This window comes from Tachypleus tridentatus, chromosome 8 (genome assembly GCF_004210375.1).
Source record: "Tachypleus tridentatus isolate NWPU-2018 chromosome 8, ASM421037v1, whole genome shotgun sequence".
Lineage (NCBI taxonomy): Eukaryota > Metazoa > Arthropoda > Merostomata > Xiphosura > Limulidae > Tachypleus > Tachypleus tridentatus.
This window is the reverse complement of record NC_134832.1, coordinates 107,736,567-107,808,655: the sequence shown is the minus strand read 5'-3', so window position 1 is coordinate 107,808,655 and position 72,089 is coordinate 107,736,567. Positions and strand designations below refer to the sequence as shown.

Below are 72,089 nucleotides of genomic sequence, written 5' to 3'. Positions count from 1 at the left end.
TTATGATTAATGTGAGAGAGTTCACATTTAGTTTTTCACTATTAGTTCGTTATATATCTTCTTGTTCTCTGACAGTTAAAAGATGTCTTCCAAACTATTTTGTAGATCGATCAGGCAGGAAGTAATCCAGTGTGAACGAAGGAACCTCTGATGACGAAGAGGAAAACGGTTTTATTGTTACTGGGAAATAAAAGTACAAAATTCTTTAAAGTAACAAAACATGTTCCAGATATTTATGGTAAAATAACTTTAAATTTTATGTATTTGTAGGAGCATTGAATTGTAAAATACGTTATAAAGAAACTGTAATTTTAAAACAAAAGGTGAAGTATGAATTATTGGGGTTGATATCCTTTTATGCAAGACAATCTCCATTATTGAGTGACTTTTATTAAAATCTTTAAAAGGATAACAGTTAATTATATGACAGCTTATGTTAAGTATTATTTTAGGTCTGTATTATATAGAGATCTTAAATGATTGTATTAATTAAAATATTATTACAAGTTCTCAAAAGTTTTATTGTATGTTCTGTTGCTGAACTACATATCAAGAAACATTCTTTTGATTAATTATTATTTCAATTTATAAGGAAAAGCATGATCATTCATTTTCAGCAATCACGTTATGTCACAGTAGTTCCTCTTATATTTATTCAAGTATTCAAATGTGGCAAGCTTACATGAGATAACTGAAAAAATGAATACAAATAAGCAAATTTCAAATTTACTCATTAAAAATTAGTTCAATTTCTAATGAAAAACAAGCAAATGGGTAACTAAATATTTGAAACAACTTAATAATGCAAACTTTATGAAATCTTATAATATTATGAAAATAATATTTAAAATGGCGAATTAAGTGGAGGTCACTTAAAATAATTAATATAAATACATATTATTTGAAATAATCAATATAAATGTCTGTCTCTTGAAATATTCATTATTTTACAACATTGAGTGATTTTCTAAATATTGCCTCTCGGCAACTTTGCTGTAGATGCAAAAAGTTACAACGCCAAACCTAGGTTTCCATAGCTGATGGACACGATAAAGATGCTTTACAGTGGATCTTTTTGCTCAACTAGGAATAAAGAAATATTTAAATATTCAAATTAAACTTCATAGCCTATTAAAAGTTATTTATCTAGATGACATAGAAAAACGATTCTCAAAACTTTAAATCACAAACATCGAATATAATATAGGCTAGCTCAAAAGTAACGGAGTCTAGAACGTACATAACAGAAATACAATTCTGATAACCAATTATTTCCGACTAAAATGCACCAGTATTGGTATGGTAGGTTTTGTGCCCGCGCTTTATATTAGAGTCTCATGGCTCACAATTTTTTTCATAAAAAATCCTCATTTAAGGACAAGGTAAGCGCTATGAACGTGACTATAAAATTATACCTTTTGATTATTTAAACGTAGGGGATAGATGTTGTTTACAAGAAACGCTTCCACTAGTCTATCAGTTTATGAAAAGGGTACAACTAGTCTCATTTATCCCTTTTTGCGTGAGATACAACATTAAACAGATTAGTCAGTTAATACAATGTAAGCATAATTGTAAGTGATAAGGAGTGATGGGAAAAATGTCCTTTTCCTGAACAAAACAAAACAACAACACACTTTTGTAAGTCCGAAGACAAAATGGATGCATGCGTGTGATGATTTCTTGTGTAAATTCTTATTATTACATAACTAACGTATGATTCCCTTTTCTTTTTATCGTCTTGGAACAAATTCAGATTCGTGTTGCTTTCGCTTTACTCGGGTTTGCACAAAGACAATCGGCTTACGTTTTTAGAAATTTCAAATGGGAAATTAGAAGAATCCCAAAACAGTGACATTTTATGCAAAATGTCTACAAATTACTGAAAGAAAATTTTAGTGTTAATGCAACTCTGGTATCAAAGAATAAAACTTTGACGATGATCTGATACAGAACGGTGGAAGAAAGCGACGACTTGCAGTTTCTTAAAGCACTCGAAAAATAAAAAATACAACTCGCAATCACTCGGTACATCAATGTAAATCACACCTGGAGAAATTTCAAACGTGGAAAGTTCAAATCGTTCAAGTAGGAGCAAGTTCCTTTTGTTTCTGCAATGAACAGCATGCGCATCTTATCCAGTGACTGTACTAAAGACGACTGCCTGCATTTGACTCTTTCTAAAGAGTTTTTCGTTTATTCACATCGAAAACCATATTCTCAAAACAATATAGTTTGGATATGAAATAGTCGAGAAATTTGAAATATTTAAATGTTCCACAACAACAACATCCAACAAGTGTGAATTATTTTTGTGCTTCACTTCAAAAGAAATGGTCTTTGATGTCAAGGAGCAAAGACAATCATGGAATGGTGAGTATTTTAGGAATCGTGTGCTTAGAAAAGTCAGTTTTCTGTTTTTACGTCAAAGAGAATGTTGTCAATGGACGTTTGAACACTTGACATTCTTGCACGATCTGTCTGGATGCATAGTAGTGAAGGAAACTCACGATCTCCTTAATAAAGAAGGGCTTAATACCTTCCGTAAAGATGGATTCGGTGGCTGGCCTAGAAAAATCTCAGAATCTAAACCCAGCTGAAAATGTAGGTTCTGTCGTTCCGCAGCGCACCTAAGAGGTTTTAGACACATAGCCTGATGATGAAAAATTCAATATCGATACTTTGGTTTGTGTACTAACAGATGTTTTGGTCGAGATCACCTCCGAAACTGAGATGTTTATTTCAATTTTAAATCATTGAAATCTCACTTAAAAATAGTTAAATTGGGACCTGTATTATTACCCTTTTCCGGCATGGCAAGGTGGGTTAGGGCGTTTGACTCGTAATGTGATAGTCTCCGGTTCGAATCCCGGTCATACTACACGTGCTCTCCCTTTCAGTCGTTGGGGCGTTATAATGTGACGATTAATCCCACTATTTGTTGATAAAAGACTAGCCTAAGAGTTGGCGGTGGGTGGTGATGACTAGCCGCCTTCCCTCTAGTCTTACACTGCTAAATTAGGGGCAAGTAGCGCAATTAGCACTTGAGTAGCTTTGCTTAAAATTCAAAACGAAAAACAAACAATGTAATTAATTATATTCTAGGAAATGAAGAGCATGTAACAGCGATATATTGAATTACTAATATTGAGGTGTAGCTACTAAATAAGTACAACTCCGTTGTTGAGTGGTATAAGAAATTCTAAATTAAACTTATAGATTACTCCAACAAATATTCAATAGGTAGGAAATATTCGCAGAAATCAAGAACCTAAAATCATGCTTATGTTGTTGAACGAACTGAGGATTTGAAGGAGCAGATTGAGGTAATTCAATATGACAAAAACAAAACAAACATGGCAGAACCTGTTAAAGAGCAGAGATTAAATCGGTCGATGAAGGTAACAAGCGTTCTGAGTATTTTTGAGTGAAAAATTTAATAATGGTGTACAATACTCATCATTATATTTGTATACGTTAGAAACATTGTTAGAAAAGGATATGGACGATTTCATTTCACTATTAACAACTATGTAAACTGACCAATACAAACATTATTGTAATAATTTTACAAGCATTGAAGAGATATAGGAAGCAGTAATTTCTTTAAAGACGGACACTTTTCCTGATATTGATGATTTCACCTTTGAATTTTTGCCAATGTTCATTGAAAAATTTCAGTTAGTTATATCTGAGTCTTTCAGAGCTGCTGTCTTATCAAACAGTATAAGACTAGAACGATCACCGCAAGAGTGTAAAAAATGGCGTCCAAAATACTATAATACTTTGAGTATAAGATCCTTAGTAAACATTGATTTAAACAATTATTAGATATGACTGATAAGATAGTTTCACCTCATCAATTTGGCGAGATGAAGAAGAGAGAGGTATTAGATGTTACTGTGGATATCAGAAACATATTTCGTTAGGCACAAAAGGCACGGAAGAAGAGGTGTTGTTAAAAGTAGACCAGTGCAAATATTTTGATCGAGTGAACAATACCTATTTATTCAAAGTGTTATATACATAAGGATTTGGTGAATATTTTACTAATTCAGTTAGGTTGTGTTAAAGTTGCCATGAGTAATCGGATTAAATATAATAGATTTATAACATCTTGAAAACAATTTCGTTGAGGAGCAAGACAGAAATGCTCCTTATTCGCTCTGTTGTATATTTTTTCAGCTGAAATTTTATATTTGATATGATTGAACTATAACAAAATCAATGTTGTAACTATTAATAATAATGAAACTTTTTTTCGTGTTCACAGTGTTCTTGATACAACTATTACTGTTAAAGATATCAGTTCAGTAGTGGTTGTCAATTCCGAAAGAGCATCAGGGTGAACGATTAATTAGAAGAAATAAAAATGGTTATTTATGTTTTTCAACTTTTAGATATCTAGGTTTTACAGACAGATGAGTTTGCAATTTCCCTAACCAAGTTAATGGTGTTGGGAGTTATTTTCAGTGACACTGTAGAAGAAATGAATGAAGTAAATTCAAAGAAATGCATGACTAAAATAAGAAAGACTGCTAATTATTATACGATTGTTTTGTAACATTGTTCTAATTCTATTTCATATGATACTTTAATTACAAACGTTGCAAAAGGTGGATTAAATTTACATAAATGTTAAAAGAAAAATAAACTTCTTGACTTAAAGGTATTGGTAATTATTTAAATATTGACAGGCCTTAATTGTTTAAATTATTAATTAAATTTTGCTAAACTGTACAGTTTCTTTTAAAGTAATATTATCAGTTGTAAACATCTGATAAACCAATGTTAAGCCTAGCTCCATAACCCTTTTAAAGCATTATTATATATTCCAGTGTCTTATAACACTCTGTTTCTATGAGAAGGTTAAAGACTATCTTGAATAAGTTTGTAAGGTATCTTCTTGCATATTTAGAAATCCAAATAACCTACGATAGTTTGAAATACTGTCTGTTTTTTGTATGTTGTTATGCTCTATTTTATTGTTACATTACATGATTGAAGAAAAATTATTTTGTGCATTATTGAAATTAATGTAAAAGATGTGTGAAGTGTCATGTACAATCGACAGCAGAAAAAACAAATAAAAAACACAAGTATGTACATTATATCTCTTTTCATGCTTGTTTTTTATTTGTTATTATAATGAGATAAATGAATGTTGTTTCATGTTTAAATGAAAAGTCATTCTAAAATTCAGATGGGGATTTACATTTTTATTGATTTTTGGAGGATACGAGATCGGTCAAATTAAACAACCGGCATAGAGTTGACGTAGAGAAAATAGAAGTTTTACTAAAAACAAAACATTTGAAATGTATTTTAGAGATTTTAAAGATTACATAAATGAAATTTGAGATTTTTTAATTTAAAAAATTGTATTAATGTTTACATAAAAATCACTTTGTACACTGGCTATTCAAAATAAATACTCGATATATTCACGCACAAATTTTATTTTCAGCTCATTAAAATACTTAGTAAATATATGATATTTGCTTGTGAAAACTTATCATATTTACTGTAAGTCTGGCAACGTACGTGATAGTATACACAATATATTTAATGTTAGTAGTATTTAATCTATAAGGGCTTTAAACGAGTAAAAGAGATCATATGGTCGATCATTATATTTGTTTGTTTTTTGAATTTCGCGCAAAGCTACACGAGAGCTATCTGCGCAAGCTGTCCTTTATTTAGCAGAGACTAGACGGGAGGCAGTTAGTCATCATAACGCACCACCATCTCTTAGACTATTCTTTTACCAAAAAATAGTAGGATTGACCGTCACATTATAACGCCTCCACGGTTGAAAGGGCAAATATGTTTGATGTAACGGGGATTCGAACCCGCGACCCTAGGATTAAGAGTCGAATGCTTTAATCGCCTGGCCATGCCGGAACCATATTATGTTTAAAGTTTGTAGCATGGAGTCTATACGAGAGTTAAACGATTGGAAAAGAGGTTCGGTGTGCAGTAAAACTGACTGATCCTCATTTGAAAGAAAAAAAATGTTCTTTATGACTTTGGAAATATTATAGTAATCCCATGGGTTACGTTCTAACGGTCAAAGTTTTAAGTATTTTGTATGAATAAACATATTATCTTTATTTAATTTCAAAATGCATCATTCTAAGTTTACGTATTTAAGCAGATAAATCCAAATGCAGAACCTTATTCTTTTTGTATTAAAGCTTATTTACCAATTATTTGTCTAAATTACAAATTAATTAAATCCTTTCTGTAGTATCTTTATCTGACTACTACATCAAGTTTTTCAAGAAAATTAACGTATTACCATACTTTAATAACGTACTCATTTTGTATATTCCATATAACACAAAATTAACACATAAATATGGTTTGAAGTGTTAAACTATGAAATCAGTTATTGCACACGTAATATGTCGACATTTATTTATAGGTGCAAAAATCCATAAATATCTCCAATAGCTGCTATAGTTCGTACAACTGCAGTGACTTTAGGCGTTTGATAAAAACAACGAACATGTTTTCGTTATAGAATTGTATGTTAATTAGCAAAGAAGACAAATACGTTTTATGACAAGGATTTCAATTACAGAACATAAAATCAAATATTTTCGCAATATATAATAAGATTCTTATATAATATAATCACTGACGATCTAGGGATAATACACATCTAAAATAACAATCAAATGAAGCTTTTGTAATTAAAGTTTTTTATTAATAATCCTATTAAATATTTTAATGAATATTACTCTCTGATGGAGAACTTCTAGCGTAAGAACACTATACATATATATATTTATGTATCCTAGTAATTGATAGTTTTAATTTTTGTCTTAAAAACACAATTCCCTTATCACTTATTTGACCAGTTAATTAAACTCCATCTGTATTTCAAAACACATAAGCTGCAAACTTTCCATACACATATAATACATGTTTCACAAACTTTTACAAGCCCGGCAAGGCCAGCTGGGTTAAGGTGTTCGACTCGTAATCTGATGAGCGTGGATTCGTATCCCCGTCTCTTCAAACATGCTCGCCATTTCAGCCTTGGGGACGTTATAATGTGACAGTCAATCCCACTATTCGTTAGTAAAAGAGTTGGCGGTGGGTGGTGATGACAAGCTGCCTTCCCTCTATTCTTACATTGTTAAATTAGAGACAGCTAGCGCAGATAACCTTTGAATAGCTATGCACGAAATTCAAAAACAAACAAACAAACTTTAATTTTAACATCTAATTAATAAACTCTGCACTATATCATGTTATAGCATAATAAATGTGATTAACCACTGTTATGGAATAATAACATTTACCTTTTTTCATAAACTTATGAGGACTGAACATTCATGGAAACATGTAGACAACGATAATAAGCATGTTATATACAATATTATCTATTCACACACACTGAATAACATGGTCCTTGTAATACTTTTGTTGTGAGTTCATCTTTGACAGTTCTTCATGATGACTGTCATGCACGATAAAGTAGTTGATTACAAGCAAACACATCTCCAAACTTTTTGACGTGCTCAAATCTCGTAAAAGTATCTAATAATTTTCCAGCAAGTATTATCTCTTCTGCAGGTATTCCCATTGGCTATTCGTTTCAATTTTTCATCATGGGAGACTCAGGAGAGGAGAAATTGTATTTTGGCTCTATAATTGTGTTTTCTCCAATTACTATTATAATTAACGTGAAAGATTTTACATTTAGTTTTTCATTGTTGGTTCATTATGTATCATCTTTTCTTTGCTACTCAAAACATGTCTTCCAAACCATTTTGTAAATCGATCAGGTTGGAAGTACTGCAGTGCGAACGAAGGAACCTTTGATGGCGAATAGAAAGACAGATTTACTTGTACTGTGAAACAAAGTAAAAAATATTTAAAATACTGAAAATGTGAAGTGTTAATAACTGTAGTGAATATCCTGTTCTCTTTTATAAAGTGACTTTTCTTAAGATCTTTAAAAGGATAAAATTAATTATGAGAGCTTACGTTTAATATTACATTAGCAGTACATTAATTGGAAATATTCAATGATAAATCTCGTTAAAAGTTATGAAATATTTGACTTTATATTCTTTAGTTTAATCCGAAACTTTTTTATTATTATTTAACATTCTATTTTATCAGGGAAAACACGATCGTTGTTTTTAACAATCACCTCTTGTCTGTGGGCTATCTGCTCAGCCCACCGAGGGGAATCGAATCCCTGATTGTAGCGTTGTAAATTTGAAGACATACCGCTGTACTAGCGGGGGCCACCTAATATCACCGTAGTTCTTTACCAGATTTATTAAAGAGATAAAAGTATGAGGCTTCTGTGAGATAAATGAAATAATTCAACAGAAACAAGCAAACTTCAAATTTACTTAGCAAAAATTGGTTCAGTTAATGATAAAACAAGCAAATGGATAATTAGATATTTAAAATAATTTAATGATGCAAACTTTATGAAATATTAAAATATCGCAAAAATGGTTATTCAAAATGGTAATAATCAAGATAAGTGGAGGTTACTTGAAGTAATCAATATTTTAAAAACATTAAGTGATTTGGTAATTATTGTCCTTCAGCAATTTAGTTGTAGATGCAAAAACTTACAACACTGAACCTGGGTTTCCACAGCTGATGGGCACAATAAAGATACCTCATAGTGTAGTTTTGTGCTCATTTAGGAGAAAAGAAATATCTAAATATTAAAATTCAACTTGAAAGCCTATTAAGAGTTATTTATCTAGATGGCATATAAAACCAATTCTCAAAACTTCAAATTACAAACATCATATATAATTAATACACGCTCTCTCAAAAGTAATAGACTCTTGAACGTGTGGAAGAGAAATATATTTGCTAACAACAAATTATTTCTCATTAGCATGGACCAGTTTTGGCATTGTAGACATTGTTTACAAGGAACATTTTCTCTATTCTATTATTTTATAATTAGGAAGAACTAGACGCATATATCGCCTGTTTATGAGACACCTCAGAATAATCCCATATCTGTGAAACTCTCAGCAAATAGTTTGCAAAATGCTGAAAAAAGTCTAGTGTCAGTCAAAGTCTGATCTCTAAGAATAAAATTTTGACGACGAAATAACACAGAACGTTGGAAGAAAGCGACAACTTTCAGCTTTTCGATGCGACTCGTTGATAACAAAACAAGCAAGCGTATTAAAGGAATTCGAAAATAAAAATAAAGCAACTTGCAGTCACTCGTTGCATCAACGAACATCACATCACTGTCTGGATAGCTTTGAAATGTGTAAAATTTAATCCGATCAGTTGGGCGCGAGATCCTTGTGTTCCTCCATTGAATAGTGAACAGAAGGTGGATATCTGCAATTTATTGAGTGATTGAAGTAAATGCATTTGGCTTCTTCTGACGAGTTTTTCGTTTATTCACATCGGAAACCAGATTCTCAAAACTATACAGGTTGGACATTAAATCGCTGCGAAGTTTTGGATCTTTTCATTCTACACAACAACGACATTCAATAGACGTGGGATTCCTTTTGTGCTTCACTTAAAAAATTGTATTTGACGTCAAAGAACAAGGACAATGAAGGAATGGTGGATTCATTAAATCCACTCAGACATTATCAATAATACTAGCGATCAATGGAATGTTAATTTATTTCATAACTTTCTTTGGGAGAATAAAAACTTTCTATTTTAACAAAGAAAAATGAAAATATTACACTGGGCAGTTTTGTCTTTTGAATAATGATGATAGAACATTTTGTAATTCAAGATAATACCCATCTCGATGGAAAATATTTTCTCTCAATTTTTTACATGTACGGTACAATTTTTTCCAAAAGTTACAAAAGTTGCAACAGGGAAAATTAATATTCTTGGTGGGTGATTATAACTGAATTATTATTTTAATGGATCATGTAATAGTTTACTAGTTTAATTTATTTTATGTGTCATACTTATTTAGTAGATGTTTGGAGAAAAGTCTATCCAATAGAAAAATATACTTCGAAGATAATCTATCTATCATAACCATATAAATAAATCGTGTATTCATAATATTTTAATTTTTTGTAGTCACTTACGATACGTTTAGTTTTGCACTATCAAGTCACGTACATTTTAGACAATGACGTAGTTTTATGTTACATTTATTTCACTCGGTTTCTTCGATGTCCTGTGATTTCAATTCTATATAATTTTATTCTAGAAGATGAATAGTATAAGACAGCCATATATCGAATTATTAATATTGAGGTGAACTTACTAAATAAGTACAACTCCGTTGTTGAGTGGTACACGCAATTCTAAAGTAAATTTATAAATTGCTCCAACAATTATTCAATAGGTAGGAAATGTTCGAAGAAATATAAAAGGCTAAATCCATGTTTGTGTCTTGTAAAGGATAATGCTCGGAAAATATTGAACGAATTGAGGATTTGGAAAAGAGATTGAGGTAATAGAATATGAAGAAAACGGCTTGAACCGCTTTATGAGCAAAGATTAAATATATCGAAGAGAATGAGAATCGTTTTAAATACTTTTTGAGTAAAAAATAAAAAATAGGGTAAAAGTATTAAACGAATCGATGGATAAATATGGATGTGTGTTCAACGACCACCAAATAGTAATGGACTACATTGCTCATTATTATATTTGTATATGTAAGAAACATTGTTAGAAGGGGATAAGGAGGATTTCATTTCATTATTAACAATTATGTAAACTGAACAATAGAAATATACATGTAATAATTTTGTTAGTATTGAAGAGATATCGGAAACGTCGAGTTCTTTAAAGACGGGCACTTTTCTTGGAAGTGGTTGTTTAATTATTCAGTTTTTGTCAATGTTCATTAAAAATTCTAGTTGATTAGATTTGAATCTTTCAGAGCTGGTGTTTTATAAAACAATACGAAACTATGACTATGATCGCAGATGTTTTAAAGAATGACATCCCAAAATTATTCATAAGATAGTTTAATCTTATCAATCTGGTGAGGTTAAGAAGAGATAGATATCAGATGTTTCTGTGGTTATCAGAGATATAATCCGTTATGCACAGCAACAGAAGGAAAAAGGGTAATATTAAAAGAAAGCCAGTCTGAATATTTTGATCGCGTGAACGATAAGTAGGTATTCAAAGTGTTATACATAAGGATTTTGTGAGTATTTTACTAATTCAGTTAGAATATGCTACACTGGCAGATTTAACCTTGTTAAATTTAATAGATTTCTGACATCTTCAATATAAATTCGTAGAGATAAAAGACAGGGATGCTCCTTATATGCCCTGTTGTATATTTTATCAGTTGAACATTTACATAAGGAGTTATTTAATTATAGCAATTTCAATAATGTATCTATTACTAATAATGAAACTTGTCTTCCAGTTCACCGTTTTGGTAATGTCACTCTTACTGTTAATGACAGTAATTTACTCGTGTTTGCCAATTACGAAAATATTATATGAATATTAGGGAAATTACTAAATATTATTCAAGAGAGTGAAACTGATTTTCAAAATAAATGTAGGGCGTAGGTCAAGTGGAATGGCACTCGCTTAACAGCAAGACGTAAATGTCGTATTGAATAATCGGTTAGTGGTGATAGCGAAATAATATATATGTTATTAGTTGATGTGTTTGAATCGTTCAATAAAACAATTATTACTATTATTTCAACAGGTGATGGTTTTGTGTCAGTTCCGACAATTTAATCACTCAAAGGTAACGTAAATAAGTCTTTAAGGAATCATGATATCAATATAATGTGTGATATTCATCCCAGGTCAACGAGTGATGAAAAGAGCAATGCTCGATCAAAAACAATTAATTCTATTAAACCTAAAGGTAAAATGAGTGAAAAAAGATAATTATCTGTTTCTGATGTTTAGTCTTTTGTTCTAAACATAACATTATGGTTCTTATAGAAGCTTTTACTGTAGATGGTGGTAAATATAAATATACCATTAACCGATTGAAATATTTTTCGACAACTCTGTGAATATGATTTATTCTGTATTCAGGAAGCTCACTGAGACATTATCAATAATATTAGTGATCACAGTTGTGAACTAATGTAACTAAAAATTTCTAGTTATGCACATATGTTATTTATGCACGTTTATGTACATATGTTATTATATGATAATGCTCATCGCACATGCTCTAAAAAATTAAGAAATGGGATATTTTTTCTAGAGTAATGACAATAGCATGTACATACCTTGGAGAATAGTCCTATGAATGCCATAGTTCCAAGTTTCACTCCAGAGGGCTAGTCATTACTAAACCTCCATGATGGATGTCTATTATGTTATTGGTTTGGTTTCGTTTGTTTTGAATTTCGTGCAAAGCTACACGAGGGCTATCTGCGTTAGCCGTCCCTAATTTAGCAGTGTACGAGGTCTGTTAAAAAAATACGCGGACTGACGTCATAAAACAAAATGTACTTTATTTAGAAGTTACAGGTTTGGGACCCCTTCAAAGTACTCTCCTTCCCAACGCACACACTTATCCCAACGGTGTTTCCACTTGTTGAAACAGTCCTGGTACGCTTCTTTTGTGATGTCCTTCAGCTCCTTCGTCTCATTTGCCTTAATCTCGGGAATCGTCTCAAATCTTCTTCCTTTCAAGGGTCTTTTGAGCTTAAGGAACAAGAAAAAATCGCAAGGAGCAAGGTCAGGTGAGTAGGGGGGGTGGGGAAGAACAGTGATCGAGTGTTTGGCCAAAACTGACGAGTTCTGAGGGCTGAATTTCGCAGCAACGCGGTGCATCTGCAATTTTCGGTCACAATCTCGTAACAAGATCCAACTGATATCCCACACTCTTCAGCAAGCTCCCTGACAGTCAGACGTCGATTTGCCCGCACCAGGGTGTTGATTTTGTCGACGTGTGGGTCGTCAGTTGACGTAGAAGGACGTCCACGACACTCATCAACTTCAATGGACTGTCGACCATCCTTAAAACGTTCATGCAACTTGAAACATGCTGTACGCTTCATAGCAACATCACCGTAAGCCATGTTAAGCATAGCAAAAGTTTCAGTCGCCGATTTTCCAAGTTTAACACAAAATTTCAAAGCAAGTCGTTGCTCCTTCAGGTCATTCATTCTGAAATCCGCCAAACGAAAAATCGCACTTCACTTAAAACCGCGTAGCTAATACACAAATGAAGATATCTGCAATCGGGAAATGGCATCGTAATCAGCTGATCTGTGCAAACTTAGCGACACCAAGCGGATTCCCCTGGAACCAACTGGAGCCGCGCAATTCAAACAGTCCGCGTATTTTTTTGAACAGCCCTCGTAAGACTAGAGGGAATGCAACTAGTCAACACCACCCACCGCCAACTCTTGAGCTACTCTCTTACCAACGAATAGTGGGGATTGGCCGCCATATTATAACGCTCCCACTGCATGTTTGGTGTGGCGGGGATGATTATGTAATAGTACCTTTGAGTAGAAAATGTGTTTTTAGGCCGCCATGACTAATACAACACAAGTCTCATAGTGTCGATAATTAATCATTAATTAATTAAATGGTCTTAAAAACTTTGCTTAACACACATTCATTTACAATTAAGTTGTTTTGAAAAGGATACTTAGCATTAATTAATTAAACAATTTAAATTAGTTAATTAAACTATTCATAACAAGTCGTCCTGAAGATCACGTTTTATACTAATTAAATAATTTACAGTTATTTACTTTATACTATTATAACAAAAATATTATAACAATTACATTTAAGACAAATTAATTATTCATAAAAACGAAGATACAATAACCAAAACTTACTTTTTAAAAATTTCAGTACTCAGTTTATTAGTTAATTAATACACTGTAAAAGGGACAATACAATAATTAAAACCTAATCAATCAAGTGTTTTCAATATTATTTATTATATGATATTAATATTACTTCACCAGGCACACAATACACGTGTATAGGTTTAAATCAATATCACAATAATTAAAATTTAGACTTTTACTGATTTGACTTTATTGAACAACGTACATTTTCAATTAAACGTTTACAATATAATAATACTTTTACCAGTTTCATTATATGTAACAATATAATTTACACGTTACTTTATCTTATGTTTATCAAAGACAGAGTCCTAAAAAAGGACATTACATTTCATTATCATTAATTAGACATACAAGGATAACAGCACTAACTTTTTTTTTAAAATTAAAAGTTAGAGAAAAGGAAATTAAAATTTACATGATAAATTCAGATGCAAAACATTAAGCTTACTGTAATTAAAACTTATTTACCAATTATTTGTCTAATTTACCAGTTAAATAAACCTATCCTGTAGTATCTTAATGTGATAAGTATCTCAGGACATATACAAAGGTTTAAATGTATCATCAAATTATTAAATTATTACGCAATTAGCGTATGATTAACATTTTTATCGTGTTGAAACGATTTCAGATTCGTGTTGCTTCTGCTACACTTGAGATTGCAGAAAGACTATGGGTTTACGTTTTGCGAAATACCAAACCTTCTAATCGTTACGTTGTGATGGCAAATTAGAAGAATCCTATATCAGTGAAACTTTTAGAAGAAGGTTTGAACTACTAAAAGGTTCTAGCATTAGTAGAACTTTGATATCAAAGAATAAAACTTTGACGATGAACTGAAAAAGAAAGTTGGGAGAAAGCGACAACTTGCAGTTCCTTAAAGCACTCGAAAAATAAAAATACAACTTGCAGTCACTCGGTACATCAATGTAAATCACTTAAGGAGAAATTTCAAACGTAAGAAGTTCAAACCGTTCAAGGGAGCAAGTTCCTTTGTTTCTGCAATGAACAGCGTGCGCATCTTTGCAATTTATCCAGTGACTGTACTAAAGACGATTGCCTGCATTTGACTTCTTCTAAAGAGTTTTCTTTCATTCACTTCGGAAACCATATTCTCAAAACGATAGAGTTTAGACATGAAATCGCCGAGAAGTTTGAAACATTTAAATGTTCGTCAACAACAACATCCAACAAGTGTAAATTATTTTGTGCTTCACTTCAAAATAAGTGGTCTTTGACGTCAAAGAGCAAAGACAATCATGGAATATCGAGTATTTTAGGATTGTGTGCTTAGAAAAGTCAGTTGTTTGTTTTACATCAAAGAGAAAATTGTCAATGGACGTTTGAACACTTAACATTCTTGCACGATCTGTCGGTTGCATGGTAGTGAAGGAAACTTACGATTTGTTTGTTTGTTTTGGAATTTCGCACAAAGCTACTCGAGGGCTATCTGCGCTAGCCATCCCTAATTTTACAGTGTAAGACTAGAGGGAAGGCAGCTAGTCATCACCATCCACCGCCAACTCTTGGGCTACTTTTACCAACGAATAGTGGGATTGACTGTCACATTATAACGCTCCCACGCTGGGGGGCGAGCATGTTTGGCGCGACGGGGTTGCGAACCCGCGACCCTCAGATTACGAGTCGCACGCCTTAACACGCTTGGCCATGCCGGGCCTAGGAAACTTACGATCTGCTTGATAAAGAGGGGCTTGATTTCTTTTGTAAAGATGGATTCGGCGGCTGGCCTGGAAAATCTCCGAATCAAAACCGAACTGTAAATGTTGGTTCCGTCGTTCCGCAGCGCACCTAAGAGGTTTTAGACACTTTGCTTGATGATGGAAAATTTAATCCGTATAATTTGGTTTGTGTGCATACACAGGTTTCGCTCGACATCATCTCTGAAACTGATATGTTTATTTCACTTTTAAATCATTCATATCTTGCTCAAAAATAGGTAAATACGAAAAGTATTGACTGAAATTTTGTTCAATTATTGATTTTTTGGTTTGTTAATTTTAGGAGAAAAAAGAACATTATTTTTGTAATTACAAAGTAAGTTACAACAACGCAAGTTAATACTCTTGATGAGTAATTTTACTTGTATACTGAAACCGTATCTCTATAAAGATTCTCTTTATAGTTTGCTAAACTGTACAGTTTTATTTAAAGTAGTATTACTATTAGTAAACATCTGTTGAATCAATGTTAAAACTAGCACCATAACCCTTCTAGAACATGTTTATATATTCCAGTGCTTGAAACTACAAGTGTTATAACACTTCGTTTCTTCCTGTGAAAGACAAGCTTGGATATGTTTTTAAGGGATCTTGTTGCATAGTTAGAAATCGAAATGAGCTGCGATAGTCAAATATTGTCAGTTTTTGCATTTTCTTATTCTCTATTGATACATTACATTATTAAAGAAAAATCATTTTGTGCATTATTAAAAACATTATAAAAATTGGGTTAAATGTCGTCTACACTCGACAGCAAAAAATAAATTAGGAAACATTGTTGCTGTTTTGAATTAAGCACAAAACTGCACAATGGGCTATCTGTACTCTGCCCACCACGGGTATCGAAATACGGTTTTTAGCGTTGAAAGTTCGCAGACATACCGCTGAGCTGCTGCCGGGCCCACTATATGCTTCACGCCGACTGACCACGTCAGACACCTACGATTCTAATACAGTCATGCGTAGTTAGCTTATAGATACTCGCTGAGTAGAGGACAACGAATCAACAGCATTACTTGCTAACATTAATAATCTTAATTGGACGACAGGAATTGATTTCATTTTTAACACACCCAGAGCTGATAGAACAGAACGTGTTTAGAGCTCGAACTTTGGATTTTCCAACATGCATCCTCATACGCTAACCATGAACAACCCCTTAAACCTATTAATAATAAAACAAAACCTAAACAAACATTTTTTACCATAAATCAGTTGGTCTATTTTTGCATTGTAATTATGAGACGAAAATAAAAGTCATATTTTATTTTCATACACCTCAATAAGAAAAGAAAGACCTGACCAAAAAAAACAAATCAAGGAAATGATGAGAAATAAAAGAACTAAAGTTTTAAACAATATTTTGAAATTTAATATAGCAGTTAAAGAGTGATATATTGGTCCTTTTAAACCATCGAATTCACAAAACAAAACTTAGAAAAGAAAGGCTGAAACACATATTTTATTTTCCAATTAATTATCAAACTCTCCCTTAAATTTACTACTACCAGCACATGTGAAGTAATTCCATTCTAAGGGCCACATAATACATAAGAAACTGTCTTACATGATGAATCCTACTCTTCCGGTACCGATGCTCCTCTAGTCCTACCATTGACAATTAATAACATTTCTTTTTCAGAGTTATTTCGTTTGAAATAAAAGTTGGTTGGATATACAGTTGAGAAACTGGATATTATTGCAACAACTTGATCACATTCTCGTGTTATGGTAAAGAGTTTAACAACATCAATATTTTATGTGTAGAAATGGTTTCCTATTTTACGGTTTATCGACTGGTTCAGACAATTTTAAAAAACGAACTTTTGTAAGATATCAAGGTAGGAAGCTCGGAATTTCTTAATTTGTATATCTTTATTTTCGGTAAATATTCTTTGTGCGTTAAAAACAGTTACGCCTTCTCCCTACTTTAAGAACACTTAAATGAGACAAATATATTGAAGCAGATTATAGATTTACACCAACAGATAACACGAATGCACGTATGTGTTATATTTTATTTATTCGACGATCCAGTGTAAAGACGGGTCTTATGTAGATTATTATACCGTTGGTATTGGTAAGCTGGTACTTGAGATGAACGTAATTAATTCTTCCAGTTAAAAGTCCTAACTTGTTACAGTTTCTTTTTCTCAATATTTGGTTATGCACATATTTAGGAAAACATAGTATCCCCATATCAAACATATTTTAGAATGCATTCAGTCAATCATAGCATCCACAAAAGCATAAAATTAGTGACTGTAAAAGCTGATTGCTACTAATAAACAGTGTAGATAGATATACTGTTAATAATCGAACTTATTAGTGCTCTTCAGAGAACTGTTGAGTAATATCTAGTATCGTCAATTTCAAAACATAATGATCTGTATTATCTAAAGTATAAATTCTGTAGATGTATACAAGTTTGGATTGTTCCATATATTTATCTTTATTGTTTTTATTGTTGTATATGATAAAAGTGAGCGCAGATAGCCCTGGTGTAGCCTTGAGCGAAATTCAAAACAAACAAATAAACCAATAATATACCTAACATGCAAGTTTAATATCACATATTAAGCTGCGTTTATGGTGTTAGAAATATTCTTTTTCAATTTCTTTTTACCCAAGTAAACAAAAAGTGAAAGAATACAAAAACTAAAGATAAAAACCGGATTTATTGTTTTATGTTTAAATAATCCAATATTTCTAGGTGAACCTTCAAATATACATTCAAATCGCCTAAGTGAAGTAATTTATGATTAAATACTTTATACATGAAATTAGTTCTTCGTAAATTAATTATTCACTAGTTTTTACGTTAGCATAACACAAATAAAGCTTACGTTTATAAATCCCTTTTAGTAGTGTTCATGCGTGCCACTCATAACGCCACGTGTTCTCGTGTGTTAAAATTTGCCTTTTGTTATATTATATATATGTATGTGTGTGCGGTCTTCTTATACTCAAAAAGTTAGTAAACAAGAAATTAGGAAGCTAAAACGTTTAAAATAGTATTGTTTCTGCACATTTTTCATTTGTTTTACAAAGTTGCAAACTAATTGCAATTTTTAGAGATATTACTAAAATCATTCAATGAGACAAAAATAATAGTACATAGTGATTTAACAGGCTTTCTCAGATGTCAAATGTACGCTGTCAGTAAAGCAAAATAGATGGTACCATATGAGTAAATAAATACTCTACAATAGATTAGACGTTGTTAAAGAAAACAATATATATATCTATTAAACAAATATCAAATGTACTTTAGATTCAATTGCGAAATAATTAAAATACTGGTTATACGAATTTTGAATACCATATATAAATTCTTCTTCACTAAAATCACAGACAATGTGACATTCAAACACACTTTTCATAATATTTATTATTTTTATCTTCTGAAAATAAATCGTTTGTAAAAGTATTGATGCACAATTTTTTCGTAGAAACTTGTAAAATAAAAGCATTCAGAATGGCAGTAAACAAAAAAAGTTTGTCCCCAAATGGTACAGCGGTATGTAGAAATAGCAAACACTAATTTATGAATCACAAGATATGTTGTTACTCATGCATTTAAAACATCAAAAGAAATATCAGGCCCGGCATGGCCAAGCGCGTTAAGGCGTGCGACTTGTAATCCGAGGGTCGCGGGTTCGCATCTCCGTCGTGCCAAACGTGCTCGCCCTTTCAGCCGTGGGAGCGTTATAATGTGACGGTCAATCCCACTATTCGTTGGTAAATAGTAGCCCAAGAGTTGGCGGTGGGTGGTGATGACTAGCTGTTTTCCCTCTAGTCTTACACTGCTAAATTAGGAACGGCTAGCACAGATAGCCCTCGAGTAGCTTTGTGCGAAATTCAAAAACAAACAAATAAGAAATATCTAAGAAGTTGAATACTGGCTCAGCTTGACCAGGTGGGTTAAGGCATTTGACTGGTAATTCGAGGGTTGCGGGTTCCTATCGCGGTCCACAGAACATGCTCGCTCTTTCAGGGTTGGGGGTGGTTTAATGTTAGAATCCATCCCATATGCTAAGAGTTGGCGGTAGATGGTGATGACTAGCTGCCTTCCCTCTAGATTGACACTGCTAAATGACGGACGGCTAGCGCAAATAGCCCTTGAGTAGCTTTGAGCGAAATTCTAAAGCAAAGTTCAATACTTACGAAGTTACAGTACTTTGCAAAAAAATAAACCTAGTTTGAGAAAGAAAAAACTTTTACATATTCTTCTTAGATGAGTGGATAATAAATCTAAAACTACAAAAATTACTTTATGAACTATAATCCAAAAAAATTGAAACATTATGTGGACTTGTCTAACTTATATGAAATTTGATATGTAACGTTTTAAATCTGAACGTCAACATATGCCACACGCCGACTGCCACGTCAGAAACCTAAGATTCTGATATAGTCATGCGTAGTTAGCTTATAGATACCCCGCTAAAGAGAGGACAACCAATCAACAGCATTCGTTGCTGACATTAATAATCTTAATCAGACGACAGGAATTTATTTTAGTTTTTAACACACCCAGAGCTGATAGTACAGAAAATGTTTATAGCTCGAACTTTAGATTTTCCAACATGCATCCTCATACGCTAACCATTAACAATCCGTTAAACCTATTAAAAAATAAAACAAAACCCTAACAAACATTTTTACCATCAATCAGTTGATCTACTTTTTGCATTGTATTTATGAGACGAAAATAACAAAAAAGCATTTTTTTTTCATGCACCTCAATAACAAAAGAAAGACCTGACCAAAAAACACAAATAAAAACTGGTGAGAAATAAATGAACTAAAGTTTCTAAACAATATTTTGAAATATAGCATAGCATTTAAAGAGTGATATATTGGTCCTTTTAAACCGTCCGATTCACGAAACAAAACTTAGAAAAAGAAACGCTGAAAGACATCTTTTATTTTCCCCAATAATTATCAAACTCTCCCTTAAATTTACCACTACCAGCAGTTGTGAAGTAATTCCATTCTAAAAGTCACACAATACATAAGAAACTGTCTTATATGAAGATAAAACCTATCCTGCCGGTGCCGATGCTTCTCTAGTCCCACCTTTGACAATTAATAACATTTCTTTTTTCAGGGTTATTTCGTTTGAGGTAAAATTTAGTTGGATGCACAGTTGAGAAATTAGATATTATTGTAACATTTTAATCAGATATGAAAGTAGGAAGACTATAAATTCTTAATTTGTAAATCTTTATTTTTCGGTAAATATTCTTTGTGTGTTAAAAAACAGTTACGCCTTCTACCTACTTTAAGAACACTTAAATGGAACAAATATATTGAAGCAGAGATATCTATTATTGAATTACACCAACAGATGGCACGAACGCACGTATGTGTTATATTTTATTTATTCGACGATCCAGGGTAAGGACGGGTCTATGTAGATCAGGGGTGTGCAACATTTTTCGTCGGTGGGCCATATAACCAACTTTATCAATCAAGCGGGGCCACTTAAAAAAACAAGCTTATTCGTGTACATGCACAATAAATTAAAAAAATTCTCAAAATGCAAGCAATAATATTTTATATTTTTGCATGAGTGATCATTTTAGTGCGACACTTGAAATTTAGAGTCCTTGCAGAGCTTGTCAATATCAGCTTTGACAGAAGTGGTTGCCACTCTTAACTGACTGGTCAAATGTTCATCAGTCAGCTGACTTCTACATTTGGTTTTGATTAGATTCATTTTGGAGAAAAATTGCTCACAGCAGTAGGTGCTACCAAAAAGGGAGGCAATTCTTTGTGCATGACGGGACAAATTGGGAAACTTTTCACGTACACAGAGTTTGTAAAAGTCTAGCAAACTGTTTTCAGAGAATTTCCTTTTAGTGTCCATGTCAGCCTGCAGTTCAATGAGTTCCATTTGGCAATCATCAGGACTGTCTTCCACTGCCAAATCAAAAGGTTGAGCGAACAATTTCAATCTAATTTCAGTTTGTCTGAAATCTGGAAATCTGTTTGCAAACTCATCACGCAGCTTTTGTACACTGGTTCCATATTTGGTGCAATCCAGATTAGGAAATTCCAGTTTCCTGGTTGCAAGACATGTAAAATGGGTCAATATGGCTCTTCTCAACTGAACCTGGAAAAGTTCCAATTTCTTCTCAAAAGCACAAATATGCTCAAACAACTTATTCACAAGTTGACTTTTCCCTTGTAGTTTTAAGTTTAAATCAGACAGATGCTGTGTAATGTCTGTGAGGAATGCTAAGTCATTCAGCCAGTTCTCATTGCTCAAGAAGTCCACATTCTGACGTTTGCTCTCCATGAAGAACTTAATCTCCTCTCGCAGATTCCAGCATCTCTTCAAAGTAGCAGCTCTACTAAGCCAACGTACAGCAGAGAAGTACAAAACATCTGAATACTCACTGTCCAGCTCATCTAAAAAAGTTTTAAATTGTCGATGATTTAATCCTCGTGTTCGAATATAATTTACGCATTGGACGACATTTTTCATGACTTCTGCAAAATCCAGAACTTTGGTGCACAAGCTCTCTTGGTGAATAATGCAATAGCTTACAACTACGTCTTGTGCTCCAATTGCAGTTAGAAATTTCTTGGTGAATCCATTTGTCCTACCTGTCATGGAAGGAGCACCATCTGTTGTAACACCACATAATTTATAAGGATTCAGTTCAAACTTTTCTACAACCTTAAGCACTTGTTCACAAATATCCTGTCCTGTGGTTGTGGAGGAAAGGCTTGCCATATCTAAAAACTCTTCGAAAACATCAAAGCCTGCAGTAACAGCTCTGATGAAAATGACAAGTTGGGATGTGTCATTGATATCAGTGCTTTCATCCAAAGCCAGACTGAAAGCTTCACACGAATTCAATCTCTCTTTCAAAGTTTCTTTGATGTCCTCTGAAAGATCTTTTGTCCTGCGTGAGACAGTAAAAGGGAAAGGCTAGTTTGCTCCACCAAATATTTTTCTCTGGACATGCATATTCTGTGAATATTGTTAAACAACTTTTAATAAATTCTCCATCACTGAAAGGCTTTCCCTTTCTGCCATACATTCACAAAGCTTAAAACTCAGTTTTGTCACCAGTTCTGAATTTTTCTTGAAAGTGGTAAAAACACCTTGTTGCTTTTCAATGGATGTTTTTAAATGTTCAATTTTGTCCTTTCGTGCCTGACCAACAATTTCATCAAACTGGGAGGAGTGCTTAGTTGCGTAATGTCGCTTAATATTGTACTCTTTCATGACTGCAATTGTAGTTTGACAGACGAGGCAGACAACACCTTGATTATGTGGGACAACAAGATATTTTGTGCACCATTCACTGTTGAATAACCTTCCCTCATCATCAATTTTTCGTTTCTTAACTGCTGACATATTACTAGCCCTGAAATCAAAACAAAAATTATTCTCACGAAAATAGCAAAGTAGAAAAAAACATAGAATTTATTTACACATGGAACCTCTTATGGACAGAAACACATGTTTCTAAATTGGCATCCCGATCATAGCCTTCCGGTACTTAAATTAATTGAGAATAGGAAAATACAGTGTGACCTCGCCTATTCGCGGTTCGCCATTCGCGACCCCGCATATTCGCGGGTTATGTGCGAACTGCGTTTTTGTAGGTCACAGAGACTGAAAGGGCTTTTCGAGGAGATTTCTGTTGTATTTACTCAATCAAGCCATTTTTATCAATTGTCGTCTTCCCCAAACAAGATTGGACTGCTATTGGCTGACTGCCTCAGCTTCCCTAACAACGCAAACGGCAAAGCGCAGCCCGGTAACGCACGGTACAATTTAGTGAAATACATAACAGTATGCAATATTGCTACATTATTACTGCATCAATGAGTATAAGTATCATTAGTGTTTGGGAAGCATTTCATATAGTATATAATCGCATACATATACGTTTTAAAACTGCGTCCAATATTCGCGGTTTTCGCTATTCGCGGAGGGTAAAGAACGTAACCCCGCGAATAACGAGGTCACACTGTACATAGAATCAGATGCATCTGAAAGCAAAAATTTTAATAAATTCAGTAAAGTCACAACAATATGCTAAATAATAATCAATTTACCTTCAATCTCTTGTAGTAACTGTAAAAGGTAATAAAAGTTTCACCAATAATGAATGACGGACAGCAGAGGTTAGGGAAAATTGTCGCCAGCGGGCGAAGGCGAGGTTCGGGATATGACGTTGAGTCGTAGACAATAGTGCTAGTGCACGTCACCTATTCATGCCCTAAGGAGGCCGACCAATCGAATTCGGCCTGCTCCTCTCTAGCAAAGATAATTTTAGAAGTTTGTCGAGTCGAAGCCTGGGAATCCCGTAGGATCGATGCTTTTAAAAATATTCCATTTGCGTTGGATTACAGATCAGGCCACATGGTTAGATTACAACAACTAGGGCCACACTAAATGGCTTGGCGGGCCGGGTTGCGGGCCGCCTGTTGCACACCCCTGATGTGGATTAATATACCGTTGGTATTGGTAAGCTGGTACTTGAGATGAATGTAACTAATTCTTCCAGTTAGAAGTTCTAAATTGTTACAGTTTCTTGTTTTCAATATTTGGTTAAGCATATATTTAGGAAAGCATAGTATCCACTTATCAAACTTATATTTTAGAATGTATCCAGTCAATCATAGCATCCACAAAAGCATAAAATTAGTGACTGTAAAAACTGATTGCTACTAATAAACAGTACAGATAGATATACTGTTAATCATCGAACTTATTAGTGCTCTTCAGAGAACTGTTGAGTAATATCTAGTATCGTTGATTTCAAAACATTATGATCTGTATTATCTAAAGTATAAATTCTGTAAATGTATTCAAGTTTGGTTTGTTCCATATATTTATCTTCGTTATTTATATTGTTGTATATGATATATCTGAGCGGAGATAGCCCTCGTGAGCTATGAGAGAAATGCAAAACGAACAAAGAAACCATGATATATCTAATATAAAAGTTTAATATCACATATTAAGCTAAGTTTATGGTGTTGGAAATTTTTTTTTCAACTTCTTTTTACCCAAGTACACAAAAAATGAAATGAACTGAAGATAAAAACCAGATTTATTGTCTTATGTTTAAATAATCCAATATTTTGAGGTGGGCCTTCAAATATACAATCAAAACCCCCAAGTGAAGAAAATTAGGACTAAATACATTTCACATGAAATTATTGCTTCGTAAATTAATTATTCAATAGTTTTTATGTTACAGTAACACAAATAAAGCTTACGTTTATAATTCTTTTTTAGTTGTGTTCATGCGTGCCACTTATAACGCCATGCGTTCTCGTGCGTTAAAATTGGTTATATTATACATATACGTATGTGTGGGTGTTCTTCTTATAGCAAAGGCACATAGGGCGATCTGCTGTATTCACTAACGGGTGTATGATGATGACTAGCTGCTTTCGCTAGTCTTACCCTGCTGAATTGGGGACGGATAGCGCAGATAGTTTGGGAACAACTGCATTTCGACAAAAGAGACAGATTATTTTGGCATGTGTTATAAGGGGATCATGAAAATCGTTATGATGACAATGTAATCATAAATCTTATATGTTACCAAGCCTAGGCGATTATAATAGCTTAGTAGTGTTTTAAACATATTCTTGTTACCACAGTACGACCACTTCGTTGTGAAATTGTGACGTTTGTTTCTTTAACATTCCACGCATGCTCCACACTTGTATATTATCAATCCTGGTTTGTAAATCGAGACTGGTTTGTAAGAAGACTGTAAGGTATTATTGAATAATATAATTCACGAGCATACACTGACGAGAATTGTGCACATCCTAATTTGGTGAGTTTGTTTTTTCTTAAGCAGATGGGAAATCAGATATTTTTATGACACTAAACGTCATGCTTGTTTATAACAGTTACTTCGATACAGCTTCGTTTGGAGTTATTATCTGTTATCAAGTTTTTTAGATATTTTAATTCTCACTGTACAATCTACTACATGCTTATATATATATAAAAACACTTTATTGCAGTAGTAGTCTACTAGAAACTTAAGATTTGCCTATTCATTATTGATAGCATCATAATCTTTCTGTTTCAGTAATATAGTCTATTTCTTTCTAAAATACATGCCAAGATTTACATACCTCGTTGTTGTTTAATGATCTTATGATCAACACAATATCAAAATGTTGTTTTCTTAAACTTTATTTACAATACTAAACTATAAAGATTTTAAAAGTGACAAAAATAATAATGTTATTTATAAAATAAGGTTTTTTAGAATGTAGTGTTATTTAAGGGTATTGGATGTTTAGAAACATTTTAGTATTTTTTAGTACGGGGAAATCTACTATGCAATATTTCCCAAAATATTAATATATAATATATATTCATTTGTTTTATTTTCAGCACAATGTTGCAGAATGAGCCATCTGCGCTACGCCAACAAAAGAAATTGATTCCCGAATCTTAGAGTTATAATTTCCATGTCTCACAAACATCTGAGCAAGTAGGGTGTGCTTCGGAATGAAACGACAGAACTACAGGTATAAATATTAGAGAACAGTACATATTTTCTAATACTGTTGATAAAATTTGTCGTTCCTCTCATACAGAGGTTGAATAAATCATGTTAAATTATTTCTGGAGTCTCACCAATCGTTACAGTCCATGTAGGAACTGTCGGTCATGTTCATTCTGACAATCGTTTCTTGTGACATTTTCCAACAGCATAGTTGCGAAATGGAAAGGCTCCATTTTAAAAATAGCATATAAAAGAAAACCACTTACCCGTAAGTTTCATAATTTCGATTATTCAAAAATTCGTATATTTTACATCTCTAAGCTTCACCAGCGTGATATCATATAGAATAGCATGAATATCCAATTCATTCTCTTAGTGCTTGAAATATTCGATGTTTGACTCAAAAATACGCCTGGTAGATTTACCTTTGTGCATCTCTACTTGTTGTCACGGTTTTTACAAGTAGAAAGTTTGTCATTATGTAACACATTTACGTAGTGGGCTTTTTCACGAACCTTTGAGTTCAAAATTTTCATCTGTAAGCAAGACCTTGTTACATTTTAGTTACCGTGGCTGAAGAACGACTTATTACATATATCTTTTGATTCGTATTATTTCCATGTCCAATGCTATTAATTACAGAATATATAATTTTGTGTGCAGTAGATCCTCGAAAGGTTCACATATGTGAGAGCAGAGTGTATGTATATTTTGCATTAAGAAAGTTATGTTATATATTATTCCCAAAAGCAGTCAGTTTTCGATGTTATCACGCAACCTAGATAAGACACATTGTCCAAAAGAGCAGTCCTGATACATATCATCACACAGTGACTTTGCATTGGTTGTGGTTTTTCACTTTTTTTGTTGATTTCCAGAACTGTTGTTTTCATGCGACGTTCTCAAATCATTGTACAATAAATCATCTTTATCTGTTCATAAGGGCCCGGCATGGCCAGGTGGGTTAAGTCGTTCAACTGGTCATCCAAGGGTAGCGGATTCGAATCCCTTTCGCACCAACCATCCGGGCACTTTTAGCCGTAGTGGCGTTATAATGTGACGGTAAATCTCACTATTCGTTGGTAAAAGAGTAGCCCAGGAGTTATCGGTGGATGGTGATGACTAACTGCCTTCCTTCTCGTCTTACACTGCTAAATTAGGAACGGTTAGCGTAGATAGCCCTTGAGCAGCTTTGTGCGAAATTTAAAAAAAAAAACCAATCTGTTCATAAGGTCTGATGTTCGTGTTTGTACTAAAAGCTAAAAGAATAGTGAAAATTGTTATATGTATAGAGCTCAGATAACAAATGTTTTTTCCTCAATAAGTTAATATTGATTATAGCTATAAGAAACTGTATGTTATCAGCGTTATTGGTTTGTTTTTATTAAAAAACTAAATTTTTGCTGTTGTTGTTTTGAATTAAGCACAAAGCTACTCAATTGGCTTTCTGTGCTCTGCCCAACACGGGTATCGAAAGCCGGTTTTTTACCGTTGTAAGTCCGCAGACATACCGCCGAGCCACTTGGGGGAAATGAACTAAATAACACGTAAAGGAATAATCAAGACTTTTACATTATGATTGTTTTGTTTTTATTTGAAGTTAAACACAATGTTACTCAATAGGTTATCTGTGCTCTGCCTTATCATGGATGCTGAAGCCTAGTTTTTGGCGTTCCTAGTACACAGATATGCCGCTGTGTCACTGGGAGGAGGACTAAAATTATGATTAAACTGTCTTGTTATTTTTTCTCGTTATTGAAGACAATAAATCCATGTGTAATAGGAACGCTAAACAATATAGACAAGCACTTTGTACAATAAATTAAAAAAATATTGTGTAGAAGGAAACGTGGTAGATAAGTTTGACCTAAACTGGAGTTATAAGAGCGTATAAAATAGCAATCAGAATTAACTTTAATTTTTTTTACTCCAGCTTTCTCCAGTGTTTATGTTTACAACTTATGTATAAAGCACATACAAAGCTCGAATATTCTTTTCTTGTTTAAAGAGCACAATTTCTTTTTCTTAAAGTACGGTGCTGAAACATATGTCGGATATCTTACACAAACACAGAAATCAGACCCTTCACCGTATATTAAAGTAAACTACAATGACTACAAATAAACATGAGGTAAAAAAGCTTTACTTCACCTCACTTACATAGTGCACTGTTTAAACATTACTCTCAGGAGGGTCCTCACATATTTTCAAGCCGCCCTCTTTTACTACAACTCAATGTTTTCCATGCTTCTCAGTATGTGTTTCCTTAGAACTAAATGTCAGGTTTTTGATATACTTGCAGTATTTTGCTGTTTACTGGGTGAATTGTTAATTTTTAACACTACATTTATTTTTTTGGAAAAAAAAAACAATACCATCATAAATTCCACCTCGAGATATCTTGGCATTGTGGTTGCTCTTAGTGTCGCTATATATGTATCGTTTGCTTTCCTTCTCACTCACCTTTTTTCCCATCTTCCTTTTTCAGTGCTCCCTTTGTACACGGTACTTTGTCATTTCTACTTGGATTATAACGGTATTTCACACAGGATATGTTCCTAACTTCTGGAAGTGTTCAAACAACAATGTCTATTTAGTTATAGTAGCTATGTTAGGAGTATTCATCTTCTTAAACCTAAACTTAGGACTTCGGGAGGTACAACCTGGTCCAGGAAGTATTATTTTTTCTGCAGGTATTCCAATTAGCTATTTGGCACAAGTTTTCATCATGGGAGAATCAGGAGAGGTTAACTCATATTTTGGGTCTGTACTTGTGTTTTTTTCAATTATTATGATTAGTTTTAGAGATTTCACATTTAGTTTTCCATTATTGGTTCATCCTGTTTTTTTTTTCTTGTTCTATGATGCTCAAAAGATGTTTTCTAAACTATTTTGTAAATCGATCAGGTTGCAAGTACTCCAGTGAGAATGTAGGAACCTCTGATAACGGACTAAAAGACAGTTTTACTTTTACTGTGAAAGAAAAGTGAACATCCTTTAAAATAATAAAACATGATCCAGATATTTATGGCAAAATAAATTTAATAATTATGTATTTGCAGTAGCACTGAATGATAAAATGAGTGATAACTTAATTGTATTCTTAAGACAAAACGTGATTTACTAATTACTGTAGTAAATATTCTTTACGTTTCAGGTTCTCCACTATATAGTGGCATTCATTAAAATTCATAAAAGGGAAACGGTTAATTTTGACAGCTTGTGTTAATTCTTATTTTAGGTATGCATTATTCAGAGATCTTCAAAAATTGTGTTAATAAAAAATCTAATTAGAAGTTGTGAAATATTTGCTTTTATGTTCTGTAGTTGAAATACCTATTACGAAATATACTTTTTTATTATTTAACATTGAATTTATAAAGTTTGTTTGTTTTTAATTTTGCACAAAGCTACTCGAGGGCTATCTGTGCTAGCCGTCCCTAATTTGGTTGTGTAAGTCTAGAAGGAAGGCAGCTAGTCATCACCACCCACCGCCAACTCTTGGGCTACTCCTTCACCAACGAATAGTGGGATTGACCCTTCAAATTATAACGCTCCCACGGCTGAAAGGGCGAACATTTTTGGTACAACCGGGATGCAAACCCTCGACCCTAAGTTTGCGAATCGCACGTCTGGCCATGCCGGGCCATTTATAAGGAAAACCACAATAACTGTTTTTAACAAACACCTAATGTCACGCTCGACGTTGGAATTAACGTATTTCTGTTCCCATAAATAAATCTTGGCGCATTAATTATGCACTAACTGATTTTTTGTTGAACCCCTGTAACCACATTTCTTTGTTAAACAGCATAACATAAATTTCTTTAATAATTCGTTATACGTTTAATCAATAAGTTATTGAACCTTAATGATACATTTAAGCTCTTCCGTATGTCTTGATGTATTTGGCACATTGAGATCCTTCAGAAGAACTTTAATTGAGTGGAAAGTTATACAAATAATTGGTAAATAAGCAGTGTAAGACGAGAGTGAAGGCAGATTGTCATCAACACAAACCGACAACTCTTGGGCTACTCTTTTATCAACGAATCATGGGATAAACCGCCAGTTTATAACACCACCACTGCTTAAAGGCGAGCATGTTAGGTGCGACGGGGATGCGTTGATAATGTCTCATTGAATTTCCGGAACACACAGAACTATAATTTTATGTCAAGAACAAAGGGCCTTATAACTCTTTAAAAGAGATAATTCTCTTTTTTTCACTCGTTTAATTTTGAGATTAATAAAACTGGGTTTGTTGGTCGAGCATTGCTCAGGATATGTAACAAAATATTTTTTTAGGTTTTATATACACATTTGAATAATCAAAAATTGGTAAATTACCATGTTGATATCATAGAAGTACGTTATCATTTATCAAGTTTAGCGATGGAGCTGTATTTGGGTAAAACAAGTGAAATTTCTAACACGCTAGAAGGCTTATCTCGAAAGAAAGATACCACACTGCTATATTTGAAAATGGATGGAACATTATAAGCTTTCCATTGATTATTCACATCTCATATATAGAATTAAGTGTGTATGAGGGATCGTTCCAAAAAATCGAATTATGTAAGCGGGGGAAGGGAGCACTGTATTTGATTCATAACATGAGTGATATCTCATAATATAGAAAAGATAGGAGGTTTAATTCTGTATTCTATTTCTTAAGTATCGGTAATTTGAGTTCCTAATTCATAGAGAACTATAAATTTTGTTTTTAACCTCACAAACATTTAATTTTAACCAGGGCTGCATTTAACATACCATATAACACACAAAAATCAAAGTTTATGTATGTTTTTAAATAGTCACTTTTAAATTAAAAATTAAATAATGTATAATATGAAAATTTGAATTATAATCTACAATTTGATATGAAACATAATAACATAAATTCATAATATAGTAGCTGAAAAACTTTTGAATACAAGTCAACAAATAAGACGACATAAGGTTAATAAAGAAGTACCGTCTGGTACTCGTCTTTTGCTACCTTCAAGGATGTGTGATAGCTGTCACGTTTGCGACATAACTGAAGAATATTGAACGTAGCAAATTAAGCTAAGGTAAGAATCGAAAGAACTAATGTATGAAATCTCTGCACGACGGGAATAGCCAAATCAGTTACGAATTTCAAGTAGATGATACTTTTTGTAGAATTTTCAAAATCAAGAGACTTTCTATTAATATATTTGACTAATCACACACTAGAACAAGGATAACCACATGTATTATTACATTTGGCTGCTGATCAATATTTTTATAAGCTAGAAGGTATTTAGTTTCTACAAACAGTAAATTCGTGTATCAGTTTCTGGAAGTTTTGTTGCTAAGTGTTTCAATACGTGTGATAGTTGTTTAGTCTGTGATGCTTGCATATGTCAAAGATATCTGATTAATGCGTATTGGGTCATGATGAAATATGGTTTCATATTCGATATATAGAAACTTGTATTGAACGTTGAAACATATTTGTTAGAGACTGATATTCCTGGGTGTAATGCATCATAAAAGATTAAGTGAGACACGTAACTATCTGATATTTATTGATATTTTATCTGTACAGCGTGGAATTAATTTATATTTTGTTTGTGAGTTATCAACTTAAGATTAGCATCAGCTATGTTTTCCGAATATCTATAAACTTGTCTTGTATGAATTCATATCTGATTACTGTAAAACAGACAGTTTAATTTTGTAAAGTAGTGATTGTAAAATGTTAATGATATAAATGACGATGAACTCATAAAAAACAAGAACTGTGTACTAACGTCTTCGTTTATAAAGTACATCACAAATTTTACACACTACACTGGAGTGAATAAGCAGCGATATGGACAAGAAGTAGAAAGGTACAAAGTAACATGATAAATTATGTTTCATATAAAAGTTCTATCTTTTTACAATGCATATAAACAAGAAACTGTTAGATTTCAACAGAACGGTGATTTGTAACTCATAAAAGAAAGACTAATATATTTCATTGACTTTCGTACAAAGTATAAGTGAGGTAGAACATACTGCATTCCATATTACCATAATATTGTTTCAAAACCTCAATAATTGTGTGTAGGAAAATTTCTGTTTCGAAATTTAAAATACTCTTTAAACTAGTTTTACGAGCCTGTGAACTAAAATCTCACAAGATTAATCCAATGAAATAATATACAGTGATAAAACACTTTGTCAAGAATCGTTTATACTGATAGATTGAAAACACATTTAAACAATCAGCAAAATAACAGGTGAATAGGATATTTTTCGTACTTTAACAGGACGTTGCTATCAGGATTAGAAATTTTCTAAACGTATGAGTTCCCTAAAATTTTCGAAATTCGAAAAGTTATTTTTAATAAGATAATCTAATGACAGATCACAAGGAGAGGGTCAAAAGATCTGTTGTTCAAGTCTCTAGCTCGACGCGGTTAGTTAATAATTTATTGTCTTCCAGTGCGTGGGATGTTTTATTAGTTTTTTAAATGAACAAATATTGTATTATCATTTTAGGTGAAATCTTTTCAGGGAATTTCTCTCATTTGTTGTTCACAGTGATTTATTTCAAGTGATTAGTTACATGCTAGAACACTTGGAAATACCACAGATGTTATTACACTTAGCTGCAGGTATATATAGTATTATATCAACTTGATGTTTTTGAAATGATGATTCATTCAGATATTCATCCGAAGAAAAAGACTGTTTAAACCATCAACATTTGAAAGGCCTTTTTAGAACAATTACAATCTGAGAAAGAGAAATCTTTGATTGCACATATCACATTTTCTAATGAAACGTTTTCTCACTTCTAATTTCTTCAGCGGACATCAGCATTACTCTGATGCCTGATAATTGTTGTAAGTTTTCTATGAATCGTTATCTATAAATCAGAAAAGTTAATCTAAGATCATAATAGCTCTTGAAGTTATGTTAATCAATGTCTCAAAAGGTGTAACCACAGTCTTATTTAGACCATCCGATTTTCTTTTAGACATAGGTGATAACATTTATACATAAACTTGTGTTACACGATTAAGCAAATTTATTAAAAACACAAAAAATAAATGCCTGAAGTCTAATTGAATAGAAAGTATATATGAATTGTGTACTAACTGAAATGTTCATATTTAACATTTCCCCTCAGATGTTACAAACATGAAGACCTTGAATAGCTAGCTATTCAGTGTTTTGCATCACTATGAAAAGTAAATGAAATAATAACTTAGGTTTACTGGCTTTTAAATTCAGTAAAAACTAAAAATATAGTGAAGATTCGAGATGACTCCGAGTAAATATCTAATAGGGTTGAAGTATCCACACTGTTTGGAAATTACTTGTTTCAGTTATGTTCAAGATTAATAACCCACAAATAGTAATGGAAAGAACACTTATATGCTATTGGTTTAAAACAGCATTATGTAATTTCTGAAAATTTCTGCAGAAATATAATAATGTACTTTCTTATAATTGTAATAGTTTAACACACTCATTATATAAAAACTAAACTTTAGTGAAATAAATGAACTTATTAAATTAAATATGAAATCTGCTTTTATATGATTTAGATATTTAAATAAGCATGCTTTTAAAGGTGAATTGGCGTTATATATTATATTATATTATAGAAATTTAAACTAGTGATTTAGTGGTAAGTGTTTTGCATATAATAATTTGAAAATGTAAAAAAGTGTGACATTTAAATCAAATACAGAAGTTAAAATCCACAATCATATACTACTTACTGTGTGTAGGATGTGTAACAAAAACCATCTTCATGCAGAAATACCACCCGACTTTGTATAACACGTATTATTCAATTAAATCAATAAATGAAATCTATGAACTTCACTTGAAACAAGTTGAATTCTGTATGTAGTCTAATGAAAGTATAATATACTACTATTTTTAATTTATATACCATACACCTATTGAGAAAGAGAATTCTATAAATACACGTTAATGATTTGTAAAGAAGAAAATATGTTATGTTTTATATTGATTACGGAAGCAAAAAGAATGAACCTAACGAAATAACGTATAAAATTCAAATGTTTCGTGAAGTCGTTTTGGTATTATATTATGAAATACGTAAAACTCAATTAATATATGAAAGCGAAATCTATAATTTTGATATTAAAAAACATTCTTTAACTTCACGAACATGAAAATAAAACTGATTAATTACATAGGCCTACAATGCAGATTTCGAAAATAATATTAAATTTTTCTGTCACGTAAAAATATGTTTCAAATCGGGAAGACAAAACCCTCACTTAGAATAAATTATTATTTCGTTAAACACAATGAACCTTTTCTTATTTTCAACACGTTTCTTATGTGATCCGATTTCAATTAAAGTGATACACCTATATAAACGTTCGTATGATGTTTTGTGTAAAATCTGTACGTGATGAGAAAAATGGATATCATTTTCAGATTCAGTATACAGGAATTACCATAAAACATATAAACAAAAATTTAAAGTAATAAAACAATCACACAACACGGTTTTACAAGTAAAATTTAAAACAACTAATGGTGAAATGTTTTATCAATAAATGTTCTATTTCTTACTAAAAATACGTAAGAAGAACCTGCAAGACAACTGTTGTTCAAGTATTTATATCCAGAAGTGAAAAATATAACGATGATGCAATCGTATGATGTTATATTTTGCGCATCCATACCAACGAGGTATATTTTGTTGCAATGTCACCTTTCCTGGTTACATGCACCTTACAACACACTCTCTTGTAGGAGATAATTTCTTTTTTCCCAAGTGTCATTTTAAATACTTATGATTTTCAAGTAAAACCATGGCCGATGTTAACGATGAAACAAGTGAAGTAAATAATAGAAATAAATCTATAATTATATAAAAGTACACATTACTCTCGTTTTTGAAAACTTTGTTTATACACGACAAAATTTACGTGCTTCTCTTCATATATCAACACATTCCTCTACAAACATGTTTTTGTAGCTAAAAATACGTGATGCATGATTTCAGAAGCTTTGGCAAGCAGAAACTTAATTCTTCTCAGTGAAGTTTTATTGAATGAAAAAATTTCACCACTATACTGAAACTATACTCAATATCTAGACAATCTAGACAAATGATTTTTCTACAAAAACACGTTACAAACTTTGTGTTGATCATTACGTTTAATGTTGTAATAGTCGAAACGTCTTAACGGATCACTCATTTTGACTTTTACCCTAAGAAGAAAAACGAATCCGAAAATTCTATTCCCTGTGTAAACATCATTAATCTCTTTCACTATATTTTTTATTTGTTTCATACTTAAAATATGAAATATTCATTATACAATTCATCTGTGATATTGGAAAGGAGAAGCTCACAAACCCGCGGAACACCTCCCAGTTTTTACAGGCTCATGGAAAAACTGGACGTTGCATAGAAATGTGAAAATGAAATAAAAGTAGTTGAACTAAACTATTTCATCCTGAATTATATCTTACAATTGTGCTTACATTGTATTAACTGATTTATCTATTTAAAGTTATGTTTTATTCACGAGGGATATATGAGTCTAGTTGTCTCTATTACGATCTGATAAACTACAAAGAAAGTACCTCGTAATTACGCTTATCGCCAATATTTGAGCAACAAAAAGTGTTCTGTTGATGTTACTTTCTTGCTCACCTATTGTTCTAAAATACGGAGCTTTTTATGCCAGAATGATATACACCATGAGCTTCTTGACATACGCAAGGGTACACTTTGCCTAAAAGAATTTTAATTCCATGATATGCTGGCAGTGATACTGAAAAATGATAAAATTCAATCGGGTATACGTGCGTCCAAATCTTGGTATTAGTTGTGCAAAATATTACAGTTAACAGAAAAAAAAATTATTAAAGAACAACTTACCCCAAATTCTACGTAAAAAATGTTCAATCGCTGTATATTTCTTCTTGTATTAATATTATTTATATTATGTAATGAAAATGGTAATCAAACTAAATTGTTTGTACTAAATAATTTTGTAAAAATTATTGGATAAATAACATAGCCGTAGGTTTTCAATGTAGATGTAATACTTTTAAGCTTCGATAAAATGAAAGACGGACGTTGGAAACGTACTTTTCTTTTATTACTGTGTGCAAAAAGTGTGCTAGATATTGCTTGTGCTCAAGAATATATATGTAGCTGAATGGTAAAGAAACGTTTTTTTTAAAGAGTAAATAAATTTAGAGATACCATTTGCATTATTCATACACAATAACAGATAAAATATTATCATACAGCATTTGCACCCATTTACACTTGTTCATTTATATTTAATGGCAAAACTTTAATTGTCTTAATACTACATAATCATTATAAATATTTGACTTTTCTTTCCAGATATTATTAAAATAAAATATATTAAACACTATGAATTTATACTAATATGAACGTATCATAATGAATGCATACACAATTATAAATTAAAAAGTGATTTATCTGTATAATGATCGTCTGCAGAAGTACGGAACTCTTTGTTAAGTGCAAACATTCAGACACCATCTATGCATTTGACGTCAACCTGAGCATTTGAGCTAGCTGCCATCTACAGTATTTTATGTGGACTAAACCTAAATATATTTTCCAGATAATTTTTTCAGTTTATCTTTCTCACAAAAATGTATTATATTAAGATATTTATCATTTTAGGAGTAAGTCATAAACGAAATTGAAGTGGATGGCTTTGTATACTTGAGTTTACTTATTTTATGATAACTTAAAATATGTGACGAATTGAATGTTTAAATAAACGAAAAAAATTTTTAAAGTTATTTCAGTTTTAAAAACAAAATAAGAATTAACAATTCATATACAATGGTGAGTAACTTTATAGAATAGATTCAACACGTTAACGACATATAAGTTTCATGCCGTAATGAATTATGTGTTTGGAATGTTACGTTTTAAGAAAAAATAATTTACGAAAAAATTCTTACATAAAGTATTTTGTATATAACATTTCACAATTAATTCTTGACTCCATCAACTAGAATTTAAACACTGTTAACATCTGAACAACTAACTTTTAATGAAATAAGCTCTAGTTGTTTTTTTTACCATAAATCACTTTGTTATCAATTTGTAACCTTAAGCGTTTTATAACATATATTTGTCACAATTACCAATTATTATTATTTTTGTACTATTAGTATGAATCTGCAGCCAAATTTTTTATTTGTAATATTTTCTGTTTTAATTTAATAATTTTTTTCTTTCTAGTTATATAAATATTGAATTTGGTTTAAACGTATCCTTCATTTAGGAAACTATTCTTAATTTGAAATTCTATTTCTAGTATAATAGCAAGGCTGGGTTTTAATTATGCATCATCAGTGAATATGGTAAGTTTCAATTTAAATCTAGGTCACATCAATCTCTCATACACATTATAAAGAAAAAAGGTCCAAGTACAGAACCCTATTGAACATCGCATTTTGTTATATTCATATCACAATTTTTGTAAAAGTTTTACAACACGAATAGTTCATTTTAAATATGGAGAACACAGTTGAATGTAGACATTGCATAATACATTAAGAGATCGTTAACGAAAAGTTGTGTAGTGCTAAACCTCATAGTGTCTTCCCAGTGGATCAGCGGTATGTCTACGGGCACAGAACGCTAAAAACCGGGTTTCGATACCCGTGGTGGGCAGAACATAGATAGCCCATTGTGTAGCTATGGGCTTAATTCAAAACAACAACAACCTCATGGTGCTGGAGGCCTGGAAAAGTCTGTCAAGCGTAGGACACCAACACATAATGAAAATATCAGAGGCTAACGTTTAGTTGTTTGAGCTCATTTCAAATGAAAACAATACGTCAATACTAACTGTTTGAATGTGGTTACATTATTAGCTGTTTTGAACATCTGTTCGTCAAAACACGCATATATACACCTGTTTTGTATAACAGGGTATTTTTTGGTATAATATATTTCGAAATAGATATATGCTTTGTTGAGACAATTTCTCTGTACTAGTACTTATTTACAGATTATATAGCTTATAACTATGACTCGAAGACGTACCTGCGTTTGATAACATGAGTTTCTATGATCATGTATTAAAAACGATCAAACTACGTATCTGTAGTTCATTATACGTTTCAATTTTTGATATCCTTTTTTACATTTTGAGTGTGAACAGAAAAGTAAGTGGTCCTGTATCAAAAGCGCTTTTTTTTATTTCTAATTTATGTGTATAACCTCACATGTGACTGTCATAAGAACAGAGGTCTTATGTTTGTTTCCTAACAGCGAAAAAATAACTTCAGGAAACAGAATGCATAATTTTGGAAGAAACAATTACAAATATCTCTTATTCAAAATTTCTATGCAGTAGATAAGTAATAGTCTCAGGGAAATATAATCTGATCTCAAAAAACTAATTACATCGGGACTCATAGAAGGTTATCTCTTATTGTTCTTTTTCGTGTTTTTTTTTCAAATCTCAACTTTTAGTTTACAGCTCCGCTATCTCTTGACCGATTTGAAATCTAATTGTAGTTTCAGACTCATGAGGTCAAATCCTTTCGTTTGATGCATCTGACCATGTGCAACGTTTGAAAGATTAATTTACTCTAACCTTGCCTGAAAGAATTTTAATACCAGGGTAGGCTAGCAATGTCCCTGATAAATAATAAAATTCAGTCGGGTATACGTGCGTCCCATTCTTGGTATTGCTTGTGCAAAAAATTATAGTTAATAGAAAAAAAAATTCTATAAGAGAATAATTATCCTTAGTTCTACGAAAAAGAATTTCAAATGTCCTATGATTTGAGGATTTCTTCTTGTACTATTAATTATATTACTTAATGAAAATGGTAATTCTTTTTTTTTATTTTTCAAAAAGTAAGTATATGTAGAGATAGCATTTGCATAATTCATACACAATAACAGATCAAATATTATCATACAGCATTTGCACTCATTTACACTTCTACATTTAGATTTGATGACGAAACTGTAACTGTCATAATTACCATATAATTTGTTTTTTGTTTGTTTGTTTGTTTGTTTTTGAATTTCGTACAAAGCTACTCGAGAGCTATCTGTGCTAGCCGTCTCTAATTTAGTAGTGTAAGACTAGAGGGAAGGCAGCTAGTCATTACCACCTACCACCAACTCTTGGGAAAAAAGCACTATTTTGAAGTAAATTTACTAAAAAGTTCACACTTTTAAATAAACAAGCCTAAAATTGCAAATAAACAAACTTTCAAGATGTCTTCAGAAAAGGAATAAAAAACACATAAAAAGGTGGTTAGTTAGTTAGTTATCACCATTTGATACCATAAAGGAACATAGGGCCGCAATAGCTTGCGGATTCTTCAACAGGTATGTAAGTGAGTAGGTTGTTAGCCCGCTGCACTGTGCCGTCCCTAATTTAGCAGTGTAAGACCAGAGGGAAGGCAGCTAGTCATCACCACCAACCGCCAACTCTTGGGCTACTCTTTTACCAACGAATAGTGGGATTGACTGTCAAATTTTAACGCCCCCACGGCTGGGAGGGCGAGCATGTTTGGTGCGACCGGAATTCGAGCCCGCGACTTTCGGATTATAAGTCGAACACCTTAACACGCTTTGGCCATGCCGGGCCCACAATATGCTTCACGCCGACTGACCACATCAGAAACCTAAGATTCTGATACAGTCATGCGTAGTTAGCTTATAGATACTCTCTAAGATAGGACAACCAATCAACAGCATTCGTTGCTGACATGAATAATCTTAATTAGATAGCAGAAATTGATTTCATTTTTCACACATACAGAGCTGATAGAAAAGAACGTGTTTAGAGCTCGAACTTTGGATTTTCCAACATGCATCCTCATACGCTAACCATAAACAACCCCTTAAACCTATTAATAATAAAACAAAACATAAACAAACATTTTTTTACCATAAATCAGTTGGTCTACTTTTTGCATTGCAATTATGAGACGAAAATAAAAAACATATTTTATTTTTCATACACCTCAATAAGAAATGAAAGACCTGATAAAAAAAACCAAATCAAGGAAATGATGAGAAATAAATAGACTATAGTTTTTAAACAATATTTTGAAATTTAACATAGCAGTTAAAGAGTAATATATTGGTCCTTTTAAACCATCCAATTCACAAAACAAACTTAGGAAAAGAAACTCTGAAACACGTCTTTTATTTTTTCATTAATTATCAAACTCTCCCTTAAATTTACTACTACCAGCACATGTGAAGTAATTCCATTCTAAGGGCCACATAATACATAAGAAACTGTCTTACATGAAGATGAATCCTACCCTTCCGGTACCGATGCTCCTCTAGTCCTACCATTGACAATTAATAACATTTCTTTTTTCAAAGTTATTTCATTTGAAATAAAAGTTGGTTGGATATACAGTTGAGAAATTGGATATTATTGCAACAACTTGATCACATTCTCGTGTTATGGTAAAGAGTTTGACAACATCAATATTTTATGTGTAGAAATGGTTTCCTATTTATACGGTTTATCGACTGGTTCAGATAATTTAAAAAAAAACAAAAAACTTTTGTAACATATCAAGGTAGGAAGCTCGGAATTTCTTAATTTGTATATCTTTATTTTTTGGTAAATATTCTTTTTGTGTTGAAAAACAGTTACGCCTTCTACCTACTTTAAGAATACTCAAATGAGACAAGCAGAGATATCTATTATTGATTCACACCAACAGCTGGCACGAATGCACGTATATATTATATTTTATTTATTCGACGATCCAGTGTAAAGACGGGTTTTATGTAAATTAATATACCGTTGGTATCGGTAAGCTGGTACTTGAGATGAATGTAACTAATTCTTCCAGTTAGAAGTCCTAAATTGTTGCAGTTTTTTTATTTCAACATTTGGTTAAGCATATATTTAGGAAAACATAGTATCCTCACATCAAGCTTACATTTTAGAATGCATTCAGTCAATCATAGCATCCACAAATGCATAAAATTAGTAACCGTAAAAGCTGATTGCTACTAATAAACAGTATAAATAGATATACTGTTAATAATCGAACTTATTAGTGCTCTTCAGAGAACTGTTGAGTAATATCTAGTATCGTCAATTCCAAAACATAATTATCTGTATTATCTAAAGTATAAATTCTGTAATAAATGTATACAAGTTTGGATTGTTCCATATATTTATCTTTGCTGTTTTTATTGTTGTATACGATATACATGAGCGCAGATAGCCAGGGTGTAGCTTTGAGCGAAATTCAAAACAAACAAATATACCAATGATATATCTAATATAAAAGTTTAATATCACATATTAAGCTAAGTTTATGGTTTGGAAATAGTTTTTGTCAACTTCTTTTTACCCAAGTATACAAAAAATGAAATGAACTGAAGTTAAAAACCAGATTTATTGTCTTATGTTTAAATTATCCAATATTTCGAGGTGGACCTTCAAATATACAATCAAAACGCCTAAGTGAAGAAAATTAGGACTAAATACATTGCACATGAAAGTTATTGCTTCGTAAATTAATTATTCAATAGTTTTTATGTTACAATAACACAAATAAAGATTACGTTTATAATTCCTTTTTAGTGGTGTTCATGCGTGCCACTTATTACGCCATGCGTTCTCGAGCGTTAAAATTGGTTATATTATACATATACGTGTATGTGGGTGTTCTTCTTATAGCATAGGCACATAGGGCTATCTGCTGTATTCACTTACGGGTGGATGATGATGACTAGTTACTTTCGGTAATCTTACACTGCTGAATTAGGGACGGGTAGCGAAGATAGCCCTTGTGTATCTTTGAGCGAAATTCAAAAACAAACAAACAAACGAGAAAAAAATTCAGAAAAACCACAGTTTGGGAACAACTGCATTTCGACAAAAGAGCTAGATGTTTTTAGCATGTGATATCAGAGGATCATGAAAATCGTTATGATGAAAATGTAATTATAAATCTTATATGTTACCAAGCCTAGGCGCTTATAATAGCTTAGTAGTGTTTTAAACATATTCTTGTTACCACAGTACGACCACTTCGTTGTAAAATTGTGACGTTTGTTTCTTTAACATTCCACGCATGCTCCACACTTTTTTTTTATCAATCCTGGTTTGTAGATCGAGACTTGATTGGAAGAAGACGTTAAGGTATCATTGAATAATATAGTTCAAGAGCATACACTGACGATAATTGTGCACATCCTAGATTGGTGAGTTTGTTTTTTCTTAAGCAGGTAGGAAATCAGATAATTTTTATGACAGTAAACGTCATGTTTGTTCATAACAGTAACTTCGATCGAGCTTCGTTTGAAGTTATTATCTGTTAACGAGTTTTTTAGATATTTTAATTCTCACTGTACAATCTATTACATGCTTATATATATAAAAACACTTTATTGCAGTAGTTGTCTACTAGAAACTTAAGATTTGCCTGTTCATTATTAATAGTATCATAATCTTTCTGTTTTAGTAATATAGTCTATTACTTTCTGAAATACATGCCAAGATTTACATACCTCGTTGTTGTTTAATGATCTTATGATCAACACAATATCAAAATGTTGTTTTCTTAAACTTTATTTTCAGTACCAAACTATAAAGATGTTAATAGAGACAAAAAGAATAATGTTATTTTTAAGATAAGGTTTTTCAGAACGTAGTGTTATTTAAGGGTATTGGATGTTTAGAAACTGTTTAGTATTTTTTGGTATGGGAAAATCTACCATGCAATATTTCTCAAAATATTAATCTATATTATTTATTCATTTGTTTTATTTTAAGCGCAATATTGCAGAATGAGCCATCTGCGTTACATAAACAAAAGGAATTGATTCCGGAATCTTAGAGTTATAATTTCTATGTCTCACCAATAACAACTCATTAACAACTGAGCAAGTAGCAAGTGCTTTGGGAAGAAACGACAGGACTGCAGGTATAAATATTAGAGAACAGTACATATTTTCTAATACTGTTGGTAAAATGTATCGTTTCTCATATACAGAGGTTGAATAAATCATGTTAAATTATTTCTAAAGTACAACTTTTTGTTTGTACAAAATCATACTCATTTGAAATTGTTAGTACAGCCAGTTCTGGTTCTGTCATGGTTGAACTCAAATAGGTTGTAATCAGTACTTTTGTTTTTGAAAAAATTATACTTCTTCAACAAAATAGTAATGGTTAGGTCAGCAGAATTTTCAGTGTGACAAAGTTGTTGGAATGGGATGATGTTAATTTGTTCTTGCCAACATATTCTGATATATAACAAGGTAGGTATTTTCTAAGAAATTCATATTCGTCACTCTTCATGAAAGGACCTGTAACGTGCCACTTGGTTGATAAGCTTACTTAAGATTTATGCAGTTTTTCAGCAAATCTTTTGAGCTAATTTTCAACAAGTCAGCACTACATTACAGAAAATTAATAATTAGCTGTGTTCCTTTTGTTACTGAAATTTGTATATTATGGACTTAATGGTTAAGTTGACTGATTTGACTGTTAAATTTTTCTGAAAAGCTTCATTGCAACTTTCATATAAAATATCTGCTTTTTTGTTTTGTGAGCAAAAGTTTCATTGTTGTGATTTCTATTATTCCTGTAACACTTTTCAGATCCATTATTGCCTTTAATGTAGCATACATATGGTAACATCTTCATCAGTTCTACACTGATTTAGGAAATCTCTTATTTTTTGTAGTTGTGGATTAGCTTGTTAAATCTCAAGACCATTATTTTTCAACTGCTTGATAATACAGCTGATATAATATGCCTTTGAGAAAAGTTAAATTTGGACAGCTGTATTGGACCTATTGTGATTAGTGGGTGATGTTCCTTTGAGTTGGTTTTGTCCAATTAACTGGACTGCCCAAATCAAATGTGCATGTATTTTTGCTTTCTCTCTGTTTTGTCTTTATAACTGTCTTTGTCACAAAATCTGTGATTTCTTGAATTTTGAAACAGCACAGAATGATTTTATAACTGATCTTTTCACCACTTTTAACAGCATTAATGTTTTGATTTATTCCAATGTTAGTCTCTCTTAACTCTTAATTTCAAGAACCTGAGATGAGTGCCATTTTGATTTTCCAAATTTGTCCCTTCAATTTGCTGCTTTCCTTTTCTCCTTTCCTAATATTGAGTTAACTATTTAATCAGTTTTGAGTTAATACTGTTTATCTCTCTTCTTTTTTACAACAAACATTTTACAAAGTTAAAAATAATTTGACAGAAGATAAATTTTAACTTGCATACTTTCTGTACAAAAATAAAAAGGTTCCATATTCTATCCAGTTCAGGGCTCACTTGCATACCATGGTGGCCTAGTTCCAATGATTTTTGAGAAAGTTGTAGTGACACAGTTTTTGTGTGTGTGTGTGTGTGTGTATATATATATCCTTGAAAATTTTGGAATTTGTATGTGTTACTTACATCATTTTGAAATTTCTTAGAATTTCATATCAGCTATTATAGTATGACTTCAAATGTTGTCTGCTTCTCAGGGAAATTTGTTTTTGAGATGTGCAAGTAAAATTTGAATAATGGTTGTTTTACTGAGCATTAAACTATTGTATATTGACCATGACAAGAAATTGATATAGCAGTGATCCAGATAAATTTTTTTTCTATAAGGAGTGATCCCTTCCAGAATTCTGCCAGTGGAAGTTATTTTAAATTTTTTTATAAAATGCAGCAGTAACATTTTAGGAATAAAAGGCAATTTAACTAATTATGAATTATTTTATTACTTCAGAAGGTTGGATTTGGTATAGAATTAAATTAGTAAATTAGTTTATCAGATGTAGTTATAACACAAATAACATTTTAACTTTTTCATTCATTTTTTTACACAAAACTATCATTCACAAGTGCATCACTAGAAACTTCAGGTGGTTAAAAAGCCTTATTTTTACAGCACTAGTGTGTGAACTATACACATATCTTGTGCAGAACTACAGAAATTTATAATAATGCACCCATTAATTACTGTACTACTGTTAAAGTGGCAGTAGCTGCATTTGTTTTTATATGACAGTAAAACAACATCTCAGTATTTTTTAAGGCTATACATGGCTCATTTTTGGTTAGGAATTACACCAGCACAATTCTTATCTGCAGTGCTGATATACTAGTGTCAAAATGGTCTGTAAACATGTCATTTTTGAAATATTAGTAATAAGGGAAATAGAATGATTAAAATGTGAATACTGATTAAACTTTAAAGCTTCAGATGTATGTTAGATATACACGTAATGAAAATAACAAATTGAGTTGAAGAACTTTAGTACTGAAAGTTAAACTTAGTGTGCAGAGACATGGTGCTCTAGCTACTTGAATGAAATCTGGCACAAAACATAAAGAGTTTAATCAAAGTAATTTCTGAGGCACATAAATATTTCGTGAAGCTTGATTCAAATACTCAGAATTTTTAGGAATCTGGAAAAAATTTTATTCCATAGTATATTGGCAATAAGAACTTGAATATTTCCTGTAATTTATTTAAACTTCAAAAACATATGTAAGCCTTTCTTTCCAAGAAAATTACACTCAGGTTAGAGCTTTAAACTTGTGATGTAGTGTGAACTGTTTGTTTAAATTTTTGTAAACCTTGGGTGGTTAAATAACTAACTATATACATATATACTTGAAGAACATAAGTGAACTATAGGTTCATCTAAGTCATCCCATCCACTGAAGTAAATTTTAATACAAAACACTCAGAGCCAATGTCTATTATTTAAATATCACCAGCTTTTCTTGTAAACTTCCTTACATTTATTACATCCATCACATTGAAGGCAATCCTTTCTAAATGCTGACTACCCATTATAAAAACAATCTCAGTGAAGATAACTCTTGCCCTCCCAAAATGTATATTTGTGTTCCCTAGTCCTATAACACTAACCATTACATGTGAAAAAGGCATGATGCCTCAACATGACCAGTTCCATAAAAACCTTAAACACCTCAGTCCCCCTAACTTTGTTTCTTCAAAAGAAAAAAAAATTCAGAGATTTTCACCTTTTCTCTTATGATAACTTTTACATTTCAGGTATCAGCCAAGTAGCCATCAGAACCCTTTCAACACTTCAATGTTGTTTCAAAGATAAGAAGCCCAAGACACGGTATTTCAAATATGACCTAACTGGTGACCTATACAAAGAAATTATAACCTCTATAGACTTTATATTTCAACATTTCTATAAATAAAACCTAAAATACTATTTGTCCTGCAACTTGCAACAACACATTGCTTGGATGGCTTGAGACTGAAGAACCTCAACACCAAGATTCTTTTCTTCTATAACACTATTAAAATTATTCCCATCAGACTTATAATTCAGGTAATGATAATTTACATGCACTTCCTATAAGTAAAAACCATCTGCCATTTATTTCCCAACTTGCCAACTATTTTTTTTTTTTAAAGCAGCAGCATTTTCTTCATAGCTAGTAACATCTAAGATTTTAATGGATTGATGGCCTGCCATCTTGTTTAATATTATTTTTATTTAATATATCTTTAACTTAGTCAGCTGATTGTTAACCTGTAGTTTTGTATTTAAACTGAATGTACAATAAAAGAAATTGTTCATCTATAAATATGATTCATATTTATATAAATGTAGCAAACATAATATCTATGGAGTATAAAAAAATTATTCATTTTCATTAATTTTGCAAGAAGTGAACATGCATATTTCACAAAAAATTGTACTTTTTTGTCAAGTGCTTATTATTCTAGTAGTACATATTAAAGTTTATATATGGGTGTGTTGGGCTAAGAATTCTTCAACGGTAGGTGTTTGTGAATTGTTGGTGAAAAATGAAAAGGTAAACTACTCAGGCTGATTTAGTTGCTTTAGAACACCATGAAATAACATGTTCTTCTTCTTATCTCTTTGAAATTTTTAATCCTGTCATATCAACCATTAGGCCTTGTACTCCTACAGTGATTACCTTTGCATTTATCTTTTCTCTGACTGAGCTTCTTCCAGTGACTTTACTCTCTTCTGTTCTTTTCTTCTTCTTCTTGCTGCTATTTATATATCTATTACTTAAGCTTTCAAGAAATCTCTAACTTTTGACATCAGTAGTTTCCACAAGACATTCAATAGCTTCAACATCAATGAATTATAAACATAACTTACAATTCTTATTGAGTTACAAGCCCACACTTGTCATAATTATTGCTTTTAATATAGTTGCTTTTGACTCTGTTGTTAGGGGAAAAGACAATCATGAAATATTCATTCATAAATAAATTATACACCAAACAATTTTTGATAGCTGTCAGAAAAAAATAAGTTAAACAATATTATCAGATATTAAAGACTGTTTGGTGTATAATACACGTTTTAATTCTTCATAGTTTGATAAAGGTGTTTTAATTACTTTATTACATCTTCTTTCCTGCTTTCAACTTATTTATCTTGTACTTTTAACATACATAAATATTGATTAAATTTCTGGTATTAACAGGGTGTCTGAATTGAAATTTGAAATCAATCATGTATAATTCTGTTCATTTGATGATATTGTACTTTATTTATTTTCAGAGAGGATGAGTAACAACTTTGTAATGAGTGGAAACTGTTAGATGGTGTGTTAAAGGTGGTGATAAACAAGAATTACTTAGTTCAAATCAAGATTTGTTAAAAAGGTGATTATTAAAATGTTTTAATAGTTTATCATTTTTAATTTTTTTTCCCTGTCTTTGCTGTTCAACTCTGTTTTCTCATATTTGATTCTTACTATTTTTTATTCTATGTCCTTAATTATTTCAGTATCTTTTGTTTATTTGGTCTTCTCCAGACATAAATATAATTTTATTAACCTTTTCTTTTGTCAAAGATTTTCTTTGGATAGAATAATATATGCTACAAGTTTGTGTTTTACTTGTTCCAACCATTCCATTATTGAATTATATTTACTGATAAGCTTTACTTCAATATTAATGATTCAGTTTATAATCTTTTGATACTCCTCATCTCTTAAGAATGAATTATTAAGAATCCAAATTCCAGGTCCTCAGGGTAACCAATGAAAATTAGAATTGCATGTTACTGTGTCATGGTTGGTGAACATGCATGAAGTGATATAACAATATTTCACATAATTTACACATTGTTATTGGAAGGTAAAATTTTATCTATCCTCAACTGAATAATTTTATTGTGATAGATTCTTTTTCATGTATATTGTTTCTCAATGGAGAGACATTTTCTCCACAGTACCACTAAATTATATTGGCTCATGCCATCAATTAGACTAATTCAGAATCTATAGTATTAATAATTTGAGGGATCTTCTTTTAGATGTTTCCAAAATGCAGTTAAAATTCCCCACCAGGACTGTCATTTTGTTCTTAGGTAGTTTTGTCTGTGATTCTTGAAAAAATAGGTATTGCACATGGGAAACATTGTCTGTAAATGTTTCATACAGATACTGGTACATCCTATATTATAAAGTCTATACCCAGTGTACAACCATTATTATTCTCATTACATACATTAACTGTAATATGCATTTTTTTTAACTAATATAGATACCCCATTTCTACTGTCAAGACAAAAATCATTATATATATTAAAATTCCATATGTTTTTAACCTCTGGAATGTCATCATTATTCCAATGTCTTTCTTGTACACATGAGATGTTGTATCATTATAGAGATAAACCAATGTTTCAACCTATTTATAGTATACTTACTTTTACCTACACAAATATTTTATATTTGTATATGGACAATTATGTATCAGTGGAGGGCATTATTATTCTAGATAATTAAATAACTTCCTTTTCAGAGCCATCTTACCCTTGGTGATTTTAGTTTTCATTCATTTACTCATTTTGTTTGTAGTATGAAAGTCCTCTATCTTTTCAACCTTCCTTGTTCTTACCCTTTTTCCAGTATACTGAACTAGTATATCCTTTGTAGAGCTATAGACACTGCCCATATCTGTTCTCTAGTCACTTCTTGCTTCAGAAACCAATACAGTATCTGTCACATCATCCTCTGACTCTTCCATTAACCTTTCCTTAATTTCTGTAAGTGATGAATGTACCTCTATTCAAATGTGGTATTCTGTACATTAGAGAGCTCACCATTCTGTTTCTTTGTATCACCACTCTTATTCAACATATTAATTTCATTTTCTTCTACACTTCCTTGATTTGTTCTCTCAGAGTCACTGTTGATAATTTTCACTTTCTCTATGGGTCTTTTTTCTTGCATTCCAACTAGTCCACATTCCAATCACTTCTGATTTTGGACAATTTAAACAAAGATGTTCAGAATTTTGTGTTACAAGTCTTAAAGTAATAATTATTACATCTTCTGTCCATATGTCCTTGTTTATTACAAATGTATCATTTGAATTCAGGGCAGTCACTGAAAATATGATTTTCTGATAAACATAAATTACAGACTTTGTGTTGGTCGTAATGTTTAATGTTGTAATAACCAATATGAAGTAATGGATCTCTTAATTTTATCGCATATGGTAATGATGACTTGCCTGGTGGGAATACCACTCAAAATATTCCAGCATCTGTGTACACCTTAGCTTTCTTCCAGTGTATTTTTGTTGCTTCTATTTTATCTAAAATGGCATTCAAATTCTGCAATATTTTTAACTATCTGGTTATTGTCAATATATGGTGGTACACTGAATACAGACACTGTCACCACTTTATTTATAATTCTGCCCCTTGGTAATAATTTTCTCCCCACATTGATGCCCATATCTATACATATTTTGTGCATCTGATAGTTCAGAGGTATTAAACTTAAAACAAATGTTTAGAAATAAAAGTCCTTTAGGTTATTACTTTTTAACGCAAGAACTCACCACTCAAGAAAAAATGTCTTCTTCCTAAGCAAGCACTCTAACACTTGAGCTAAGCCCCTTGTATCTACTTATATCCACTATTTTGTAATGTTTTTTTTTTAAATTCTCCAATATACACAATATGTTGTATTACGTTTTGAAGTGGCGTAAGATGTTTACGTGGCACTCACTGCAAATATCAACACAAAAATGATTTACAGCATGCAGTTCTTTCCAGTAATAAGTTATTGGCAAAGAGCAATGCAAGAAAGAAATGAAAATTGCGAAAGGTTTTGTATAAAACTTTACACTAAAGACGTTAAAATTCACATGACAAGTTCATCTATGACAGTGGTTCCCATCCAGGGGGTGCGAGATAACATTTGTTTTGGCCACCTTTACCTTTATTCTTAAATAAATAATTACTGTGAGGGGTGCGAGAACATATTAAAATTTTTTAAGGGTGTGGGACATAAAAAAGGTTGGGAACCACTGATCTGTGATATTGGAAAGGAAAAGCTAAATAAATGTGGCAATATTTTTACATTTCAAAGCAGCCCACCAAGAAAACATACCTACAAAGCATCAAGAAACCTTACACATCTGTGTCACAAAGGTATAACCATATATTAACATATAGAAGAGGATTCTACATGCTCATTCTAGCTGTTCATTCATCATTTCCTTATATACACACATTGAATTATTAATATGTTATTGTAAGAATGATAAGAAACTGTTACAGTAAGGGTGACACTTATCAATCCACTATTTTTTACATACTTTGTCCTGTGAAGCTAAGCAATTTAAAGGAGTTACTTTACGTGTATATTTGAATGACTGAATACATTCAATGTTAAGTGGCTCCAGTTCTTGAAGTTTAAGCTCCTTGCATATTTCGTCTACTGAGATGCTAATCTGAACTCCACAAATAACCACAACAGATTTGGGTGGTGCTGCTATAGAAATGTACTGAAAGTGTTATTCTGTTAAAAGCTGACATTGGCCATGGCTTCGTGAGTATTATGTAGAGCCACAGGTGTGTTGTCTTTATCACCTTGCTTCCTTTGAGTAGTCGTCTGACACCTGCAAAGGAAACCTAAGGGTAAAGGTTTTTTAATTCCTTGGCAATATCAGGTTGTTGGAAGGTTGGTGGTATATATTCGACAATAATACCTCGGGATGTTTTTGTAGGTTTATATTGCTTGTTTGTTGGCTCCATGACGGTGGTGGTTGGTGCAGATTCACCATTGCTACTTGCCTAAGGGGTTACACTGTTTCCTTGACCCTTAGGTCAGTGACTTCTTATTGGAGGTAAGTGGCTGTGGTTAAGGTGACTTGTCTGACGTGGAGCATTGGTCTGATGAGTCTTGAAGGTCATTACACCATTCACTTTGAGTCTGAAGAGAGCAGAGAGTTTTGGAGGGCAGACACCTCTGCTGAGACTTTAAGAATAGCTTTTGTAGTGGCTCAGAACTGCTTTGTGACATCGTGGGCAGTACCTGCTTCACAGATGGCTTTGTAATAAGCTGTGGCCATCTCTTTACATCCATGCTGTGGGGCTGTAAATCTGAATTTTTGAAGGTGTGGTAGCCCTGAAATGGCTGTTATCTTAATTGTGCTATAGGAGCTCACTTTACTATATAGTCAATCCGTCAATCAATCAAAATGCACTAATGTTTCTGGAGAACTGGTGAATTTTTCTTCCCAAAAAAGAATCAAAAGTAATCTATAAGAATATTGAATACAATGAATACTAATGATTAATATGAACCAACAGACCATAGTTTTGTTGTTGAAAGACTTATAAATGAATTTGGCAAGTCATGCAACATGGTCCATTGTTTGTCTATTTTTTTTTTTAGATGTTTTGGTATTCTGAAAGAATGTTGCTTGATTCACAGAAAAATAAGTCTATTGTAGATAATTTTATCCATTAGTTTGCCCAAGCAGATTGTCAAGCTGAAGGGGCAAAATTTATCAGGATTGGATCTCTTTGTTTTTTGTGGTATAACAGTAATGATAGCTTTTTTTTCCCAATACCTGAGTGGTATCCACTTAAGAGAGAAAAGTTCATAATGATTGTAAGATGAAGGAGAAGTAGATTGAACTGTGTTTGAGAATAATGTTTCTTACTCCTTTATGGCCAGGAGCAGAGTTTTTAAGATATTTGATTATTATTTTGAGTTTATTAATTATTTTTTCTGTTAATGGTTTTTTGTGTATAGTAAGTGTTATCATGAAAAAAGTTGATTGAAAAGTATTGGGTGAAAAGTGTGAATTTGGAAGTTATAAAATTGTTTATTTTGGTATGGTGTTCAGTGTCAAAGTTTGGGGAGATTAGGTTGTTGAAGTAGTTTTTATAATAATCTATGAGAAGGTTGGTTTTGTCGGAGTCTGTTCTAGCTGTATTATTGTTGTAAGTTATGGGTTGAAAAGTCTGGTTTTTGTTGGAGGTTAAGCATTTGAATTTTTTCCTGACATATTGATGTTTGGTATGAGCAAGTTGTAGGGAATTACAGAAATCTAACCAGTTTGTTTTTTTAAGTAATTTGATGTGTTTGATTTTCGCATAGATTCTCTTAATCCAGAGGTGGGGAACACTTTTACATTGGAAGGACACATTTTATTTAACCCAGATTCCATTAAGCCACATGTTGATAATTTATCATATACATCAAACTTTTATAGTTTTGTACACATAATGACTAATTTTAATTAAAGTCTGCTATTATATGAGGTCTTTAAGCAAAATAAAAATTCAGAAAAGACATTTGTTTCAAAAGTTGACAATAGAACTAATAAAAGTGGAGAACTTAGACAACAAACCATTTAATGACTTTTTGTGACTCCTTATTGTGGGATAGGAATCAGATATTTCGTTCCAACATCTTTGACTGCAGCTTTAATTGGTCCTCCATGTAAATATCTGTTATCTGAGATTTCAGATGCATTTTATTTTGTGTCATAAATGAAAATATTTATTCACAACAGTGGGTTGTGCCAAAACAACACAGTATTTGACTAGCAGGCTGATGTAGACATGGTTATTCAACAGTATTTTTCCATGTGTCAATGGAAACCTTCTTAGTGTCAAATTGAGGCTTCAGAATATTATCTTCTTAGAGCTCAATCTGTAAGTCATTAGGTGCTTTGAAGACATTGATCAGGTGTGGCTGAAAAGCTACTTTCAATGTGGGATCATATTTCTCAAAATCTACAAATCTCTTATTGTGTTCTCAGTCAGAAAGTCAAGAAAAGCTGTGTATTCTTTCATGCCACAGTTCCTTAATGATTTGATTTTATCGTGTTTATTAATTACTTTTGTTAATTCAGGAAAGTGCTGAACTGAAAGTTTCGACTGGGTAAGGAGAGTTTTGAAAAAGGTCAGTTTTTTTTTCTGAAATGCCTGAACTTTCAGCCACATCATATATTGATTTAGTTTTACCTTTCAAAAAAATATTCAGATCATTTTGCTTTGACATTATATCACACAAAAATGCAGTATTTATGTAGAAATCCTCTTTTGACATTTCATGTGGTGATTCAGTTCCTCAAAAAACTTTGTGACTTTTTGCACAGATAAAAGTTTGACAAGTATTTGTCTTTGTGATAACCACAGTGAATGTTTCATCATGATGATGAAACATGTTGCAAAATTGGTGATGATGTGATGCATTTGCTTGAGTGTTAACATTAGTTAACAATACCTATAACTTTATTTAATGTATTATTTAAAATGGTAAATTTGGCCCAGAGATTCTGTTCATGTAAAAAACAATTAAAGGAAAAGCATCTTTTTGTTGTAACGATACAAATCCTTCACCTTTTCCTCTCATAGAAGATGCACAATCTGTGCATACACTTACTAAATTACATACATTCATTTTTCTTTAAAGATAGTGAAGATGTCAGTTCCACTTGGCCTTGCAATAAAGGGTACACATGGCAATGAAACTCTGCAGTTGTAACACAAATAAAAAAAATAACACTTGTTGCTGAGTCAGTAATGTCAGGTGATTCATCCAAACAATCAAATAGTAAATATATTTGCTTTGGCATATTGTATGAAGTTTTTCTGTTGCATTGAGGGCTAATTCATGTTGCCTATCATTTATGGTCCTTCTTGAAAAGGTAGTTGTACTTATTCACCTTATCTGAATCTAAACATTCTCCAACTTTAACAATGCATTTTTTTATAATTTCCACATCACTAAAAGGCTTACCTCTTCTTCCCAGTATATATGCTACTTTCTAAGTTGCTTCAGTGATTTCAATACTGGTTCTATCATCATTTTGAATACTTGCTGCTGCTGCTTTGCATCTTTCATTTTTTTAAGCGTAGACTTTTGGGTTCCTCCTTTCAGTTTAGAATATTTGTGGTCCTTACGAGTTACATAATGCTGATATGCATTGTATTTCTTCCTGTTGCAGTTATAGAGTTGCAGAGCAAACACATCATTTTATCTTCCACAGCAATTCCCATTCTTCGTTAATTCTGTTTTCTTCTCTCAATGTTCTTTTCCTATTTTTAACATGACTAGGTTACCAGTAAAACTTTTAGAAAGTGGTACACAGATTAATTGATTGTGCCCTAGCAGTTAGTGCATGCGACCTCGTTGGGTTTCTTGGGGCAGTTATCAACATCATGGAGGGCCTGAGCTTCTGATACATTTATTAGGGGGCAGTGCCAAATAGCTTGTGTCTGAACTTTTGCCACTTATATCATTGTTTTATTGGTGTTTCTGCCAGTTCTGTGTAATGTTTTTGAAAAAAGTGTACAACTGTCCTTTAGAAGTTAATTATGATCATTTTTGTTATCAGTAGTTACTTTGACTAGTGGTGCTTTTAGTTTCAGTCAGTATGAAATTATGCATTCAGATTTGGTGTTTTTAAAACCAGTGGCATTTATTTCTTTTATGATTTTGTTATCTTCGATGTTGAATCAACACCTTTGATAATGATTGCTGGGTAATTTGTGTGATATTAGGTGGGTGGATCTTGGTATTCCCTTAGAAAGCATTGTTGGGCAAGTGGGTATAGTCTTTTAAGGAGCTGCATTTAAGTGAGATGCCTCCTTTCAGGAGTCTACGAAAATCCTTAAAGTTTAATCCAGTGAATAGTTGTCTAATTTCATTGACTATTTCCAGGATCCAAAGCGAAAGAGCAATACTTTCAATTATGAGTGCAGGGATTGTATATTTCTTATCAGAGGTGGTGTTTTGTGTTGTATTGTTGGTGAAGAGTGTGACCTTATTGTTATCCTTATTATTATCCATGACTGAACTTGCTTTGGGTGTCTTCTTACTCTTTTTTACAGTCTTACAGCCTTCATCATCACCAAGAGGAGTTGGTGTCAGAGATGGAGTGAGCATTGGTGGCCTCTCGTGGACGTGTTTTCCAAAGTAGTCATTCATGGCTATTTCAGGTAGAGTTGTTAGTTCATTAGAGGTCATGGGTGGGCCAGAAGGATCTAGTGGACACTCCTGGTTTGTATTTTGTGGAGTGGGAAAAGTCGTAATTCTTTCAAGTTCTTCAAAAAACTGAGGCGGTACCTGCTAGAAAGAACAAAACAATGTAAAATAAGTGTAGTAAGTCAAAGTCTTCCGAGCATGATAATAAGTGTCTTCACACTTGAAAATCTGGACTGGAACTGAAAGAAAAGAAGGAAAAGAGATGATTTTTGCAATTTTATGTTAAAAATAGCAGAAGTTACAACTGGTACCTAAAGTTTACATTCTTGTATGCAAAGTGCTTGCAGGCTGAATACGAATTGCAGTAGTAGTAGTATACTCAAGAAATAATTGTATAACCGTTATTAGCTTTTGTTTTAACACTCAATGGTTTTTATCAACGTTCAGGTCAGTAACCTTTGAGGGATTAACTGCAGTAGTGACCTCACCCCATCCACCCTTCAGTAAAGTTGTCAAAGGTTAAAGCTTAGTCACTTTTTTCTAAGTGGAATAGGGCACTCTTGATGTAGAAGAATGATGTTTATATAGAGAGCTTGCATTCTGCAGAATAGCCTGAACTAAGGCCTTTTTTGAAAAATAAATTATCAAAAAATTTAACCTCAGTTTAAATACCCAGAATGACAGTGCTTTAATTGTTTTGAGAACTGGCTTAACCTTAATGTTTGCATTAACATTGTTAAACAATTAAATTTTAAGCTAAAAATTTTGGTATTTAAGGAGCTTTTTGCTATAAAAATGTAGTTGAAAACCTTTACTGTTTTTGTAATTGCATGAAAAGTAATTATGTATAATGGTCAAATAAGTATTTATTTCATATCATTAACCTGCATCTTATTCTAGTACTATTACTATTAGTAATAAAGTCTGAAGTTAAGACTGGAAGTGAAAGATGGAATGAAAGAGCATTTGCATAAATCCAGTTCCTTAATTCATTTTCACATTTTCAGATATATTGTAATTTCTATAGCTATTCTTTCCTTATTATATTGTAGACTAACTTAATGTTTCATGTTCATACCAGTTAATGTTACTTTAAAAGTATTAAAGTATTACTACACTTGGACAATTACTGTTACTTGCTGTTGCTAATCAATTAATCAATGGACTCATTAATTGATTAGCACACACAATACCTTTACAATGGAAAGGCACGTGTACGTGTTACCTTCACAACATTATTACTCTTCACATAATTTTCTTTTTCATAAATGGTTAAAAGAACTGTTGAACACTGGAGATTTATTTATTGCTCAGCACAATGTTGTACATAAATACAGTTGGTTACGTGTGCTGTGCCCACTGCATATTTCAAATTCCACTTTTCTTCCTAGTTAGTGCTCTTAAGGCCCCTAGTTCCTGTTTATAAAGTTGTGTAATCTACATGTATCTTTTAATTTACTAATTTATGACTGATTAACTTATGCCAATCAAACTTACTGAAAGTGAACATAACCACAGTCACAATTATTTCTCTAGATGAAGGAATGTATTCATTACACACTAATTACATCACCAGTTGGTGCTTACATTATTTTTCTTTTCATGATATTTTACATTGCATGTTGCTTAATTCTGAATATATTACTGCCATTACATAAAGTTAAATGATAGCTAGAGTGGGTGATAAATTTACTAAAGCCATAGTTGCTTGTTGCATATTGTACAGTTTATGTATAATTTAATAAGACTTGTAGATGATGACAGTCAACCACAAATGGAGAAACAGATGCAACTACAAACAACAAGAAAGCTATTGCAAAAAAAAAAAAAAATCAGTTTAAAAAAAAAACGTTTTGCAAAAGGTTTTGTAAGACAATGTCATTGGATTTTTGAAGTATTATTTACATTCATTTATAACTGCTTAAGCCTTTTTATTTTATTGCTTTGTTTGCATTTTCCAATTTAATCGTCAACATTAGTGAATGTGAGAAAAAGTTTCCACAACAATAATAATTAAAAACAATTTGTTTATCTCCAGTAGATTGAATTCATAATAGGTATAAAATATGATAGTACCAAAATAATACAGTAAAAGAGAAAAAAAACATCACACAAGTTTATTCTAACATGCATATTTTATTACATTTTTTATTTCTTGATTTCCACCATAAGTATAAAGAACAGCATATAATTTTATCAGTTACAGTAATTTTGTTTTTGCAGCAAGTTGTGATCTACCATCTTTAGGTTGTTTATTGCCTACAAACTTTCTATTGTGCTAAACTTCAATCATACAGGAAACCAGTCATTAATAGTTCTTTAGCTAAGAATAAATATTTTATATGTACACCAACTATTAAAAATAGTGTAAGAACTATTTTAACAAATAAATGATATATTGACCCAAGATTCTTCTGTACCTTTACTTAAGATAAATAAAAAAATATAGATAAATTATAAATTTCAAACTTGTGAAATGTATTTACATCTACTACCAGGATAATACCACAGAAATGTAAACAACTCTATTAAGATCAACCTAGTGTTAATTATTTGTATTTACAAAGTTCTTCCCATCCAAATTATACTTATAATTCAAATTATGATGGCCTACATGTATTATGTTGCAGTGATTATAATTAAAACCCATCTGCCATTTGTTTGCCCAACTCTGTAATTGGTCTAAATTATTTTGTAAAGCAGCATCTTCAGAGCTAGCAACACCCAAGACTTTGATATCATTAGCAAATTTAGGTAATTTATTGACCATTCTTTCATCTATGTCATTGATGTAAATCAAAAAGAAATACCACACTTATGATATTAATCCAGTTTGACTGAACACCATTTGTAACAACCCTCTGCTTTCTTCCATCCATCTTTAAATGGGTACCAAATATCTTACCCAGGTACCCAAATTGGTAAATCATGTAAATATTCAGGTACCCAAAAAGTTTCTGTCATGCAGAAAATAAGACATAAACAATGGTGTCACACAATTTGAGTTTACATTGTATGCAATGTTGTTTTCTCTATTTTTCAAGGGAAAGCAAATGTAAAACTGCTTATAATAAAAGCTTATGAATGTTTGGATGGAAAAGTGAAAACAAAAAAATAGTAAATGATATAATTATAAATGATAATAATCTTAACCCCCAAACCTTCTGTGGCCATCATGTATACTATAGCATATGCCTGTAAAGTATAGCCTTCTGTATATGTTTTCACTATTCTGCATATTAAAACAAACATTTTTCCATTTTTGACTTTTCACCAGTGAGGGAAAAAAACAGTTTAGTACTCATGAAATTAATATAAAAATATAAATCTTCCAACTGTTTCTTCAGTTGAATCGTATTAACTTATTGATATTGGTATGTGGTAATAAAACAAAGTAATCTTTAATAGTATACTTTGGATGATTTTCATTACACAGTACCTGAGCTGTGCAGGCAGGCAATACTTGTGCATTATGAAGATGTGTAGATTGTACTTGCATGTATCTGCATACAGACGTTATGGTGTCTACAGCTCCCTGTTATTATAACACACACTGAGAGATTGCAAGACAACTGAGTGTGTGCTATCAGAAAAGTTAGCACAATTGATGGGTGGAGCTTACCTCAAATATTTACAAAACACTACTTTGATTATTCCTCATTAAGAATTAGTGTCTGGGTTTCTCACTTAAAGTGCAGTGAAGTAAAACAGTGACTCCACAGCAATGACTTTGACTTAAACTGTACATAATTTTTATTTTTTTTATGAACTGTATAATAGCCAACACATCTCCACAAATAGCACACTGTAGTTTTTGGTACTCCACCATCATTCATGAATATAACACTAGAGTCATATTTTCAAATAAAGCTAGTACTAATTTTGTATTTTGGCAATAGTTTGGTTCCATTTAAATTGCCATCACCTGTTTCAGAATTACTTCATGTTCAGTGACTGACTGTCTTTGTGTGAGAAATATGTCCATTGAGCCTTACTTTGCCATCTGTAAAGTAGAGAGAAAAATATTGGATATAAATTCTATAAACTCAGAGTATATACTTAATTTATGATATTAGGATGAAAGCCGAATAAATACAGTAGGGATGCATTTATTGAGAAGAGTGTGCAGAAAAACATTGATTAATAGGGTAAATAATGTTAGGATAAGACAAAATAAAATTTAATTACATACAGGATAATAATTGGAAATTTACAATTATTAGTACTTAAATTCTCAGATCAGTGGGACTGGGTGGAGTCCCAAATGACAAATGCACAAAGATCCATATGATGCTTTATATTTAACTTCTAAATGATAATAAGTACAAAAAAGATAAGAATTACAAAAAATCCTGTACGTGGTGAGGGGACCTCCCATGGAAGGTTCTGTTCTATCTGGTTACCTTCTCTGGGATCTAAACATCCACCCACGTGTTTGCCGTGCGTGGCGACCCGTGAAAGGGAGGAGAGGATTCTGGTGGTTGAGGGGTCCAACCCTAACACACCACTTTGGCCTCGAATTCCTGTAGACGGGCGGCCTTTGGGTGGCCCCCCTTGGGTCAATCGGCTGGTCCACTTGGGCTAGAGTCAACCAAGTACCAGTGTTGGAAGTTCTCAATGGGTGTTGTGGACATTGTGCCTGATGCTGGTGTTTGGGTATAGTGCTCACGAAACGCAGGCGTTGCTGCATTGTCCTTGCGTGACTTTGTAGTGCATCCCCTTGTAGGGTTCCATGGTGGGTGGGGTCAGTGGGTACCGAAAATTTTTCTTTTTCCTATGGATCCTCAAAAAAACTTAAATAAAATTGTAAAAAAACAGTCAATGGGTAAGCGACCACGTCTTGAATACTCAGAACAGCAATCTTCAATATCAGTAACACACGTACCTCATTTTCTAATATTACATTCTCTTTCAGAAAAACCTTTAGGGCAAATGTCCCCTTTTTTTTATTCAAAAGGGACTAGAGGGACTTGCTGGCTCTCCAAAGTCAGTAAAGAAACTTCGATCTGGTGACATATTGGTTGAAACATCCACATCCCAACATAGTGAACTCCTCTTGAATTCAAAGGCAATTGGGGATATACCTATTGAGGTTACACCCCATGCTACCTTGAATTCTTCACGAGGAGTTATTGTTGAAAGGGATTTGAAGAACGTTCCCGAGTCAGAGATTCTCGCTGGTCTCTCCACTCAAGGAGTTTCTGCAGTGAGGCGCATCTCCACTCACAAAGATGGAGTTACACTGCCAACAAATACCCTCGTTTTAACATTTACTTCACCACGTGCACCTGCCACCATCAAGGCAGGTTATCTCATTGTAGGGTTCGGCCATACATACCAAACCCTCTTTGATGTTTCCAATGTCAGAGATTCGGCCACTCAAAGACATCTTGTCGTGGTTCCCTGACATGTGCTCGTTGTGGAGGCAAGGACCACGATGCCTATGACTGTGACATGAACCAACATTGCGTAAACTGCAATGGTTATCACCCCTCTTACTTTCATTCTTGCCCAAAATGGTTGGAGGAAAAAGAGGTGCAGCGTTTGAAAACGACACATAACATTAGTTATCCTGAGGCTCGGAAATTGCTGTCCACAACTCCATCTCGGACATATGCTGCTGCACTTCATTCCACAACTACAGTGGGAGTGCAGACAGATCTCTCTGTGCCTCCAAGAGAATCGTTTTCAAAACAAATGAAAAGCCTTTTGACCTCCGTGGTTAAAAATGTTGATGAATCGACTTCCACACCCATCTCTGTTCCTCCCATACCTTCCAACAAACCTCAAGATCCACGTCCTTCAGTTTCAAATACAGGCATTTCTTCTGATACATCTTTTTCTCCCACCACAAGAGACAAAACAATTATTCGTTCGCGTCCTCAGTCACTGGATTCCCCTTCCAATAACAAAAACCTGCCCACCCGACCCAGAGCAGGATCCATGGAGGTTGATAGACCTCCTCCGACTAAAGACAGTAAAGAAAAAAGACGTGGTCGTAAACCGAAGGGTTCTCCAACCACTTCACCTACCCGTTCTTAAAAATGGCCACCTTGATACAATGGAACTGTCGAGGTTTACGTTCTAATCTGGATGATATCAAAACGCTGATTGCTTCCTACCATCCTGTTTGTCTTTCTTTACAAGAAACATTTCTCAATACTGCTGATACTGTCTCAATTCGGCAGTTTTCTCTGTACAGAAATGACAGGTTGTGTGATGGACGAGTACATGGAGGGGTGGCACTGTTGGTTGATCAACATGTGCCCATCCTGTCTTTGTCACTCAACACACCCTTGGAGGCTGTAGCCATCCGTGTTTCCTTGGGTCATACCATCACTGTTTGTTCTCTGTACCTGTACCCTGGAGAGACATATGATCAATCAGATCTTGATGCTCTCGTTGAACAATTGCCATCTCCATTTCTAATCCTAGGGGATTTTAATGGACATCATCCCCTCTGGGGAAGTGCTATTATTGATGGGATGGGCCGATCTGAAGAGCGGATGCTCTCTGATCACAATCTTTCTCTTTTCAATACTGGTTCTTCCACTTACTTTCATGCACCTAGTCAGTCCTTTACCGCTATTCATCTGTCAGTTTGCTCCCCTTCATTATTCTCCCATTTTCATGGAGGGTTGACAGTAATCCACTCGGCAGTGATCATTTTCCGATCCTTTTGAGAGAGACTGGCCGTGGTCGATGCCACCCTACCCACGTGCCCCGGTGGAAGCTGGAACAGGCAGACTGGTCCACTTTCACTGCTCTCGCAGAACTTGATCCTGCCATCGTAAATCAGCCATCAATAGACGTCTGTGTAGCAGCGGTAACTGACTGTATTACAGATGCAGCTGCTCAGTGTATTCCTAAAACCTCGACATGTTTTCCACGATATTCTCGGCCGTGGTGGAATCCTGCTTGCCACTTAGCACGGAAGGCTCAAAAGCGGGTCTGGGATACTTTTCGTAGATATCCCACACTTTCAAACCGGGTTGCTTTCCAACGGGCCCGTGCACATGCTAGGTGGGTAAGACGTCAAAGCCAGAAGGAATCTTGGATGAAGTTCACAACCAGCATATCTTCTACCACCAGTTTCAAGATCATATGGGTCAAGATTCGAAAGGTTAATGGGCACTACAATTCTGTCCCCCTCTCGATCTTACTCTCTGATGGTCAGGAGGTGACTGATGTTCGGAACATCGCTAACACTCCAGGTGAAAGCTTTTGCCGGGTATCTAGCACTTCTGCTTGTTCCTCCACCTTCCTGGCCATCAAGACTCGGGCAGAGCGATCACCTCTTTCCTTTCGAACTGACTGTTTCTTTGACTATAATCGTCCCTTTACTCTGGTGGAACTAAAAATGGCCCTTCATTGGTCTCCCAGTACATCTGTTGGACCTGATGATATTCATTATGACATGCTGCACCATCTATCTCCTGCTTCTCTTGATGTTCTTCTGATTGTTTTCAACCGGATCTGGCAGGAGAACGTTTTTCCTGATACCTGGCGCCAGGCTATTATTTTACCTTTCTCTAAGCCAGGGAAAGATCCCAAGATTTCTTCAAACTACTGTCCAATTGCTTTGACGAGCTGTCTCTGTAAGACATTAGAAAGGATGGTTAATGCTCGTCTTGTTTGGTTCCTTGAATCAAACAACCTACTCTCGCCCACCCAGTGTGGGTTCCGTCGACAACACTACACCAAAGATCACCTAATTTGTCTTGAAACATCTATCGGATAAGCCTTTCTCAACCGCCAACATCTTGTATCAATATTCTTTGACATTGAGAAGGCTTACGACAGAACATGGAGGTATGGCGTTTTGCGAGACCTCCATACATATGGGTTACGTGGCCATCTACCCATGTTTATTAAAAAAATTTTAATGGACAGGAGATTTCAAGTTCGTGTGGGTTCGACACTTTCCCGTTCTTTTGTACAGGAACTTGGAGTCCCTCAAGGCTGTGTATTGAGTGTTACACTCTTCAGTATAAAGATAAATGCCATCACTGAACAACTCCCTCTAACTGTTGCGAATGGGCTGCATGTCGACGACTTTCACATCTCATGTCAGTCGTTAAACACGAGATATATTGAGCGGCAACTACAAACCGCCCTCAATTGTGTACGGAAGTGGACTCTGGCGAACGGCTTTAATTTCTCTTTCTCCAAAACTGTATGCATGCACTTTTGCCGTCGATGGGGTATTCACCCTGATCCTGAACTTCATATCGGTGAAGTTTTGCTGCCAGTGGTCCTAGAGACCAAGTTCTTGGGGCTTATCTTTGATCGTAAACTGACCTTTATACCACACTTAAAGCAGCTTCGGGTCAAATGCACAAGAGCACTGAACATCCTCCGTGTTCTCTCTTCTACTAGTTGGGGGGCAGATCGCTGTTCAATGTTAAAGGTATATCGTGCTCTTATTAGATCGAAACTCGATTATGGATCAATGGTCTATGGCTCTGCCAGACCCTCGGCCTTAAAGATGCTGGACCCCATTCATCACCAAGGACTTCGACTCTGCATTGGGGCTTTCCGTACCTCTCCAGTTCAAAGTATATACATTGAATCTCATGAACCTTCTCTACACCTTCGCTGTTTGCAACTATCTTTACAATATACTTCGAAACTTCATTCCTTAACAAAGCATCCCACCTGGAAATGTGTTTTCATTCCTCGGTGGGCAGTACTTTTTCAGAACAGACCTGTCATTGCTCCGTTTGGCCTTCGCATCCGGGCGCAATTGGATGAATTGGGTCTGCCCTTGATAACATTGCAGATTCCACAGGTTGGCCCATCCCACCATGGCTTATTACAGCCCCAAATGTGACCTTTCTTTCAGTCACCTAAAAAAGGCAGATACTCTAGATTGGAAGTACCGTCTTTTATTCAATGAATATCTTTCAAACAATCATTCAGTTCCCATTTATACAGATGGTTCCAAATCAGGTAATTCAGTGGGCTCTGCTATGGTTTGCTATGGGTCAGTAGTTGCGCGCAGAATCCCTTCTACAGCTTCTGTGTTCACTGCTGAACTGTATGCCATATCTCTTGCCTTGGATCATATTGGAGCTGAGCAGTACTCCAACTGCACTATTTATACTGATTCACTTAGTTCTATACTTGCCTTGGAATCGCTACACGTTAGCTCACATCCTATTCTCGCTGATATTCGAAACCGACTGGTCCATTTCTCATTAGCAGCTACTTCAATCCAGTTTTTCTAGATACCAGGCCATGTTGGTATTCGCGGGAACGAGCTTGCAGACATGGCAGCTAAATATGTCTGCTTCAGCACCATCACTCCTATGCCTATTCCGTACATGGACTATGGTGTTGTCTTCAAGGCTCGGCTCCGTGCCAGCTGGCAGTCCACTTGGAGTGAGCAACGCGACAACAAACTTTTTCAAATCAAACCCAAAACTGGACTTTGGCCATCTAGCTTCCGTAAAGTTCGGAAGGAGGAAGTTGTTCTCACTAGGCTACGCATTGGTCACAGTTTTTTAACTCATCATTTTCTTTTATCTGGAACTGATGCACCAATGTGTAGTTTGTGTAACACTCAAATCACTATCAGCCACGTTTTACTTTCTTGCCATCGTTACAATTCTCAATGACGACAATATTTTAAACATATTTTTTTCCAGGGTCAGTCTGTAACATTGGACAGAGTTATTGGTGATGGTGACTCTGTCCACCTTGATAATGTTTTTAATTTTTAATGGCCATTAATCTTTTAATCTCATTTAAGTGTTGCATATTTATGCATTACACCTTTTTAATTGTGGTTCCTTTTTTACAGTTTTAATCTCTTTCCTTCAATTTGACATTGGACAATGGCCAGAACATTAAATAACTCGACACCAGGACTGGAAAGGCCAACTTCAGGTGACTAACGCTACTGTTTGAACTATCCGTTTGAACTACTCGTTAGTCGTCCTGACGAGTTGTTATTATACTTTTGCTGCATATCATTTCACACTTTTACCACTTAACTTTTAGTACTGGCCATATTGACTCATAACCCGGAACCAGGACTGGAAAGACCAACTCCAGGTGACTGACGGTGGTTTTTATACTTACCTGTTAGTCTTCCTGGCGGGTTATGATCATTACCATTCTGCTACAGGTAGTTCTTTACAACTTTGTTGACTGGATGTCAACATTGGTTTTTACGCCATTTTCTGTTTTAATTGCCGTTTTGCTTTTATCTTCATTTACTTGACTTTAAATTTAAGGTACGTTTTAATGCACAAAAGATTACTTAAGTAATAATACACTGTTCAGAATATAATGTTACAGGTAGTTTTCCATAACAAACCCAGAATTTAGACTGTGTGACAAATATCAGCAACCCACATGATGAAATTTCATTAGTTGGTAATGAATGATGGAATCAATAGCATATATGAATTACAGTAAGTATGGAAACAAAATTACATTAAAAAGGGAAATAAACAATTCTAATTTTTTTATAATTATGAAAAAATGTCATATATATTACCTAAAGTATATTGTTTAACACATGTAGAATAATGGTATACATATAGAATTTTGACAGTTGTATGTATGTTTTACATGCCCGTGTTTCTCTACTATTGGGATGGAATTTGGACAGGATGTTATTTTGTGGCACAACAGCACTGCTTTCTCTCCACTTTTTAGTCAGTTTCCTGGTATTGAAAAATTAAGTTTTTATAGGAATACGCCATTGATGTTTGGGAACATACATTTTTCGAAAGCCAATGTAAAGGCCTTTCCAAAAATGCATGTTTCCAAATTTACCCCTGAAGAATAAGGAAAATATAGCAGGGTTAAAATCAAATGCTGATAAAATAAAAATAATCCAAAAACTTCTAACATTGGAAGGTAATTTATTGATTCATCAAGTATCTTTTTATGCTATGTGATTGACATAATGTGACAAAAGAATAAATCAACAGTTTGCTTAATCATAGACATATGATAAAACTCCAAAATTTGCACCTTTTATCCAAATCAGCAGAAAAACTTTATTTTTACCTCACTTACATTTTCATGCTATAAAGGGTATGAAAATCTACATGGAATTTAGTAATAAACTTTATGTACATCTTAAATCTCTTCAATCCCTTATTTTAATCAGTTTATGTCAACTTTATACTTCTTTCATGCTATATATTAGGCCTTATAAGATAACCTGTTTCTTTGGTGCAGGTTATATCTTTCTAGGTATCAGCAAGTTCATCATCACAGTCACTAATTTTGACCTCATTAAACTTCTCATTTTCACATTTTGTACAGAGATACAGAATAGTATATACCATACCATTAAGTTTGAATTTACATAGATTTGAAGCACAACTGCTATTTTTACATACAAACCTTACCCATTACAGAAAAATGAATCTAAACTGACACAGTACCACTGCTCATAGAATTCAAGCATTATTCGTTTGTATAAACAATTCACAAACCACAACAGAGGTATCATACTTCTAATACTACCATCTGCATTATTCAAGGACACCTCCTTAGTTGCTATAGATGAAGATACATCCAGAGACTGCTAAAGTGGAGGCCTATATCTCATATCTTTCACTCAACAAAGTATGACCACCATCTTCCTTTCCTAGGTTTTCCATACCAGTATTGTCAGTGGGATTAGTTTTTAATGTAGAACTTTCACCTTTCATATGGAGTGAATCTATGTCACTATATTCCACTACTTTTGGTCATTACCCTCTGATTTAGAACACTCAGATTCTAGACACATTGCTCTTGGATAGTCAGGATTTTGTTTGTGTCAAATGTTACAACAGAAATTATAACATATTTTTGGCCATGTGTCTTTCGTTTTGACATATATTACACGTGAATTCTGAGCAATCTTGGAAAAGTTGGTTCTCAGATAAATATAAACTGCATACGTTGTGTTCATCATTATGTTTAATGTTATAAAAATCAACATGACACATTGAATCACTTAGTTTTATAGCACATGGTAAGGATGATATACCAGGAGGGAACACCAATTATTATATTCTGGTTCCCGTATATGCCTCCTTAACAGTTTTCCAGTGAAGTATTTTATGTCTATCCTGTTGAAATTGACACCGAAATTAAACTATTTTATTGACGATCTGGTCACCATTGATGTATGGTGGCACGTTAAATACTGAAACAATCACAACTTTTTTCACCATTTTTTAAAAACGCCACGTTGAAAACTCCCATATCTACACATTTGGGCATCTGATTCTTCCGTGAAACTTCTGTCATAACTATCTGGTCTCAAAATGACCAAATTGATACAACCAACTCCATGTGATTTTTCACTCTATCTATTCCGTTCAGCTGTCATAGCATCTGTACACATTAAAACCATTTTAGGCATTAGTTCTAATTCTTTAGCTTTCATAATCACATTTGAAACAGATATCATACTACCTGTCATGACGAAATACTGAACTGGCTGCAGCCAATAAACTTTAATGCAACTCAAAGGAAATGTCCTATAGTTTATTCCTATCAAATTCAAGTAATCACCACATAGGGAAAACGTCTTCATGCTACAATCTATTACATTGAATTATGCTATCTGCATAAATGGGGAGATTGATTTTTCCTTTTCAAATATATATATATTTGATTGGTTGGTTGGTTGATTTAGTGTTTTATGGCACAAAACAGCTAGGCCATTTGCGCCAAACATTCGATACAAAGTTAGAATTAAAATAAATTTAGTAAAATTCATAAAAGCAAATTAAGGTAAAACAAAACAAAGTTTAAAAACATAAATAGCATAAAACCAATGTTTATATCTAGTCTACAGCGTTAAGAGAAAAACTACAGTAATACAAGTTGTAAAAGACTTTCTGTAGCATAACTGTAATTATCATAACTCGCCAGGAATACTAACAGGTAAGTACAGAAACCGTCATCTACTGAAGTTGGCCTTTCCAGTCCTGGTTTCGAGTTATTTGATGTTATGGCCATTTTCTAATTTCAAATCGAACTAGATGGACTGTGATTCTTAAAAGGGAATCACATTAAAAAAAGTATAATGTATAAATTTAAAAAAAACCTCAATGGCATTGAAAAGATTAATGGCCTTTAAAAAACTAAAAACATTTCCAAGGTGGACAGTGTCACCATCACCAATAATACTGTCTAACGTTATGGATAAGCCTTGGAACATCGTTGAGAGTCGTAATGACGGCAAGAAAGTAAAAAGTTGCTTATTGTGGCCTGAATGCTACACATACTATACAATGGTGCATTAGTTCCAGATAAAATAAAACGATGAGTTAAAAAACTGTGACCCATGCATAGTCTATTTAGAACAACTTCCTCTTTCCGATCCTTACGGAAGCAAGACGACCAAAGTCCAATATGGGGTTTTATTTGGAAAAGCTTGTTTTCACGTTGCTCACTTCAAGTCGACTGCCAGATGGCACGGAGCCGAGCCTTGAATACAGGATCATAGTCCATGTATGGAACAAGCACAGCGGTGATAGTGCCAGAGCAAATAAATTTAGCTGCGGTGTCGGCGAGCTCGTTTCCACGAATACCAACGTGGCCCGGTATCCAGAAAAACTCGATAGAAGTATATGTTAAAGAGAAATTGGCCAGTCGGTTTTGAATATCAACGAGAACAGGGTTTTAACTAACGTGAAGCGAGTTCAGAGCCAGTAGAAAAATATGCGAGTCAATATAAACCATGCTGTTTGAGCACAGCTAATCTTCTATATGATCCAGAGCAAGATAATATGTGTGTTTTCTTATAGCAAAGCCACATTAGGTTATTTGTAGAGCCCACCTAGGGGAATCGAACCGCTGATTTTAGCGTTGTAAGTCCGTAGACATACCGCTGTCTACTTTTTATGGTGGGACATCTTAAAATGATGATTTTACCCCTTATCCTGGCCTTCTGTACAGGATACAGAAAATATATATGGAACATATATTGGCATTGTTTTTTCTAAGCCCACCGAAGAGAATCGAACCCCTGATTTTAGCGTTGTAAATCTGCCGACATATCGCTGTACTAGCTGGGGCGGGCAAGAGAAATGACGTACAGTTCAGCAGTGAACATAGAAGCTTAAGAGGGGATTCTGTGCACAACCACTGAACCACAAGAAACCATGGTAGAGCCACACAATTACCTGATTTCGAACCATCTGTATATATAGGAATGGAAGGATGGTTTGAAAGATGTTCAGCAAATAACACACAGTATTTCGAATCAGAAGTGTCTGCTTTTCTCAGACGACTCAAAGATAGGTCACATTTGGGGACTGTAAAAAGCCATGGTGGTATAGGCTGACAAGTGGATACAGCAGTGTTATCCAAGAACAGACCCAATTCATCCAACTGCACATGGATACAAAGGCCAAAAGGCAGATCGTTTGTTCTGAAAAAGTATCCACACCGAGGAAGGAAAACACAACCCCAGGTGGGATGCTTTGGTAAGGAATGAAGTTTCGAAGCATATAGTAAAGACAGATGCAAACAACGGGGGTACAATAAAAGTTCATGAGACTCTATGTATAAGCTCTGAAGGGAGGAAGTGTGGAAAACTCCAGTGTAGACCCAAAGCCATTGATGATGAATGAAGTCCAGCATCTTTAAGGCCAAGGCCCTGGCAGAGCCATAGAGCTGTGATCCATAGTCGAGTTTCGATCAAATAAGAACATAATATATTTTAGCATAGAACGTCGATCTGCTCTCCAAGTGGTGAAAGAGAGGACGAGGAGGATGTTCAGTGCTATTGTACTTTTGACCCTAACTGCTTTATGTGTGATATAAAGGTCAGCTTATGGTCAAAGATAAGCCCCAAGAATATTGTCTCAGGGACCATAGACAACACAAACAACTTCACTGATATGGAGTTGAGGATCAGGGTGAACACCCCGTTGGTGGCTGAAGTGGACCACAGCAAATGGCTTTAACTTCTCTCTCTTTCTAAAACCGTTTGCATGCACTTCTGCTGCTCAATATACCTCATATTCGAAGGCCGACATGAGATGTGAATGTCGTCGACATAGAGCCAGGTTGGAAGAGTGAGAAGGAGTTGTTCAGTGATGGCATTAATCTTTATACTGAAAAGTGTGACACTCAGAACACAGCCCTGAGGGATTCCAAGTTCCTATAGAAAAGAACGGGAAATTGTCGAACCCACACGAATTTGGAATCCCCTGTCCATTAAAAAAAATTAATAAAAATGGGGAAATAGCCACGTAAATATACTAATGGAGGTCTCGCAAAATGCCATACCTCCATGTTGTACCATAAGCCTTTTTAATGTCAAAGAATATTGATACAAGATGATGTCGTTTGAGAAAGGCTTCTCTGATTGACGATTTAAGTTGAATCAGGTGGTCCACGGTAGAATTCTGTCGTCAGAACCCACACTGGGTGGGTGAGAGGAGATTGTTTGATTCGAGGAACCAAACAAGACGAGCATTAATCATCCTCTATAAAATCTTACAGAGACAGCTTGTCAGAGCAATTGGACGGTATTTTGAAGGAATCTTGGGATCTTTCCCTGGCTTAGAGAAAGGTAGGACAATAGTCTGGTGCCAGGCATCAGGAAAAACATTCTCCTGTCAGATCTGGTTAAAAACAATCAGAAGAATGGCAAGAAAAGCAGGTGATTGATGGTGCAGCATTTGATAGAGTATGTCATCAGGTCCAACTGATGTACTGCCAGATCAATGAAGGGCCAGTTTGAGTTCCACCAGTGTAAAGGGACAATTATAGTCATAGAGACAATTAGCTCGAAAAGAAAGAGATGATTGCTTTGCCCGATTCTTGATGTCTGAAAAGGTAGAGGAAGAAGCAGAAGTACCAGATACCCAGCAAAAGCTTTCACCTAGAGTATTAGCGATGCTCCATTTATCAGCTACTTCCTGGCCATCAGAGAGCAAGATCGAGAGGAGGACAGACTTATGTTGCCCACTAACCTTTCAAATCTTTTCCCATATGACTTTGGAACTGGTGGTAGAAGATATGCTGGTTGTGAACTTAATCCAAGATTCCTTCTGGCTTTGACGTCTTACCCACCAAGCATATGCACGGGTCTGCTGGAAAGTATCTCAGGCCCGTTTTTGATTCCTCCATGCCATGTGGGAGGCAGGATTCCATCACAGACGAGGATACAGTGGAAAACGTATTGAGGTTTCAGGAATATATTAAGTAGCTGCTTGTATAATACAGTCACCTACTGCTGCCACACAGTCGTCCATTAATGGCTTACAGGCCATGGTAGGATCAAGTCCCGTGAGAGAAGTGAAAGAGGGCTAGTTTGTGTGATACAGCTTCCACTGGGGCATGGGGTCTTGTAGCATCGACCACGGCCAGTCTCTCTAAATTATAGGAAAATGATCACTTCCTCATGAATTATTGTCAACCCTCCATGAAAAGTGGAAGAATAATGAAGGGGAGCAAACTGAGAGACCAATAGCAATGAAAGACTGACTAGGTGCATGAAAATAAGAAGAACCAGTATTGAAAAGAGAAAGGTTGTGATCAGAGTGCATACATCCTAGAGATCGACTCCTCCTATCAATATCAGCACTTCCCCCGAGGGGATGATGTCCATTAAAGTCCCCCAGGAGTAGAAAGGGAGACGGCAACTGTTCAACGAGAGCATCAAGGTCTGATAGATCATATGTCTCTCCAGGGGTCAGGTAGAGAGTACAAACAGTGATAGTATTACCCACGGAAACACGGGTGACTATGGCCTCTAAGGGTGTGTCGAGTGGCAAAGACAGGGTG

The 72,089-nt window shown here is 33.6% G+C and overlaps 2 long non-coding RNA genes across 5 annotated transcripts; both read left to right on the top strand.

Moving 5' to 3' along the window:
* The first annotated feature begins 24,932 nt into the window (after positions 1–24,932).
* Positions 24,933–29,428, top strand: LOC143223162 (uncharacterized). The gene is made up of 2 exons (XR_013012692.1): positions 24,933–25,371; positions 25,944–29,428. It is a non-coding gene; the product is annotated as an uncharacterized LOC143223162 (long non-coding RNA).
* A 12,317-nt stretch (positions 29,429–41,745) lies between these two features.
* Positions 41,746–55,578, top strand: LOC143223161 (uncharacterized). Of its 4 annotated transcripts, XR_013012691.1 has the most exons (6): positions 41,746–42,025; positions 42,198–42,289; positions 42,861–43,011; positions 46,129–46,420; positions 47,636–47,739; positions 55,232–55,578. It is a non-coding gene; the product is annotated as an uncharacterized LOC143223161 (long non-coding RNA). The 4 variants fall into 4 exon arrangements; XR_013012690.1 differs by lacking the exon at positions 42,861–43,011; XR_013012689.1 differs by having other exon boundaries at positions 41,746–42,289.
* The last annotated feature ends 16,511 nt before the right edge of the window (positions 55,579–72,089 follow it).